We start from the raw sequence: 58,290 nt of genomic DNA on the forward strand, positions 1-58,290 counted from the left end.
TGGAAAAAGAAGGAATCTGAAGTGGTTGTAGCAGTCCAGACAACAAGAATTGGATGTCTCTGAGACCGAGAGACTTCATTACATTGAAGCCTCACAATCTACTTAATGGAGAGGTTAGTATAACTTTTCTGCACTTGAATGATGAATGATTTTCAAATGAATAGAATTTCACAACTGGACCTACAAAAATCAAACTGTTTAATACTTTTAATTAAAAGAACCGTTTCATGTCTAACCTTGTATCATTAACCTGTTCAGGTTGATATTACTAATTACTTTGTAAATCCTATAAGTAATTAAATACTTTTTAGATTTGTACAGTAATGTAATTACACTGTTGAAGATGTAATTAGTAACTAGTAATTAATTACTTTTTTAGAGTAATTTACCCAACACGGTCCATAAGTGGGATTACGGTTAGCCTTATGTTTGCATAGGGTGACACACACACACGCACAAAAAAAAAAAAAAAAAAACAGTTACAAGGTATATTTAACCTGGTACACAAAAGTTTAAAATTTTGCATTCAACATTTGCTTCTTTTAAGATGGCAAGAGAGGTGATTGAAAAATTCCCATCAATCCCTGATGCTTTCAACATCGATCCCAATCAAGACAACATCAAGAAAATGAGGCAACAGATGGCAAAGGATATTCTTCATGGATCAGGTAATATAAGAAGCATCCAGTCATTCAACAGAATATCCATTGGAATATTCCAAAAGACCTATTGAACTGTATTAATCTAAGAATAAGAGGGCTAAATAACGGTTTAGTACATTCTGCAATTTATGGTTAAACATACATACATAAATAAATATAATCTGCTGTAGAATCCAAGGATTAGTATTCTTCGTACTGTGGATTGAACGAAGCAAAATCCAAAATCAACACTCTTTGGGTATGTATATTGAACTAAAATAGTATTACACATGTACTAGTAATACGACTGTGCATGTGCTTACTTTTTAATGGTACATTTCTGTTTACTTTTGAAGATACAATGTGAACACTGCCAAAGATGGTTTCATGCATGCTGCCTTGAACTATTTCCGGACGTTATACTTGGACAGGAGGCCAAGTGTATTGCTCAATGTATGAGTAATAGAAAATATGTCCACTGAAATATTTGTAATTTGTTACAATGCCGATATCTGAAAGGTTGCCTAAACTTTGTGAATATGTGTAATTTTGGACTTAAAAAATAACTTGAAAAGGGTGTTATTTATAATGGTGAGAATGTGATTAAGTTCTTATAATAAAAAGAAAACATCTTTTGCGTATAGTTTCTGAATCAATGAAAGACATGTGTTGTAGAAGCAACAGCAGTTCCAATACGTACTTGTGCCTAATATATTTTCCAAAAATAATTCAGTAAAGTGGCCAATAGACAGTGTACAGTATATAGTATAGGGCATTGGTCTCAAACTCAATTCCTGGAGGGCCACAGCTTTGCACAGTTTAGCTCCAAATCACACCTGCTTGGAAGTTTCCAGTGATCCTGAAGAGCTTGATTAGCTGGATCAGGTGTGTTTGATTAGGGTTGGAGCTAAACTGTGCAGAGCTGTGGCCCTACAGGAATCGAGTTTGAGACCAGTAGTATAGGGTGTTATTGTCAAACTTTCACCTGTAGTAAGTCAGTCTGGCCACTAGGAATATACTACAGCCTTTGGAACATAAAAATAACCCTTTTGGTGAATGACAGTAATTGTTTTCTAAGAATAATTATGTACAGTAAGGGTGATGTTGGCAAAATTTCACCTGTAGTAAGTCAGTCTGGCCACTAGGAATATACTACAGCCTTTGGAACATAAAAAACCCCTTTGGGTGAATTACAGTAATTGTTTCCTAAGTATAATTATGTACAGTAAGGGTGATGTTGGCAAAATTTCACCTGTAGTAAGTCAGACTGGCCACTAGGAATGTATCAACTTTCCCCACTTGAGGTCTGCCGGTGAGGAAGTCTTGAAACCAGTCACAGAGTGAGGAGTTTAGGCTTAGGTCCGTGAGTTTAGAAGCTAGCTTGATGGGGACTATAGTATTGAAAGCTGAGCTATAGTCAATGAATAGCAGCCTTACATAATTCCCATTGTTGCTGTCCATGTGTGTGAGGGAAGAGTGGAGGACATGAGCGATGGCATCGTCAGTAGATCTGTTTGGGTGATCTGAAGAGGGTCCAAAGTAACAGGTCCAAAAAAACAGGGTTTATTGTTCTTTGGCACAGGGATAATGATGGATTTTTTAAATGAGGTGGGAACCACAGAGGTAGCAATGGACTCATTAAAGATGGAAGTGAACAAACCAGCGAGCTGATCGGCGCAGGACCTCAGAACACGACCGGTTATCCCATCAGGTCCGGCTGCTTTCCTGACGTTCACTCTCTTTAGCGCCCTCCGAACCTCATCCTCCGACACGGTGATTACAGGATCATCGCTGCTTTGCCTGCTGCTTCCTGACGCGCTGGACGGCAGAGACGCGCTGCCGCTGTTGCAATCGAAGCGGCCGAAGAAGGTGTTTAACTCGTCGGCCAGCAACGGATCTGCTCTCACCTCCGCGGAGGATTTGTTTCTGAAGGCACAGATGGTCCTCAGTCCCTGCCACATCCGTCGAGAGTCCTTGAGCTGGAAATGAGACTCAATTCTCTCTCTGTATCTGAGTTTGTCGGCTCTTACTCCACTTCGGAGAGCATAGCACGATGCTTTGTACTCGCTCATATTCCCGGTCAGAAGAACCTCATTGTAAGCGGCAGTGCGTGTGTTAACCGCAGCACGGATTGTTCTGTCCACTCAGTTTCTGATTAGAGAAGGTCCTTATAGTTATTGTTTCTGTAGCTAGCTTGGTTAGCGTGTTTACAAAGCTTAATGCTACATCCGTGAACTCGCTGATGTCAGATGAACTCGCCCGGAACATGTCCCAGTCGACGTCATCAAGAGCACAGCTCTAGCATAGCTTCTGAGTGGGAGGACCAGCGCGTCACTACTCTCTGCACCGGAGGATCCTGAACAAGCCTTTGTTTATATTCCGGTGTGAGGAAAATGGCGGCATGGTCCGATTTGCCAAAACCCGGTAGTGAGCGGGCTTTGTAGGCATTCTTAAACTGAGAGTAGCAATGATCCGGCATTGCTACTGAGAGTAGCAATGATGAGGTGGGAACCACAGAGGTAGCAATGGACTCATTAAAGATGGAAGTGAACAAACCAGCGAGCTGATCGGCGCAGGACCTCAGAACACCTGTGGACCTGTTACTTTGGACCCTCTTCAGATCACCCAAACAGATCTACTGACGATGCCATCGCTCATGTCCTCCATGTCCTCGACCAAGATGGCGGCGCGAACACATCGCGAGGCTCAGCGTCTCACCAGTTTTTGCAATTTTGCAGTATTTTTCCTGCTCATCTCGGGTCTGTTCTCACTGAACAGCTTTGCCTTAACATCATACACCCGACAGGAGCTTTTGGATATCGGTCTGCTCTTTTCCAACAATCTTATAACCAATCATCGACTCATCCCGGAGATCTCCAGAACACCCGAGGCAACGCACTCTGCTCGGCCGGGCGGAAGTGCTCACAGGCGGCGCCGAGATCGTAAACAAAGGCGGGGGAAGCGTGGAGGACTAAGAGCTAAGCTAAAGCTAACACCGCACCGGCTCTCTTTACCCAGCATTTTCCTCGCTAATGTGCGGTCATTGGTGAACAAAATGGATGAGATACGACTTCGCATCACCCATAGTAAGAAACTTTTGGACTGCAATGTCATGGTTTTCACAGAAACATGGCTACATAGCGACATACCCAATAATGCTATTGATCTAACCGGACGCTACACGCTCCGAGCAGATAGAACGGCAGATGACTCCGGCAAGACCAGAGGCGGAGGATTGTGCATTTATGTAAACAAAGCTTGGTGTACGAACTCTGACATTGTTGGAAAACACTGCTCGCCTAACCTAGAGTTTCTCATGGTGAAGTGTAGACCTTTCTATCTGCCGCGGGAGTTCACTTCCACCATCATAACTGCAGCCTATATTCCCCCGGATGCTAATGCCAAGCTTGCTATGAACGAACTGCATGCGGCCATTAGTAAACAACAGACTGTACACCCGGAAGCTGCATTTATTGTTGCGGGTGATTTTAATCACTCCAACTTAAAGACAGTGCTCCCCAAATTCCATCAGCATGTCTCCTGCCACACTAGAGGAGAAAAAACTTTGGATCATGTTTACACAAACATCGCTGGAGCTTACATCGCGACTCCCCTCCCCCACCTCGGACAGTCTGATCACCTTTCTTTGTTTCTCACCCCCAAGTATTCACCCCTCATCAACCGTGTGAAGCCATCAGTGAAGACCATCAAAGTGTGGCCAATGGGAGCAGAGTCTGTACTTCAGGACAAGTTTCAACACACGGACTGGAGTATGTTTGCTTCTCAGGCTGCCAGTGGCTCTCACACAGACATTGATATCTATACCACCTCTGTACTGGACTACATCAATACCTCCATTGACAGTGTCACAACAGAGAAACAGATCACAACGTACCCTAATCAGAAGCCATGGATGAACAAGGAAGTGCGGCTCTTGCTGAAAGCCCGCAACACTGCTTTCAGATCAGATGACGTTCAGGCCTACAGCATATCCAGGGCTAACCTGAAAAGGGGCATCAAGAAGGCCAAGCACTGCTACAAGCTAAAGGTAGAGGAGCATTTTTCCAACTCTGACCCCCGGCGCATGTGGCAGGGCATCCAGGTCATCAGTGACTACAAGCCATGCAACTCCACTCCAACGGTCACAGACGTCTCCTTCCTTAACGAGCTAAATGACTTTTATGCTCGCTTTGACAACAACAACAAGGAGACAGCCACCAAGATCACACTCTCAGAAGACCATCAGACCCTCAAACTCACCTCCACAGATGTCTGCACAGCATTGAGCCGGATCAACGCATACAAGGCTGCTGGCCCCGACGGCATTCCTGGACGTGTGCTCAGGACATGTGCAGAGCAGCTCGCAGGGGTCTTCACAGACATTTTCAACCTGTCACTCACCCAAGCAATGGTGCCAACATGCTTTAAGTCGACATCCATTGTGCCAGTGCCGAAACACTCCTCCCCAACGTGCCTGAATGACTACCGCCCCGTAGCACTCACACCCATTGTTATGAAGTGCTTTGAGCGACTGGTCCTGGCACACCTCAAGAACTGCCTCCCACCCACACTGGACCCACACCAATTTGCCTATAGAAGCAATAGAAGCACTGAGGACGCAGTAGGCACAGTACTGCACTCGGTACTCACACACCTGGATAATAACAACACATATGCACGGATATTATTTGTTGATTTCAGCTCAGCATTCAACACCGTCATTCCCTCCAAGCTGACCACTAAACTTGGAGACTTGGGTGTTAACACCTCCCTTTGCAGCTGGATTATGGACTTTCTGACCAACAGACCTCAGCATGTTAGGTCAGGCCTCACCTGCTCCACCACCATCACACTCAACACCGGCGTACCACAGGGCTGTGTGCTGAGCCCATTTCTCTACTCCCTCTACACCCATGACTGCAGGCCTGTGCATGGATCCAACTCCATCATCAAGTTTGCTGACGACACCACAGTGATTGGCCTCATCAAAGACAACGATGAGACTGCCTACAGGGAGGAGGTACAGCACCTGGCTGCATGGTGTGCTGACAATAGCCTGCTCCTCAACACCAGCAAGACAAAGGAACTCATTGTGGACTTCAGGAAGAAGAAAAGTGGAACGCATGACCCCATCCACATTAACGGGATGGTTGTTGAACGTGTCTCCAGCTTCAAGTTCCTGGGAACCCACATCTCGGAGGACCTGACCTGGACCACCAACACATCCAGCCTAGTCAAGAAGGCTCACCAACGCCTCTTCTTCCTTAGGACACTGAAGAAGAACCACCTGTCTCCAATCATCCAGCGGAACTTCTACCGGTGTGCAATTGAAAGCATCCTGACCAACTGCATCACAGTCTGGTATGGGAACTGCACAGTTGCTGACCGCAAGGCACTACAGAGGGTGGTGAAAACCGCCCAACGCATCACAGGGACACCACTCCCTGCCATTGAGGACGTCCAGAGAAAACGCTGTTTACGTCGAGCTCGCAGCATTCTTAAGGACTCCTCTCACCCTGACCATAGACTGTTTAAATTACTGCCCTCTGGGAGGCGCTTCAGGAGCCTCCGAACAAGGACAAGCAGACTCAGGAACAGCTTTTTCCCTACAGCTGTTTCCCTACTAAACTCTGCCCAATGATACCCCCCTCACACACCACCACAAACTCTTCACCCCTCCCCATCATTAAATCGATTAAAAAAACAAAACAAAAAAACAACCAATCTACACTGAGTACTATGTACTGTAAATTTTTATTTCTATGCACTTCAATGTTCATTGCACTAGTGTTTATATATCTTAATTTATAGCTTATTCATATCCATTTGTAATTATTTTCATAGTTTTTGCTCATTGTGTACATACATTTACTGCACAACCCAACTGTATAGTATGTTCATATCACCCATCTGTATATCATACTGATAGTATTTAAAAACTTGTAAATTATGTCCATAGTACTACTGTACATACATTTACTGCACAACCTATCTGTATAGTATGTTCATATCACCCATCTGTATATCACACTGATAGTATTCAAAAACTTGTAAATTATGTCCATAGTACTACTGCCTTATCTGTATATTCCTGTACATATGTAACATATTGTAGGCACTGTATATCCTGTACCTCTGCTTATTGCACTTCTGGTTAGATGCTAACTGCATTTCGTTGCCCTGTACCTTACATGTGCAATGACAATAAAGTTGAATCTAATCTAATCTAATCTAATCCAGTGTATTTGGCACTCTAGTTGGACAGGATACATGTTGATGAAAGTTCTGCATGACCTGCCTGAGGCTGGCTTTGTTAAAGTCTCCCGCGATGATAAAGGCAACGTCAGGATGTTTGTTGATGTAGCCGCTGAGCACATCGTGAAGCTTAGACAAAGCCAAGCTGGTGTCTGCCTGTGGTGGAATGTACAAAGCAGTAACAATGATCGATGAAAACTCCCGGGGCAGATAAAATGGGCGGCAGATAATGGAATGATGTTCCAGATGAGGCGAGCAGGAACGCGACAGAATGGAGATATTCCTGGGATCACACCATTTCTTGTTGATCATGAAACACACTCCTACACCCCTGGATTTACCGGCCTCTGCTGTTCTGTCCGTCCGAAAAACAGAAAGGTTATCACTCAGCATTACAGCAGTGTCCTGGACCAAAGGCGTAAGCCATGTTTCAGACAAACAAAGGATGTTACAGTCCCTTATGTCCCGTTAGAAACTTATCCTTGCTCTAAGATCGTCCATCTTATTCTCCAAGGATTGGACATTTGTGAGCAGAATGTATTGTGTAATTCAGTAGTAAAATATAGAAATGGTATTATTTTATTAACATTACTAAAAGAGAATGTAAAGGCAATCAAAGTACTGAATATGTGTTAGAGTAGCATAGACTGTGAGTTCATAGTGAGTTCACATGAGCAGACACCAAGGGAAGGCCAGAGACATCAAGATCACCTTCAACCAAGGCAAGGCCGGAGACATCAAGGAGGATGAAATCACCTCCAACCAAGGGAAGGCCATGTATTTTAAAAAAGGGCAGATTCAGCAATATTCCACCATTAAATAACGGATTAAGAGGAGTGCAAAATATTGGTGCCGGGCCAAATAAGAGATGGCCAATAAAAAATAGAAAAGTGTCAACCTTGATACACTGTTGATAGTTAGAAGGTATAAAAAGAGGCATCTGAACAAACAAAGACTAGAGAGACGGTGGATGTGGCGGCTGTTTCTTCGGCTTTATTACTTTGTAATAAAAGTCTTCCTTTGACACCTGAAACTTTGCTGTTTTGAGCCTTCCTGACTATACTGATGCGATCCAGACGAACGACAACCTCGGTGGGCCACAACAAATGCTTGGAAGAGGAGGATTATGAGCCCTTTTCCTGAGTCTGTCTCGAATCCCAGCGCATTTCCCGCGGTGTTTCTTGATCCGTCGCTTCGGGGGGTTATTCGAGTGGCCATTGTTCATCTCTGTTTCGAAGAATCTCCAGTGGCCATGATGGATTCGTGGATAAAGTGTCCTGGAACAGGTTAGTGTAGCGGTTTCCAATGTCCAAAAGTTCTTGTTTGGCGTAAGTGATCAGTGCCGACGTTTTAATGCGGAAAGCATTATTAGCATAAACTTTCAGTTATTCCAAAGAATATAGTTAAAGGGGAAGCCAACACAAGGACGGATTATAAAGTTCTGAAGCAAGAAACAAGTGGGTATTCCAACGATATACCAATGTAAGACATGTTAATAATCCTACATATATTTATTTTATTATTTAGCTTTTAGGGAATCACTCTTAAGAGTTGGTCTTCATATGATTAATTGATATTAATCAGAATGTCCAACTTATGCCTTGTTAACGACTTGTCCAGCAAGCATTAATAACAGCAAGTTATCTCTTAACACTTTGTTTATTTCATTCGTGGCCAACGATTAAAATAAATCAAATAGTTAAATTTAGTTATCTAGCTCCTGAGCGTAGGTAAAACGCGATCTTTTTGGCAAATAATTACGATATGCAAAATCACATAGCACAGACAAGAGATTTCTTAATAAAACCAGAGTTTATTCACTATTCTAATACACTACTTGACTAGACAACACAAAACAAAAAAAGACATAAACACACACATTCGTTGCAATGAATTGTTCGGATCTGAAGAGAGTCTTAGGTTCTAACTTAATGCTCGTTTTAGCCTGAGGGAAAATCACATGCAAGAACCTTGATCTTTACTTCTTTAAAAGATAAACACCAGTTCAACAGGTTTCAAGAGAAAGTTGCTTTGCCTTACTGTTCGTGTTTCTGTAGGTTCAAAGAGCCTCTCTGCTCTCCGGTGACTTCCGTCCTTTGTTCAGGTCGAGACGGACTGCGTGTGGATTGGCTGCTCGGTTGGTCGTGTGACTAGAACCCTCTTCAGTGGTTGGAGGGTTTCGTTCTGACTCAATGACTCTCAGGAAGTCGATTCAGGTCTTAGCTTCCAATGTTGAGTCTTGGTGTTAGTTGCTTGGCTTCGCCGTGATGTTCGAGGCCAGAAGCGCTTTGCAGCAGAACGAGAGACGAGCGAGACGTGCGTGAGCCTCCTTTTCAGTTTCAACTCCAACCAAACTTTCATGGTTGTGCATCCGTTTTAACGGGCCGATTTGGGATCCGCCTCCGGGGCGTTTGATCCAATCGCAAGTGTTTCTGTGGGGCGTTTGATCCAATCGCAAGTGTTTCTGTGGGGCGTTTGATCCAATCGGAAGGGTTTCTGTGGGCGGAGCCCCGCCCTGCACAGTTGCGTGTTTTGCATACATTATCTTGTTCAGTCATTCGTCACATGAAACAACTTATTGAAAGCAAGTTTCTATCCATTATTGTAATCATGCATTGATGTAACGGATCATTTTCATTCAACCATAATATTCTTCATTAGGTTAGCTTTCTAAAGAAACCAAACACTTATATTTTGATATGCACAAAAATACATGTGACCACAGAGGATATTACTGGGTTAAATACATTGATTAAACCATCCCGAATTCTAAACGACACAAATAGCAGGTGAACTGAACATCTAGTGATCAGGTAAACTTATACATTCTGGAAACAGATTTACCATAGATTTAAAATAATGCAACAGCTTATAAATGTCACAAACAGAAACGTCCTTTAATATTTATCTATAAATGTATGGTGTGTAGTGTTTTGTTTTCAAGTAGAATTTCAGTCACAGGAACTTATTAATACTCGATCCCTTTTAAAACACACAATATCCTTAAGCCAAGCTGTGGCTTTCTTTGTCTGCTTTCTGTTGGTCTTTTAGAGAACGCAACAAAAAGAAAACGCATTCCTTTCTTGGGCGGATCGTGAGGTCATAAATGTCACTTCATGGGAAGCTCTGGGATTTGTCCGTTGTCAGAGTTACTCGTAAAAGTCTTCTTCCAGACATCTCTTTTCTTTCTGAATTACGGCAGTTTCAGGGGAGTCTCTGGCGCCAGTAAAGTTAGGCTCCGAGAATATGAGTTCTGTTTTCCTTCAAAATGACAAAACGTGAATTTCCTGGGCTGAATCCTGGTTTTATGGTCCCAGGAGGGAAAGGGGAGTTCGGAGCGATGGGTTCCGCTGGAATGCGAGCTTTGATCCATCCTTGCATCAGGAATGTGTTGAAAATAAGTGGGTGTGGTATCCTGATCAGGCATTACACCAAGTATTGATTATTATTGATTGTCTTTATATGCTCTGCATATGGATGTGACTACACCACTGATCTAATAGCACTAGAGTAGAGATGTAGCCACAATCAGAAAGTAGACAAAAACAGGCGGGGAAGAAAAGACGTATGTTAACAGCTAAATACTTAAGAATTAATCTGAAGAAATAGGTGTAAAACCATCAGGAACCATTTAGTCTCCAGCGCCACCATTTTCCAGAACTGCAACCTTCCTGGAGTCTCCAGAAGAACAATGTGTCAGGTTCTCAGAGACTTTGCTTGGGTAAAAAATCCTAAAAAATGACCCTCACTTAATAAGAATAACATGCCGAAGTGTTGTGAAATACATGAAGACTAATTTTTATAGGCTTTATCGCCAGATAAGTTGAGAGTGACTCTTGAAGGACCAGCATCACATCCTCTTGTACCACTGTTTGAAGAATTTATCTTCCAGTATCTGGCAGAAAGTTTTAGGAGCTCATTTTTAGTCAAGACTTTTCAGGATAGGAGATGGACTAAAAATGAACTCCCAATACTTACTGCGACATGGAGCTAAGGAGAAAATGTAGAACTAGACAAATAAGAAAAACAGCTCAGTGAAAAGGGTTTACAGTTTAAAAGCAAATAGAAAGTCCTATTTTTTTTTATTGTTCTTTTTTATTTTATTTCTTCTTTTTTATGTACAAGGTAAAAAATATTTAAGTTTGAGCAGCTGCATGTTTGACCACCTGCATTCCTCTAGGTCAAAGATGAAAAAATGGCATTTACAATAAGTGATTTACAAAATAATTTTGACTTGTTTATTTATTAATGAGTAACATCTCTATTACACAGAAATGCAGTATAACAAGGCATTGCATCACAGACAGGTATCTCATGTAGCTACTAAAGCTAGAAACCCAATTAACACAATTCAACAAGTTGCCGCAGCTGCACATCGCACATCATCCCTTCTGAATCTCTCATTAAAACTGGGAGAAATTTCTGAGTGGATTTAAAAGACATGTTTTTATGTGTTTCACATGGGAATAAACCATGTATTTCACATGTGATCTCATGTGTTTGACGTGTGGTCACATGGAAATTCACATGAAAATGATCCAAAAACACACATCTCCCATGTGCAAAGCACACACTTCACATGTGATTTTCACGTTTTCACGCGTGAAAATTTCACGTGCAGAATCACATGTACGGGTCCTTTTCAAAAAATTTGCATATTGTGATAAAGTTCATTATTTTCTGTAATGTACTGATAAACATTAGACTTTCATATATTTTAGATTCATTACAACACAACTGAAGTAGTTCAAGCCTTTTATTGTTTTAAGTGGATAAATTAGCAAATTTATATTATTATTATTATTCTTAATATAGTATTTATTATACTAATAACTGAATATTTTATTTATTCAGCAGGTTTATTGATTTTATGTTTGTTAAGCCCATATGTTCCATTGGTTATTTTTGTTAACACCAAGTAGTCTTGTAATAAATGGAAAGCAAATTGTACGTCTGGTCTTTTTCTGATCTGAAAAACGATGACTCAAAAACTGTATTGTGATAAGAACTATGAGCTTTGTGATCCGTAAAACCAATATTTTTGAGTAGTGATTTTGCGATACAATTAAATAATTTTCCTCATGACACTTATTTCTGCAACCTATTGTAATGTATTGCTCTTCTCATTTCCTCTTCTTACTTCCTCAGTAAGGGCTGAATGTGACTATGCAGCTTTTTGGTGCCATCCATTTCCTCTTGAAATGTGGAGAAGTGCAGGTGCCTCCTATGGACTAGAGCCTGTCTGCAGTGGGTTAGTGATGAAGGTGAGTAAATGAAGAGACTTTTCATTTTTGGGTGAACAGTCCTTTTAAGAATTTACAAAGAAAAATTAAATTAACTATACAAAAAATGTAAACTATATTAACTATACAGAACAAAAGTGTGCTGTGTATATATACTAACAAACAATTAATCAATTACACTATACAATAAAATTAGCTATTTACAGTCCAGCACAGTTTTTTTTCTTCCCACCTTTTAATGTTCTGCATGCCTACTGATTCATTAATGCAGCTGCAGTTAAACCAGCTGATCTAAATATATAGAAATATAGAATTTTTTTCTTAATTAATTTTCTCTTTCTATACCTTCTGTAAGTCATATTTTTGGACCAATCTTAGCTATACCTTATTACTTTTGACTGTTCACAGTTCTTTACATCTCATTCTATATGAATATAATAGTTGTGAAAATCAAAGACGGCGCCGTCCGCGGAGCCATATAGTGTATATGTGCACTAAAAGTTTAGGAAAAAATAAAATAAATTTGCTGGCATGGCAGCAAATTCAGCAGCTTTTAGATCTTGTTGGTCTGATTTTGGCAAGCTGCTGGCAACTCTCCTCTTTCTCTCTAAAATAGTACCTGTTGATTATATGTGTCTCCTGTTGCGTTTGTATTGAGTATAGGAGCCTAGGTCATCCAATAACAGAAATTAGTAATTTATACCAATATGTGATGCTGCTGCTGGGCAGTCAACCCTAGTTGTGGAGTAAATGAAGACACTATGGAAAATATATTATGATAATATCAATAACCCATTCAAAGGCCAGTAAAGTTAGTGATATAGGCTACGTACTCATTTCAAAATTGTATAAAATATCCAGGGTTGCATTTTGTTTGCAATTTGGATCGTTTTTTTTAAGATCCCATGAGTCCTGATAAATGCAATTTCAACTATTTCTGAAGTGCTTCTTGTTGGAAAGCACTCTTACCACGGTGTTTTTCTGTTGGACTTGTGTATGCCAAGGTGTTATTTATTTATTTTTTAGTTCTCTCTTCTGCTAAAAGCTGTTTAAAGTATTAAGCAGTGTGATGTTTAGGTTTTTTCCCTTGTTTTTTATGTGGTATCCACTGGGAGGTGCTCTGGGCATATATTTTTCTTTCTTGGTTTTCTTCCCTGACATGATTGTATGTTTCACGCAAGTTCGTTCATTCTAACAGGAAAGAGTTCCATGTCTTTATTTTAAAAAATCAACACTTATTTTATAAAGAACGCCCCTTTTTCACATAACGCAGTGAAGCAGCCTGTGCATAGAATGAATAATCAATTCTCGAGCCATTGATATCAACCAATTCAGCACCGTTATGGACAGCACCTGGTAATGTCGCACGTAAGAATCTTAAGGTAACACGCCTAGTGTTCGTAGCACACTAAGAGACGGCGTTATAAGTGAAACATCTTTCAAGTTGCTTCACTTAAAATGAAGCTAAACAAAAAACAGATAATTATCATATAGATCATGACAGAAGGTCACAGTAGCCAACAGATGCCAGCACTGGTGAAATGAAAGTATTTAATGTTAAGTTGTGCCTGTAAGAGCTAACTAGCGATGTAAAGATTCACTCAACTCACGATTCGATCTGATTCACGATTATGTTTAACAAAATCAGATTTAAGACAAATGATAAATTAAATGTGTCCTTTTATTATTGCTTGGACAAACTTTTGCGCATTTCTTTGTGAAATTGAAATATAACACTATAATAATATACAAATATAGCACTTGCATATTATTGCTCTTTTGTTGGTTTTGATTGCTTCTATTCTCCTCGTTTTTAAGTTGCTTTGGATAAAAGCGTCTGCTAAAAAAACTAAATATAAATATAATGTAAATAACAAAACAAGCCCCAAATCAGCTCTGCAGACACTCATGAAAGTAAAGTTAGGGGGGTTGTTTCACTGCAGCTGTCTTCTATCCATGCTTCGTTTAGAAACATAAAATCCAAGTTGTTTGTGGTTAAGTCATTGATCACTTTACTTTCATGAGTGTCTGCAGAGCTGGAGGTGTAGCTGCTCTATTTAAAGATCTCTATCAATGTAAGCAAGTGGTCAGTACTTGTCTTTTGAATATCTAGGTATTGTGATGAAAGGTGCTCCACACATTCTATTTATTATTATTTACAGGCCTCCAAAATACTCTCCAGCCTTTATTGAAGAGTTTACAGAACTGTTATCATTAATTTCCTTAAGAGTTTGACTGTTTTGCTATTGCAGGAAATATTAATATTCACATAGATAATGCAGAAATCAAAACTACTAAAAACATTATAATTGTTTTAAACACCTTAGACCTCACTGCAAAAAAAATCATCTGCCAGTGGGGTAAGAAAAATAATCTTATGTCAAACAGAAAACAAGATTATTTGTCTTACCCCACTGGCAGATTATTTTGCTTGTTTCAAGAAACAAGAAAAACTGCTTAATTTTGACTATTTTATTCTGAAAACAAGACCATTATTTTTACTTGTCTAGAAAATCCTTGTTGATTTAAGAATTTTTAGATATTTTGGCTGGTAACAAGAAGAAAAGCATTTTTTTGCAGTGCTGATTCAGCATGTGCATGGACCCACACACAATCGTGGACACGCTCTAGATTTACTCATTAGTAAGGGTCTAAACATTTCATCCATTGTTATTAAGGACGTAGCACTATTTGATCACTTCTGTATTTTATTGAATTTTTTGTACATATTGATCTCTGCTACCACTGAATCTAGATCTGTCTGTCAGAAAGAGATGCATTAACGAGAACACTCATGTGACAATCAGGAAGAAGACGGGCAGACAAAAGGCATCTTGAAGAAAATCAACAGCAGTACGAAGTATGAAAAGACAATGCAGAAAAGCTGAGTGGTTGTGGTGGAAGACGAAACTTGAAATTCCCTATAGCTTCTATAAAGACAGCCCTCATGCTTTCGATGTGGAACTAGGCACACTTTGACAGACCTTCTTCTCAAACCTTATAAACAGTATCTTAAACAACACTCACACTCTTTTTGCTACTGTTGAGAGACTGACAAACCCCTCAAGTCAGATTCCCAGTGAAATGCTCTCCGACAGCAAATGTAATGAGCCTGCTTCCTTCTTTTCTGAGAAGATCAATAATATCAGAAAGGAGATTGGCACATCCTCAGGTAATGCAGAGATCAGACAGATTTGACTGCAGTTTCAAAAAGAAGTAACTATGTCTGTTTTTGAAGCAATTGATGGCAAAATTTTGGAAGAAATAGTACAGCACCTTAAATCATCAACCTGCTATCTTGACACACTTCCTACATTTTTTTTTTCCAAAAGTGTTCTTAACTGTTTAGTGGTGAACGCCTCACTTCTTTCTGGGACTTTTCCAAACTCCATGAAAACTGCACTTGTTAAGCCCCTTCTGAAAAAGAGCAATCTTGATAAGACCATATTGAACAACTATAGAGCAATATCAAATCTTCCTTTTAATGGCAAGATTATTGAAAAGGTTGATTTTAATTAGCTGAACAACAACTTAAACTTACATGGATACCTGGACGATTTTCAATCTGGTTTCCGACCGCATGACTGGGTCGGAACTTTCAGGGTCGGATCAGGCTTTCTGGGATGGTACTCAAATGGTTCAAGTCATACTTAGAAGGGAGAGTTTATTATGTGAGTATAGGAGAGCATAAGTCTTAAGTGGATGTCTGTGACATGCAGAGGTCCCACAAGGCTCAGTTCTTGCACCGCTCTTGTTCACCCTATATATGCTCCTGCTAAGTAAAATAATGAGAGACCAAATTGCCTATCACGGCTATGCTGACGATACCCAGGTTTACCTAGCGTTATTGCCAAATGACTACAGCCCCATTGACTAACTCTGCAAATGCATTGATGAAATTAAGAGCTGGATGTGCCAAAACTTTCTTCAGTTAAACAAGGAGAAAACTGTGTGAAACAGTGTGTCATGCATCCATCGGGATATGTTAAGCCCTTTTTGTCTCATGAACGATCTGTTTAAAAAAAAGGAAGGAAACCCTTAATAAAGGAACAGCACTCTGAAAGTTGTTTTCAAGTTTCACATGTTTTCAAGTTTCACATTCTTGATTATGAATTATGAACCCATTTCACGTATGTTTCTAATATATTAACTTGTCAAATTCTGGATTAGCTTCCCTAGTGGAAAAAAAGTATACTTTATTATATTTTTAATATATTCCCTGTTTTAACAGTACATTGTAAATATACTAACAAAAAATGTTCCTATTTAAATATAAAAAAAGTAGCATCACGCTTTTGCCTATTTTCACAATACAACTTTTAACACACTTTAAAATAATTGGAATTTAGGATATTTTCTAAAAATGTATTTGACAAATATACTGTGGCGGGAGGAGCCAACGACAGACACAGTGGGCGTGGCGTCAAGCCTCGGAGAGGTTTTTATTAAACAAAATATTTAAAATAAAGTGTCCAAAGGGGGAAAAGTGTCCAAAATAAACAGGGATCTGGTGTCCTCGTTGTGCTGCGGGGCTCGTGAAGGAGGGCAGTGTTCAGGAGGGAAGGGTCCCGGGAAGGGGCGGAGTCCGGTGGCCGCACGCGCTCCCCTCTCGGGGCCGGGAGCGAGTGGCGGCGGCGTCTCTTGCGCGGCTTCGTCCATCTCTTCGGTTCCCGGCGCTTCTGGGGGATTCGACGGCCCGGCATCCTGGCCCGTCAGCCGTCTCACGGGTGCGGCAGTCCTGCTCGACGCTCCCTTCCTGGACCCACGAGGACACCAGCGTGCATGCACGGGAAGAGACCGGTCTCTCGAGGAGAGGCGCGTTCGGCATTTAACGGCGGCGGTGATGAGGCTCTATTCACGTCAGGTGCGCCTCATCACACGCCGCCAGCCCTGGCTGTTTCAGCGCCCCTCCTCTCTCACACACCCACTCCTGTCGGGAGCCTGGTGAAGGGCGGTGAATATGGGACGGGGTGGTGATGATGGACAGGGGGGAGGCAGCCGACTCGTCACAATACTTGAATTTTTAAAGTTCTGTTTATTATTTATATTGTACTTAAATATATTTTATGAATATTGTTTAACTGTGTGCTGAAAATTATCATTGTAACAATCCATTGAAAGTATACTTTCAAAGTACATATTAAATAACCTGAAGTTGTAGTGTATATATATATATATATATATAAGTAACATTTTTGAGTAATTTTTAAGTTTATGCTTGGAATTCACTTCATTACTTGGACATACATTGCTTTCAGAAAGTAATAAAACAAATAAATAAAGCAAATCCATTATAAAGTGTACAGTCAAGTAAACACTTGACAAGTAAACCAAAAATTGAAGTTCACTCACTCTGCATTAATATTATATCATTGCACTATTATAACATATCATTATACATTTTATGGAGAAATAAAGCTGAAAAACAACATTTGGCATTGATATCTGTATAAAGCTGGAGAAGTAGTCCCCCGGGAATCAGTTTTTAGTCTCTTTCAATATTGTTTGGAAGTGCAATGACATACAGTTTGTCCTTAGACCTAATAATTACACATTTGCATTTGAGTGATTGAGGATGGACAGCAAATACATTATGAGACATTATATAAATGTTGAGGATATATTTAGCTGAACATCTAAAAAACAAATTCCTCCATGCAAGCTCTTTAGCTAAAATCCGTTTGTGGTGGATGAAAAAGATGCCCCATCCTCACACTTGAGGATTGCAACTACTTACCTTAAATGTTGTTTTATAATTTTTTAAGACTGATAAAAATTTATAATTTTTTTTTTCAGTGTACATAAATCTTTCATATTAAGCCTACATTAAGCCTTTTTTAATGTAATACATTTTCCTTATAGCAAAATATATATTTTTAGTGTGTTTCCTAAAACGGACTAGAAAATGGGTGCGGTTTTTTAATCTGTGACGTCAGCCCATCCAATCACAGCTGAGCTCACTCAAAGAGTCAAGAAAAAGAACAGGTAAGCATTTCAAGCTTCTTTATTCCTATTTAAAGCACTTTTGAACATTTATGATTTATTGTCATATCTTATTGTTTTAAAGATTAACCAGCTCAGCAACGCCAATGTATTAGCTAGCAAAGAGGAACTAACACGCCATTACATCAAAGTTATTAACGGCAAGTGTTAATTATGCAGTGTTTTACACCACAGTTTGTTTTTTCAGTCAGACACAGACAAACAAGTCCGGTGATTTATGTCTTTTAAACCAGAAAGACGGCTGACATGTCTAACCGACACTCACGCCACAGAAACGCCCCTTGTGTCCATATTTGGTTTGTTTCATGTGATCATTAGTTAATCCTTGTCCAGCTGTGTTTGTCTCGTTATCTATGATTATCCTGTGTATTTATAGTCCTGTCTATTCAGTTTGATTCCGTCTGGTCTACTCGTTACTCCCCGCTGTGTCTGTCTTGTCTTGCCCTGACTTGATGTCTTCAGTAAAGACTGTTATTTTGAGTTACATCCTCGTCTGCGTGTTCCTCGTTCCTCCCTGCTGTGTGCACCGTGACAAAGGATCAGTGATGTTTGATGTAATGCAGTGTGCCATCCTTTTTGATTCAGACTGTATTGGCAGAATGAATAACATTATAAAATTTCAGTTTGCCTTTGATTCAGAAGAATATGAGTTGGGTCTTGAAAGTTCTAGTTATAGTAAGCTTTCTTAATATTGATTACGAAAATGGTCTTGTGTGTTATTGTTGCATGTATGTGTCTGTTTAGTTTCCTGTTTACCCTTATTTGGTCTGTTTCGTGTCATTAGTTCAGTCTGTTCACCTGAGTTTTATTAATTATCTTGTTTGCTCCTTTGTTCCATGTCATTAAAAGCCTTCAGTTTCTTTATAGTCCTTGTCTTATATATAATGTTGTTCCTTAATGGTCTACGTGAGTTGATGTTTATTAAAAATCCCTATTCGTTTTCTGCGTTGTCAAGAGCCTTGTTCTACAACCACGACCGCGTAACAGAATACGAGACCTAAACAGAGAAAGTAAGCGGTGTTCCTTTTACCCATGTTTGTTTTCTATTTTTTCAAGTTTTTTTGTTTGCCTTTTTTTCCCCCTCCTCTCCATGTCATGGATGTCGCTGAGTTATTCACCGCCCTGGCCCGCAGAGATCTCCCATTTGCTGAATATGAAGGGGAAGACGTGGCCTAATGGTTAGAGAGTCGGACTCGTAATCGAAAGGTTGCGGGTTCGAGTCCCCGGCCGGCAGGGATTGTAGTTGGGGAGTGAATGTACAGTGCTCTCTCCACCCTCAATACCACGACTGAGGTGCCCTTGAGCAAGGCACCGAACCCCCAATTGCTCCCCGGGCGCCACAGCATGGCTGCCCACTGCTCCGGTTGTGTGTTCACGGTGTGTGTGTGCATTTGTTCACTACTCACTGCTGTGTGTGTGCACTTGGATGGGTTAAACGCAGAGCACCAATTTCGAGTATGGGTCACCATACTTGACAATACGTCACGACTAAAACTAAAACGACTAAACTAAACTAATATGCGTGGGAGTTCTGCGGGATCGCCATGTTTACGGCTCTGGATGATGCCACCCTTAACTCCCTGTTCTGGATCGGGGCAACTTACCATCGCCCTGTGGGCCTCCCAGACACCACAGGACTGAGCTGGAGGGAAGGGAACCTCCGGTGCCAGAACCAGCCTGCCTTCCAGTCCGTTGGCCACCCTCCAGCCTATGCCGCCGTCCGTGGCTCCCTCATGCCCACGGCCGTTCGCGGCCACTGCATGCCCACCGCCACCATTCGTGGGGATGTCAAGCACACCGGCACCTGCTTCAGCGCTCATGGATATGGCGCTACCCCTGGAGTCCTCTGCGCCAATCCTCATCCCAGAGTCTCCCTCGTCTCCGCTGGTCCCGTCCAGCCTCTCTCCGTCTCCTTTGCCTCTGCTAGTCCCGTCCAGCCCGCTGTTCATGAGTTCCCCAAATTGGCCATCTCCTCTCGTCGAAAGCGCCTGCTGCTCGCAAGCACCCTCCAAAGCCCACTCCTTGCAAGCACCCTCCAGAGCCTGCTCCTCGACAGCGCCTTCCTTCGTCTCCGCTGGTTCCATCCAGCCCTCCGTTGTCTCCTATGTCTCCGCTGGTCCCGCCAAAAAAAAAAATCCCTATTCATTTACTCTTTTGTCAAGAGCCTTATTCTACAACCACGACCGTGTAACAGTTATATTTTCACTTGCACTTATCTTGTAAGTTGTTTTGGGTTTGTATAAATGTGTGTTGATGTATTATTTATATTTATTCATTTAGATTTATTTGGTTGTTTTATTAATAAAAATTCAATTCAATTCCAGCTCAAGAACATTCAGCTAATACACCCCTGAAAGTTTTTCCCAAATATTGACCGACAGCTCATGTTGTGAATGGAGAAACTTGCAGAAGGACAAACATCACTGTAACACTTCATCAAACCGGGCTTTATGGCAGTGTGGCCAAACTCAATCCTCTCCTCAGTGAAGACACATGAAAACCTACTCTGAATTTTCAACAAAGCACCTAAAGGACCCTCAGACTGTGAGAAACATGATTCTCTGGTCTGATGAACCTCAATTCCAAGCATCATGTCTGGAGAGGCACCTGACCAATACCATCCCTACAGTGAAGCATGGTGGTGGCAGTATCACACTGTGGGGATGTTTTTCAGTGGCAGGAAGAGGGAGACGAGTCAGGATCGAGGGAAAGATGAATGCAGCAATGTATAGAGACATCCCTGATGAAAACCTGTTCCAGAGCACTCTAGATCTCAGACTGGGGCGAAGGTCCATCCTCCAACAGGACAACGACTCTAAGCATACAGCCAAGATAACAAAGGAGTGGCTACGGGGCAACTCTGTGAATGTCCTTGAGTGGCCCAGCTAGAGCCCAGACTTGAAACATGGAGAGATCCGAAAATGGCAGTGCTGTGATTTTTTTATTTTTTTTTCCCATGTTTTATTTTTAACAAATTTACAAAGATTTTTTGGAATAAGGCTGTAACATAAAATGTGGAAAAAGTGAAGCGCTGTGTGTGTTTCCGGAGGCACTGTATCAAATGAAATGATGCATTATAGCTTGTTTGCAAGGTTCTGTGAAATAGTTTCAGCTTTTATTTTCCTTTTATACCCTGAATATAGCCATAGGCCACTAGTGTTAAGCTGGTTGGCATGGTAGCCCAGGCACACATAAACTGCATCCCAATTCACAGACTGCGTCCTTCGAAGTGCGTATTGCGTCACGGCAGCACGACGAAGGCTGTCCCAATTCCTACGAAGGCTGCATTAGACAGTTTATTGCGCCACGCCAGCGAGTAGGACCGCAACACGAAGGTCGTATGCGAAGGCCAATTGCATCACCCAGGCACACATAAGCCGCCCTCCGTTTCGCCGGCAAATGAAGGATACAATAGATGGATCATTCGCAGCCTACCCTATCCCAGAATTCATAGCACGTCGGTGACGACGGGACTTTATTCAAACAAAATAGCATGTGATGGTTCTGTGGCGGGCCACAAATACACTTATGAATGTAAGTACTGTGTTTTAATTTACTCAAAAAGCTAGTGAAACAAATGTTAAAAATCAGGGGTCTTAAAAAATGTGAACTTAAACTAACAATACCACTGCACAGATTCATTTGTTAGGTAGCCTGAGGCAAAAGTTCTTGTATTTATTAAATTAAGGGCTGAATATGATCATTCCTTTACTGGGGACAAAAACTCTTGCCTGGACCTCTTCCAAAAACAAAATAAATATACCCTATATAAAGGCCACAACAATAAAAGTAGATAAGGCTCCTTAATAAGTAGATAAGTCTTTCACTTGTATTTGTATTATTTTCTAACCTTAAGATTGCAGCCCTTTCTTAATAATTTTTTACAGGTCTTTCCTTTTTCTCTTCTTTTAGGACAGTTCTGGAGAAAATGGGGCTGCTGGGAAACTTAAAAATGAAATGAATGAAGTTGTTCTGTACATTACTTTTGTAATTTAAGTTATTTGTAAATGAAACAAAGTCTTTTCTGTGCATTGTTTTATTTTTGTATTAAAAGTTGAAATTTGTAAATAAAATACATGAAGTAGCTGGAAATGGTTTATTTTTGCAAAGCAAGTTATAATATGTAAATGACAGAAATTCTTCTATACATTTTTTATTTCTTTTGCCTCTAATATTTGTAAATGAAAATAAATTGTTCTATACTAAAATTACGTTTTACAACTAATTACAAAATGACTTAAATTTGACATCAGAAAAACAACAAAAACTAAATTAATAATACATAAAGCAGATAAATATGTACACTTTCATTCAGCTGAGCAGGGAGACCCTGGTGGAAAAACGTTTATCAGAGTAATCAATGCAAGAATGTAGTGGAATTGCCCGGGTTGATCAGAGAGGCAAAACTGATCTGTTTAGGACTTCAAGTTCAGGTCAGTTTCATCTGTAAATAGGCTACTGTAGTTTTGTCTTTGTTTACTTAGTTCAGCATTAAACTGCTAGCAACTATTAGCAGTAGCAGTATTAATAATACTGTAATCTAATCTTGTCATGAATCTGGTTCGTGGCCTTTTGTCCAACTAGCTTTCTTTTGTGTGGCAGGTGATTCCGTGACAAAGAGAAATAAGAAATGGTTTGATTTTCATTTTTTCCTTAAGAAATTAGTTGAATCTGAGAGACCTGATATGATCGCAGCTTCATTTCATAACAGAAATAACCTTTGAGTGCTTTAGTTTGCATATTAAGCGTGAAACTACTTCCGATCTTTTGCTTCTTGCCCTGCAGCTGTGAATTGGTGAAGGACGATGGCGTCTGTTAAAGAGCGTCTGTTGAACTCGCTGAAAGAACTGGAGGAAGCTGATCTGAAGGAGTTTCAGTGGTACTTAAAGGATCATGAATGTGTATCAAAGTCTGAAATGGAGAATGCAGATAGGTTAAAAACAGTGGATAAGATGGTGGCATGTTTTGGACCAGATGAAGCTGTGAAGATCACAGTCAGCATCTTGAGGAAGATGCAACAGAATAATCTGGCTGAGCAGCTGGAAAACAAACACAAGCAAGGTAACATTTAATTCACTTTGACTGTAACAGTTTACCAGTGTGATGGTTTAACAAACGTTCCTCTTTGCTCTGCTGATGTGTTTGTGTGATTTATGCTTCCCAGTTATTGATCACCCTTATCTCTCTCTCTCTCTCTCTCACGCGCACACACACACACACACACTTATGGAAGAATTTTCAGGACAATTTTCAAAAGGAATTGCAAATTGTATTTTCAATTGCATTTTCCATATGTGGATGCATAAATTGTGACATAATCCAAATGCAATTGCAAATCTTGCATTACCGTTTGCGTATTTGGGACAATACTATAGGGCATGTTTGTATTGGGAGGTGACGTCACACAGACGACCGTGCCGAATGCTTTGATCAATGGAGGTATTCGGTAAAGGCTCTGCTAAAGGCAGCTGCCAATCAGTTTGTGCCTGTGCTAACGAACAGACAATGCAATCTTCTTGGAACAATAAATAGTTATGTCTTTTTACCCCAAATGCAGCAATTATCCCCTGCTAACAGTGGGAGCCACAATGTTGCACACAATAGGTCAATATTCACTGTTAGCCAAATGCTTTTCACCTGTCTCAACATCTCTGACTGTTTGCACTCTGACTGATGCACGTAGGCAAACAAACATGTATTTACTTGCAGCCTATGTCTTATTCCTATCTTATAATGGAGCACCTGATCTCTCGGTCTGTTTACACTCTGATTTAATGCATGTGACAAAACAGAAAATGCCACTACTCTGCCTGCTCCAGATGACACTTCACCAATCAGATGTATGTGCAGCCGTCACGTAACATGCCACAGACAAGGTGAGTTAATATTAAAAATCACCTGCATCAGTTGCAGCTTCCAGTGGCTGTAAACAGTGAGAGATCTTGAAGCAGGCACGACATAACGGATTAAAACTATTGAATGAAATATAAAGGTGGAAAATGGATAAATAGGCCCTACATTTGCACTGTTTGTTTGCTTACATGCATCAAATTTAATATAATAATAAATCCCATAATCCTACCCCATACCTAAACTTAACAACTACCATACTAACTATTAATATGCAGAAAATTAGGAGTTTATTGAGGGAAAACTCTTAATAGTGAATATGCGTTCCCTATTAATTGTTACCAAATTAACATATAGGATTTATTATGAATTTATGAACAATTCAATCACTTAATTGTTGCTGTATTTTTCCATGTTTCTGAAAGGCTCAACTGCAGGTAAAAGTCAAGCTGCTCGTCATGATTACACAAAAACCAGTTGCAGACTGAAGAAGAAATTAAGTCGGGACTATAACTGGATATTGATGGGTAATTCTATGACAGGTCATCTTAAAAACGTGAATGATATTTACACTGATTTATATGTGGCGAAAAATGAGACTGGAGGTAGACTGAACGACCACGAAGTGATACAGATTGAATCAAATCGCAACCGATTGGCTGCCAAGGATACGCCAATCAAGTTTAATGATATGTTTAAAGTTCGAAACGAAAAAGTGCTGACAATGGGGATCGCAGGAGTGGGAAAAACTGTCTCTGTCAACAAAGTAATCTTTGACTGGGCTGAAGGAAAAGAAAATCAGGACATAGTCTTTATATTTCCACTTCCATTCCGTTTACTGAATTTGATTAAAGAAGAGTACAGTCTTATGGGACTGCTTAACAAATACTTCTTCAGTCCTGAAGAACTGCTCTCTCTTCCTGAAGGTGAGGGTAAGGTTATGTTCATCTTTGACGGGCTGGATGAATGTCGCTTCCCTTTGAACTTTCAAGAGAATGACAGATTTACAGACATGCATGAAAAAACAACGCTGAGTAATATAATAACAAACCTGATCGAGACAAATCTGGTCCCCTCTGCTCTCATCTGGATCACATCCAGACCAGCAGCAGCCAGTCTGATACCCCGTGACTACATTGATCAGGTGACTGAGGTGCGTGGATTCAACGATGAGCAAAAAGAGCAATACTTCATCAAAAACAGCAGTCCTGAGGTTGCTGGAAACATCATCCGTCACATCAAGAAATCGAGGAGCCTGTACATCATGTGCCACATCCCTGTCTTCTGCTGGATCTCTCTCACTGTTCTTCTGGTTCAAGAAAGCAATGACAAAACTCCCACAACTCTCACAGGGATGTACATAAAGTTCTTACTTATTCAGCATCAACAGATGAAAAGAAAATACAGTGGTGATCCTAAACTTAATGCCAGTGCCAGGTCTTTTGATCAGATTCTTTTAAAACTTGGGAAACTGGCTTTTCAACAGCTGGAGAAAGGTAATCTGATTTTCTACAAAGAAGATCTTGAGGAGTGTGAGCTAGATGTCAGGGAAGGGTTTGTGTTCTCTGGTTTATGCACTCAGATCTTTCAGATTGAAAAAGTTTTTTCAGAGAGAATGATTTACAGCTTTGTACATCTCAGTGTCCAAGAGTTCCTAGCTGCCCTCTATGTGTATTTGATTAGCAAAGATGGGAATACAAACCCATTTATTCAATCCTGGGGAGACAAAATAACATTGAAACTGTTTAAAAAGCCATTGTTTCAGCTTCATAAAGCTGTAGTCAACAAGGCCTTAGAAAGTAAGAACGGACACCTGGACCTTTTCCTCCGATTCCTGCTGGGTCTCTCACTGGAGTCCAATCAGAGTGACCTGAAGGAACTACTTCCAGGACTAGAGCTCAAAACAGAGGACATCAAAGACACTGCTGACTATATCAAAAAGACAATAGAAAAGCAGACATCAGTAGAGAGGACCATTAATCTCTTCTACTGTCTGGCTGAACTGAAAGATGATTTTGAGGAGGAACTCCAGAGGGATTTGAGCTCAGGAAATCTTTCAGCACAGAATCTCTCCTCTGCTCAGTGGTCAGGTCTGCTGTTTCTGCTCCAGATGTCAGAAGAGACTCAAGAGAAGTTTGAAATGCAGAAATACAGCAGATCTGATGAAGCGCTGTTGAGACTGATGTCAGTAATCAAAAGCACCAAAAGAGCACTGTAAGAGTCTTAGCTAAATTCATTTATACTTGCTATTAGTCATTTTAATTGGTCCTTAACTTTACATGGGTAACTTGTTTGTCAGGACTTTTCAGAAAAATTTATAAATGTTAACATATCATACTGCATGATGACAGTTAATGCCAATGTTTCTACACTATTAGGCAAGTTTGAACCATTTTACTATTCTTGACTGTAAGATAAATTAAAGAAACTGAAAGTATTGGTTTGATGTTACATGAAAAGTTTAATTTAAGAAATATCAAAGTCAAGTCAAAGTCAGCTTTATTGTCAATTCTCCCACATGTACAGCACATACATACAGAGAATTGAAATTGCGTTACCCTCAGACACTTAGTGCATACAGTTAACATTAAACACTGACAGTAGACGTAAAAATACAGATAAATATATGTACATACAAACTATATAGATATACAAATAAAGTAAGAGATAGATAAACATGGCAGATAGAGTGCAAACCAGTTAAATAAAACAAAACTGTGCAGATAAATATGTGTATGTATAATATATATTTAAAATATAAACTAAAGGAATGCTTTTACATTTATTTGGATTATTTCTTAAATTTAGTAATCAACATTTGATGGTTTTATATCAGCTTTAACTATATCACTACATTCAAAGGTATTTCATAGTCATCAGATTATATACCTTACCAGACAAGCACAAATATATTGCTATTTGTTTTGTTCTCCACACAGGCTCCATAGCTGTAATCTCACTGCTCAGTCTTGTGAGAATTTGTCCTCAGTTTTACAATCCACAAACTCCAACCTGAGAGAGCTGGACCTGAGTAACAATGATCTGCAGGATTCAGGAGTGAAGCTGCTTTCTGATGGACTGAAGAGTCCAAAATGTCAGCTGGAGATACTGAGGTTTGAGTTTCAAGTACTGTCATTGTTTTGTTATTGGTTTTTTTCTCTCTATTAGGTTAATTACAAAAAATTACAGTGTTGAGATTTATTCTGTATGCAATTTTGTGTTTTTCTTGTTTAGATTTGCCATGTGTAATCTCACTGCTCAGTCTTGTGAGAATTTGTCCTCAGTTTTACAATCCACAAACTCCAACCTGAGAGAGCTGGACCTGAGTAACAATGATCTGCAGGATTCAGGAGTGAAGTTTCTTTCTGATGGACTGAAGAGTCCAAACTGTCAGCTGGAGATACTGAGGTAAATGGTTTTCCATAAAATAATTAACAAAATGCTACCACAATAAATGAAAAACAACATTAAACATATTAAAAAGAGCTTTGACTAAACCTTGTATCTTTATTGGATCCTCAAACTATCAGTCAAAGCTCATAACTCCACCCGCCTCTATTGTGAAGAAGTGCCACACACAGTTTGGACCATCTATACTTGTTTGCAAGGGGTAAATACTGAACTGTTACTCAAGAAACTCTCTATATGTAAAATCTAAAGTTTTATGTACTTGAGGAGCGCTGACATTTGTCATCGAATCACAGGCAATACTGTTTTAAATAGTCTGAGCATAGCTCTTCAATTTGGACAAAATGTAAAATTGTAAAATGTATTTAGTCTATGTCGCATTATGAGGTAAATCCAGCCCTGGTTAGAGCTCATAAATTTTTCTCTCACATTTTCAACACATGGTGTTAATTTTAGAGCTTGTTTGAGATGCTAAAGGTGTCCCACACACAGCTGCTATGGCACTTCTAGTTCTTTTATTGCTGTTGGAATTTATTTTTCAGATTTACACAATATGACTTAGAGTGGTTATCACAACGTGAAGGCTGTGATGTAATTATATAAATATATAGTCTGACACACAGGCCCCTATCATACACCCGGCGCAATGCGGTGCCAGGCACAAAGCAAGCGTTTTTTTTGCTAGTTTCAGCCCGACGCAGTTATCATTTTCACTTCAAATGGGCACAAATGCATTTGTGCGCTCATGGGCATGTTGGTCTGAAAATGAGGTGTGTTCAGGCACATTTTTGGTGCGTTGCTACTTTGAGGCAACTGAAATAGATTGGTCTAAAGTCAATGGGGCAGTAGTTTTTTATCATTTAAAGAGTGTGTTAGTAATATGCACCTATAGGCGGGTGCACAACATGGGTACACTCTGCTTATTACATACACAGGGATGCGCAGCAGCACGCATACATGCCAAATATGAAAAATTAAAAGATCACAATGTAAAAGATTATTATTGTGTAGGCTACATTAATATAAAAATACCTACATGTCATGATGGATAGTCATTGCGTGTATCAGAATAAGGCTACCTATTAGCTTGTGCACGAGCAGCTCCGTTTTCTCTCTGGAGACACGTTCAATCTTTGTGCCTGCAAATTCTGCTGTGTAAATGGCAAATATCGCCATGGCACCAGCGCTACAGGCTCTTAAAGGGAATGGGAAATGAGACTCTGATTGGTTTATTGTACATTATGCCCAAAACACACCCATTACCCATTAAAGGGGTCATATGATGCTTTTTTTAAAGATATTTTGTGTATTTGGTGTAACAATATGTTGACATGATTTAATGTTCAAAAAACACATTTTTCAAATACTGTACATTATTGTAGGTCCTCTATGCCCCGCTTCTCTCAAAGTCCCTCCTTCTGACAAGCGCAGTCTGCTCTGATTGGCCAACTGGCACAGTGCATTGTGATTGGCCGAACACCACAAGCCGCGCTGGAAATGTAATGCCCCTTTCCATAATCTTCAGCTTCAGCTTTCAAAATTATAGTAAAGAGAGACAGTAAACAATGTCATTAGATTTACCATCAGTTCAAGCCCGAGAGGGGAACAGAGTCGCATGACAGACACACACACACAAATGACACTGCACTGTGACTCTCTCTCTCTCTCTCTCACACACACACACACGTTTAAACAGTCAATAGCAAATACTTAAACTAATAAAGCATACAGTCGCTGATTCAGAAGCGCCAGATTCAAAGTCAGAATTACCTCCTCTCCTAGGTTCACGAAACGGTCGTCCATAAAATACGTTGCTTTTCTGTTGCAAGTAATCTTAATGATTCCTAAATGCGTCTACTTTTGGAAGGCCAAGTAAAGTGCTTTTGCTTTCACCTAGAAACACCTTCTTTTGGGTTGCATAACGTTTGGGCTGCACCTACATTTGGGCTGCATAATGCAAATATTTCCACATCTTGAACTCAAGATTTGGGGGCGTGTTTGAACGAGCCGTTTTAGGGGGGCGTGGCAGAGTCTTAACTTTGATAAAGAATATCTCTTTGGGTTTGAGACTTTAGTCTTTGCAACTTCAGGGATGTTATCTATGCACAATCAGCTTGTAACACTCCAAAGAGGAAGGAAAACTTGAAATCACATCATATGACCTCTTTAATAGAATAGGGACAACTCTTTTAGACCAGCACCGGGCGCACAACCTTTTTTCCCATCGTTTTCCCAAATGATTTACTCATTTAAATGATCTTGTTTGCTTCGATCTGCTTTATCCTGGTGATGTCAGTGTCCTAAATGATATTATAATGGACTATTTAACATCCAGAGATGAAGGATCGAAGAGGAGTCCAATGACAGTAGTCATATGCAAGGCACACTGCACTCGCTAAATGTAAGCTACACGGTACACTAGTCGTGCTATCTAAACATACAAGCGGTGATCAAAAGTTCAGTCTATGGCCATGATAAACAACGGGAAACTTACTAAGTTCATGTCCCCTTCGGGGTAACCTTAGTTAGTCTTCTTGTGTCATTAAGCAGTATAGCACTCTTGACAGATCTCTCGTTCTTAAATGGACCAGCACCATTTTCATATTAATGCTATGCATTACTTTCAATTAGTTCAAACAGTGACAGCGTGAAATAAAACTACAAGAACACAAAACTTCAACTTACAGTTCTGAACCGTGTCTGGTTATGTATTATAAATACAGAGTAGTAGAACAGGAGAATAATTGTAGATAGTCTGCACACTGTAATCTGTGGTGTTTTATGAACAGATATGCACTTCATGTTCAAATGTTTGCAAGTGTTGTGTGTTACTTGGGGTCATTTTGTATCTTTTGCAACATGTACAGTGATTGAATTTGAATTCTGAATGTGTCATCTGTAAAAAACTCAGAGGACAGCTGCAAGAACAGAAAATGTCAGATCTCTTCACAGACAGACTAGTCATGGCACCTGTTCACTTATGTAGGACTTGATGTTTTTGGCCCCTGGAATGTTCTGTCATGATGCAATCGGTGAGCCAGTGTAGAAAGTAAGAGGTGGGCAGTCAGGTTCACTTGTTTATGTACCAGAGCAGTACACCTAGCGATCTATGAGAATCTACAGAATCTATGTCCTCCTAAAGCTTCATAGACACCTTAACCCTCTGGGCCCTGAGGGTGTTTTGGGGGCCTGGAGAAGTTTTAACATGCCCTGACATTTGTGCTTTTTTTGGATAAGAGCTGGATCTTGTAGTCTAGAGTTTTTGCTTCAAATTATTGTGAAAATCATCTTGTTTTCTTGCTCACAGAAAACAATATATTGATTTACATTTTCTAAGTCACTTTTTGAGTAAAAAAGGGTCTATGCGAGATGTCAACCTTCACATTCACACCTGAGTAGACAAAGGCCCTCATAATGAGCTATTCAGTCAGGTACGTGACTGAGAGGGAAGAGTTACAAGAAAGAATACGAGGACAATATAAATGTATATACTTTTTGTTTGTAGTTTATTTTAAATATATTTAGCTATCACACAAAATAACTTGAGATTCACTTGCGAGTGCAGAACATTGCATTAGGAACAATCAAAGCTGACTTTTTAGCATCATTACTCCAATCACACAATCCTTCAGAAATCATTCTAATATTCCGATTTGCTGCTCAAAAAAAAACATTTATTCATCCATCCATCTTCTTCCGCTTATCCGGGGCCGGGTCGCGGGGGCAGCAGTCTAAGCAGAGGCCATAGTCTCTCCCGGGAAGGCGTCCTGGAGGCATCCTCCACGTCCAAGCTTTTGGACCTGGCATTTTCATAGTGTATATTGTGCTCTGAAGGAGAAAAAAAACACATTTTGAAATTCTAGGTTATTTCTCTCAGCAGATCTTCTTCCAGAAACAGAAAGTAGCCCGGATGAACTAGCTCAAACTAACTGACTCAAACAAAAACAGGGATATGACTCAATTACAGCAACCTAGTGCTTGCATCAGTCCACATATCAACAACAACTAATAATCAACCCAGAGAGGCGTGGGGAAGGAGTATAAATAGCCATCAGGATGGGCAGCAGCTGTGTGTGTGAGTAGGTGCACAGGTGTGTGGAGTTAAGGTAAGGTGTCCAGGAGGATGGGCGATGGCGACCTCTGGTGGCGAGAGGAAGAAACACAGAGCCCGGACCCCTGACATGCAGACTGTATGCATTCATATTCATATGTTTATCAAACAAATTTTATAAAAAAAAAAATGTTATGAGTGTTTTTTCACTTGTCATCCTGTCTGTGCTTCTGTCACAATGAACAATTCCTTGTGTAAGCACACTTATTTCTGATTCTGAAAATTGAGTATTTCAAGTTATTTTTGCCATAATCAGGAAAAAAATGCAACCTGAACCAACTCAACTGGCTCCTTTCAACATGGAGGATCAGCAGCTCGACTCTGAGTCTCTCCTGGATGTCCGAGCTTCAAAACTCTCTCAGGGTCCGCCCAGACATCCTGCCGTAAAAACCCAGAGATCATGACAATGTATACTTTTTTTAGCTCTCTCTTCACCACGATGGCCTGGTACAATGTCCACATTACTGCTGCCGTTGCGCCGATCCACCTGTCAATCTCATGCTCCTACCAACCCTTACCCGTAAACAAGAAGCACTAGAACTCTTCTACTTCCCTATTGGAAGCAGGCAATTCACCCTTTTTCCATCTGAGAACCATAGCATAGGATTTGGAGGTGCTGACCGTTAGTCCTGCCGCTTCACACTCGGCCAAAACCACTGTGAAGTAAATGCTGAAGCTGACAGTCTGATGAAAAAAAGGGAAAGTGGTGTGTGGCCAAGTATGGTGACCCATACTCTGAATTTATGCTCTGCATTTAACCCATCCAAGTGTACACTCAGTAGTGAACACACACCCGGAGCAGTGGGCAGCCATTGCTGTGGCGCCCGGGGAGCAGTTGGGGGTTCGGTGCCTTGCTCAAGGGTCTCACCTCAGTTGTGGTATTGAGGGTTGAGAGAGTGTTGATTATTCACTCCCCCCACCTACAATCCCTGCTGGATCTGAGACTTGAACCCATGACCTTCAGGTTACAAGTCCAACTCTCTATCCATTAGGCCACGACTGCCCCATGAAGCCATCAGACAACATCATCCGCAAAAAGCAGACTAGTCTCAGCTTCAGATGTCACACCAATGGAACGTTGGCTAAACATCTGATGCATGTGGCACACTTATCTGGAAACACTTCAGGAGCTTTGAAGTCGCCATCAAATTGGTTAGATTATACAGGATTTCCAGGAGACGTGTGCATCGCGTTCATTAACGTTCCGCCTGGAAACAAAGATGCTGTGATGCCAAACCCCCTCACGAAAGAAGAAAGGCGTTGTGTTTACAACTGATGACGAGCGCTTGTCTGGATGTTAAAAATATGAGTACATTTTTAAATTTGCAGCATATAATTTTTTAAATATGTCAGTTTTACACACCGGTCTTTTATTGTGGGGACATTTCCACGCCCCTAAACATGATGCGGAACAAAACTAAATGTGATTGGTTGTTTTACCTGTCAGTCATATGGCCTCTTGGGCGGGTCTTGGTCATTCGAAGCGGCCAAAGTTCCCAGACCTTCAGCCGTCAGTCTGAAGGTCTGGCTACGCGAGATTACCTTTTATGAAATTACACAGTGTGATAAATTAAAAAATGGCACTTCAGCTTTCAAAACTTTGGTGTCCAGTGGCAATGTAGAAATGGTTTGTTCTTGTTCTTAATTACTTCACTTCTTTACTGAGGTATAAATGTTTCTGCTGACCTTACTTTTGTTTTATTCGTGACTCAAACTACAGAAAAGAAAAGCTACCACCCTGGCTGACTGTGTGTTAGTGACATCTGACTACCAAACTCATGTGGACTGTCTCTGTGTGTTTGTAGGTTGTCAGGCTGTATGGTGACAGAGGAAGGCTGTGGTTATTTGTCTTCAGCGCTGAGTTCAAACCCCTCACACCTGAGAGAGCTGGATCTGAGCTACAATCACCCAGGAGATTCAGGAGTGAAGCTGCTCAACAATCCAAACTACATATTGGAAAAACTCAAGTATGTAAAGCAGCTTTTAGGTTTTATTTTTATTTATTTAAATCCCAAGTATCTCTAATATCCACACTAACTGAAAACTAATAAACATTTATGCAGTGTATAATAGTAATCAATTAGAAAAGTGCATAGCTGTAAAGGAACATGGTAAAATGATCAGTGTTATATTAACACTTTTTATTTCATAATAATTAATGAAAATAACAATAGAATAATGGCACTGACATTAAGCCTGACAACATCTCATCTGACTGCAGATTGGGACAGCTTGTTTTTCTCAGGCACTCTTTACATAACTGCATCTGACAGAAGTGTCAATGGCTTTTATGCACGTCTTTTTTATTATTATTCTTGCATTAGGAAAATATTTAGAATTTTTTGTTGTTGATATTGTTTCTTTGACTATACACTCCACAACCCACTCAAAACAGTCTCAAGACCCACCAGTTGAGAAATGCTGCATTAAACCAATTTCAATATAAATAAATATATTTATAGGGAATAAAATGTCTACTTTCAAATGAACCAATTCAAATGGAGGACAAATATTCTCAGATTATGTAATCCGTATGAAACATACATACAGGAGCATCACTACCAAGGAGAAGACGAATCAGTGTCACCAACTTCATCTTTTAAACCTTTAGTACCTTACATAGCCTAGTTTTGGTGATCGGTAACCAAAATAACACTTCACCAACAATGGAAAACAATGGTATTTAAAAAAAAAAAAAAAGATACTTTAGGATTAGATCCTTATTTAGTGTCAAGCAAACTGCTGACTCCACTAAAGTCCTGTGAAAACTTACCAATTTGACATTTGATGATAGGCTATTTACATCTACATCACATACAATCCATCTCCATACACTCGGGCAAGTTTCAGTTAAATTTTCACCTGCCAGAGACTTGTCCATTGGCCCTGATCCATCTGCCGCATCCGTCCTGGATGCTTGTGTAGTCACTTTCAGATTCTGGGCCGAATCAACCGTTGCGTAGGGTGACCATACGTCCTCTTTTCCCCAAACATGTCCTCTTTTTGGACCTAAAAATACAGGTGTATCTCAATAAATTAGAATGTCGTGGAAAAGTTAATTTATTTCAGTAATTCAACTCAAACTACTTCAGTCTGTGTGCGTTAAATTTTGAAACTCATGTATTAAATAAATTCAAGTCTTTGGTTCTTTTAATTGTGATAATTTAGGCTCACATTTAACAAAAACCCACCAATACACTCTCTCAACAAATTAGAATACTTCATAAGACCAATTAAAAAAAAAACATTTTTAGTGAATTGTTGGCCTTCTGGAAAGTATGTTCATTTACTGTATTTGTACTCAATACTTGGTAGAGGCTCCTTTTGCTTTAATTACTGCCTCAATTCGGCGTGGCATGGAGGTGATCAGTTTGTGGCACTGCTGAGGTGGTATGGAAGCCCAGGTTGCTTTGATAGTGGCCTTCAAGTCATCTGCATTGTTGGGTCTGGTGTCTCTCATCTTCCTCTTGACAATACCTCATAGATTCTCTATGGGGTTCAGGTCAGACGAGTTTGCTGGCCAATCAAGCACAGTAACACCATGGTCATTGAACCAGCTTTTGGTACCTTTGGCAGTGTGGGCAGGTGCCTAGTCCTGCTGGAAAATGAAATCAGCATCTCCATAAAGCTTGTCAGCAGAAGGAAGCATGAAGTGCTCTAAAATCTCCTGGTAGATGGCTGTGTTGACTGTGGACTTCAGAAAACACAGTGGACCAACACCAGCAGATGACATGGCAGCCCAAATCATCACTGACTGTGGAAACTTCACACTGGACTTCAAGCAACATGGATTCTGTGCCTCTCCACTCTTCCTCCAGACTCTGGGACCTTGATTTCCAAATGAAAAGCAAAATTTACTTTCATCTGAAAAGAGGACTTTGGAGCACTGAGCAACAGTCCAGTTCTTTTTCTCCACAGCCCAGGTAAGATGCTTCTGACGTTGTCTCTGGTTCAGAAGTGGCTTGGTAGCCCTTTTCCTGAAGACGTCTGAGCGTGGAGACTCTTGATGCACTGACTCCAGCTTCAGTCCACTCCTTGTGAAGCTCTCCCAAGTGTTTGAATCAGCTTTGCTTGACAGTATTCTCAAGCTTGCGGTCATCCCTGTTGCTTGTGCACCTTTTTCTACCCAAATTCTTCCTTCCAGTCAACTTTGCATTTAATATGCTTTGATACAGCACTCTGTAAACAGCCACAGCTTTCAGTAATGACCCTCTGTGACTTACCCTCTTTGTGGAGGGCGTCAATGTTTTTCTTCTGGACCATTGCCAAGTCGGCAGTCTTCTCCATTATTGTGGTTTATCAAGAACAAAAGATACCCGGAATTTATACTGTAGCGATGGTCATTAATTGAAACTCAAATGTAAATATTCTAATATTTTGAGATACGTATTTTTGACTTTCATGAGCTGTAACCTCTAATCATCAAAATTAAAAAAAAAAAATTATTATTATTTTACATTACATGCAATGAATCTAAAATTTGTGAAATAAGTTACAAGAAAAAATGAACTTTTTCACGACATTCTAATTTATTGAGATGCACCTGTATGTGTTAGAAAAATTTCTAAATCACTAATTGTCTGGGATTCAGCTTTTTACATTCACCATTCATTGTGCAAATTTTTGTATTAAAGCCCTGCCTGGGACTGATCATTATCTGCTCCCACAAATATTCTAATATTGAATAGAATTTTTGCGCATCAGGGAGCCGCTATCAATATGTGGAGTATTTAAATCACTTTGGTTGCAGCTGGTGTTGGATGCAGTGTTGCCAAATCTGCATTTTTTTGCATGGAACTGGGCTGAATTTAAACTGTTGCGGCAGGTTGATTTTCTCCTGTGGGTTACAGGTTTGAAATATTGCATAAATTACATTTGACTGAAATGCTTGTATTAAAACATTTTGCATTCTAACTATGATAAAACTATGGTAGATGTTAAGTTTTGTGAAGGATGGCTACTGGTAGGAAGTTTTTTAGCTGTGTTTATGAGCATCTGCATAACGGTGACTGTAAAATATGTATTTTAGGTATGGAAATAACATATTTTGAGTTTTGATATTTGGAATTTGGGAATTGCGCTACTTTGGGGGCTACTTTAACCCCCTTTAACCCTTAACAAATTTATAAACATCTCATTATTATGAAAGCAATTTTAAAGTCTATTAAAGAACTAGCTTGACCAAGCTGGCATGAGGACATTTTTTTTTACAAAACAATTTATTTACAAAACCATGCAATTACTAAAAAAACAGCAGTTATACAATAAGTGTAGATACAATTTTGTAAAATTACCCATTCATTTCCTGAAATTAATGAGGCATTTATAATTACACTTGAACTGTAACATTTAATAAGTCAAGGTTAAAACATCACAAATTTAAAAGATGTTTTGAAAAACACATTGGTAAATGGCAAAGTTTTGGAATTAAATATTTTGTACTTGTGTAAATAATTATGACCTAACTGTTACAATGAATCATTTTTAAAGGTAATCAGTGGATACTGTTCTTGGTTGTTGCTCATTGTGCAGCTTGTCTTTCCACATCTAAGTCCAGTGAGTTATTTGCTTGGGAGCCTTAATTTCTGCACCTGCAAAGAGCAAATAATGCACAAGTATCTACTACTAAAGGTCTAACAGAAAAATATCAGTGAATGCCAGAATAAAATGCTTGAAAAATACACATATAGTAGCTTCCTGCTGGTCAATTTGTCTCTTCAGTTAAGATTCCCCCCAATTGTTGCAGAAAACATTATCTTACATGTTATAATCATGGTCAGTGCAGACATTTACTTGAACTTACTTTCTCATCGACTCTAACTGCTCCTTGCTAGTCCAGTCAGAGAGAAGTATAATAAAGATGATGTCCACTGTCTTGGACTCCAAGCACTGCTCGCTGTTCACAGGTGTCTGAGGAACATCTGCCATTTCTTCTGCGATGACACTTCTCTTGGTTACTACAAAACATAGGTAAAAAGAAATTTGTGGCACATTTAAAAGAAATATTCAGTTATTCCTGTATTTCTCTACATGCTAAGTGAAGTAGCAACTAAACTGTTATTCTGTGTTTTGTAGTAGTCAATTTACATGTGTTTTGGTAGTGGTGAGCACCTGTATATATAAGTCTGCTTTCGTAGCAACTGTAAAAGCAGCACAGAACTACAGCAGATGATCTAAGACATACTGATGCATATAAATGTGATAGCAGTACATTGTCATTGTAAAAATCACTGCAACTTGCTTATGTATTTATTTAACTGAGATTATTTGAAAAGACCGTTCTTTTATAGAATTATAATACTAATAGTACAAACAAATCCTCTTCACTCTAACATCCTTGAAGTAATTACATTGTTACATTCATAAAAATAAGAATGTGGAAACTAAAACTACAAACCTTTCTCCTTGCATGCGCTGGACCGTCATCCTCCTCCTCTTCTTCACATGTTTGTTTGCGGATCGGAGTGTTGTTCGTCAAAGTTTAGTGCAGCGTAAACATTCTAGAGTCACATAACTGATCATTAGGTGGAGCATAACAAAAGTTTTCTGGCAAATCGGCATAAGCAAGTCTCGCACAAGAATTTAACCTTTTGCAAGTTTCATTATGAACTGAATGGTTCTTAAAACAGAATTAAGAACCCCTGTTTTAGAACATTGATTTTGAAACTTGTGAAACCATTACAATCATTAGAAAACAGAATCGTGATTCATATTTGAATAGATTTTTTCGTGTACCCCTAGTAAAGCAGCACAGCATGGCCTCGCGCCCTTTGCTGTGTGTTCCCGGGGGGTGGGGTTTATCTGGGTTCTTGACGTAACGGACCCGGGAAATAACTCGTTGTAGTCCCTATGAGCCATTTTTTAGGCATTAAATTGCCATCATTTTAAAAGACAATATCTCCGTTTGCATTAAACTTTCAGCTTCATAACTTTGCAGATATAGTTTATGCTCAAACAGCAACGTTACTGTTACGAATCCTGGCCATGCAATTCCGTTTACTCACCACCAGAGGTCACCCGCTCACCACATGGACTTTCTTTCACACTACACAGCACACTGGACTCCATTTCCCACCATCCATTGCACTCACTAATCACTCACAGCTGTTCACACTGATCACGCCCACACCTAAGTACCATCTCACAATCACACACACACACACTATTTAAGCTTGGTGCGTCATCTGTATGTGTGTTCAACTTAAAGGGGTGCAGCAGATTGATCAGTTTTTGACATCAATAGGATAGGAAAGCATGCAGAGCTGTCCATTTGTATATAAGCCTAGCTCTTGCGGTACTTGAGCGCAGCTTCAAGTCAAAAGCACCTTGAAATTTAATTGACAACCTCGCAGCTGCGGGGATGGGCCGGCACTGTCATGAAGTTACAAAAAAAAAATTATTAAAGCTGCCTTAAAACTGTGCATGTAAGTATTTATTATTTGTGAGTCATATTTAAAACAGTATCAGATCCGTGCAGTATCAGTCAAGTTCAGCAGCGGCAGCCAAAATATCCTAATGACCAGCTGCTGTGATCAAGGAACAAAAAACACCTGAAATCAGTAACTTCTGTAGTTTTAAGATTTATCTCTATTTAATTTAGAATTGAGTGTTTGATAACTTTATTAAAATATATTTTCTACTTGCTGAAGGGCACAGGAATATTACATTTATTATAATGGGTTTATGTGAAGATTGTTTAAAGTTCACTTAAATTAGAAGTTATTTTTTAATGTCTAATAAATGTTAAATTGATAGCTCTCAATTATACTGTTAATGTTGAATCGTTATAGTCAATGGTTACATATTAGGAAAAAAATATTCATAGACATCAGGTGGTATCAGTGATACTTGCCTTCAGTCATAAAAAAGGTGGCATTAAACAAATAATAAATATACATTCTTGTTGTTTCTACATGAATTTAAAGATTGAATGTGAAATTGCAAAAAAAGTCAATTTAAAAATGTATTAGGTGGGCGATTAATTTCAGGAAAAATGTATGATTCATTCGTTTATTTTTTAATCTTTTATTTTTTTTTAATGATTGACAGTTCTAAAAAAAAAAAAAAACCACATAAATATTTAGAAAAAAAAAATGGATCAATATAAGCTTTCTAGACCAAAAAAATAAATAAATAGTGTCATTTTTAGCCTTCAGGTGATTTTGACCCGTGAGGCACACTTTTGTTACAGGTACGGGAGGGACAGATGAGGATTAAAGTATGTTTTAACACATTATTTTATCTTGATTATCTTGTTTTCATAATCCTTGGAAGCCAAAATTTTAATTCAAAATGACAATAAAATTTCCCACACTACTGTGTGTGTGTTTACTGATTCACTGACTGACGGTGTTTTTTTTTATAGTGTGGATCATGGAGGAGAGCTCAGGATTACAGCAGGACTACACAAATGTATGTCTACACACACACACACACACACACACACATGTTGGTTTTTGTGGTTTATGGGGACTCTCCATAGGTGTAATGGTTTTTATACTGAACAAACTGTGTGTGCTATTGCCCTACACCAACCCTACACCTAAACTTAGCCCTCACAGGAGACTTTGTGCATTTTTAGATTTTCAAAAAAACACCATTTAGTATGTTTTTTAAGCCTTTTGAATTACGGGGACATAGGCAGTGTCCTCATAAACCACCTTCATATTGTAATACCTCTGTCATACCCATGTCATTATACAAATTTGTGTCCTCATAAACCACATAAACATGCACACACACACACACACTATTAAAGTACTGATTTTTAACAATACACAACTGAACACATTTGGACCCATGTGTTTTTGGGTTAGGTTAATTACAACATAACAACATAAATATTGTGGTTTTCTCCCTCAAGTTTTACCGAAGTAATACCTGCGGAGGAAAAGTTGAGCGTGAGAGTGCTGAGAGTGCTTGAAGTAGCCTTGTCCCAAAGTTTACAGACAATCATAGTTATGGGTTTTTCTTTTCTCCTCACCGTTTGATTATTACTGATGAGATCATAGACCAGGGATAGGTAACTTCGGTCGTTGAGGGCCGATGTCCTGCAGAGTTTAGCTCCGACCCTAATCAAACACACCTGAAGAAGCTAATCAATGGCCGTTTCTCAATACCAAGTTCGCAGAGTCTGGACTTCCGTCCTTTCGAGTTTGGACTTGCCAAGTTCGACTCAGAAGAACGAACTCTCGAGGACGAGAGGACGAACTGAATTCTGGGTTATGGCCCGTATCAAGTCCGCACAAGTCACCTCTCGATGCATCCTCGGTAAAAGGGGCGGATCAAGAACACATCCGGGGATTTGAACTGGACTTGGCTAGATGTGAACTTTGAATTGGAACAGTACTTGGGCAGCGACTGATGACGTTTCACAAGTCCACAAGAACACAAGTACCGACAAGTACGCATATTGAGAAACGGCCCATGTCTTCAAGATCATAAGAAGTTACAGGCAGGTGTGTTTGATTAGGGTTGGAGCTAAACTCTGCAGGACAGTGGCAGCTTTAACAGGCTGCATTCACACTGATGCACAGATCTATTTCTATTTCAGATGTTTTGTCCTGCTTTGAAAACATAACTGACAAGGTTTACAGCAATTTTGTATCATAAAGATATTCGGAGATACAAGTGCATTTAACCACAGCTGCGATCGAGCTTCAGGACAAACACAAAGCACATGTGAAAATCTGTTAGTACGTGAGTTTCCTGCGTTTAATACGTACTGCATTCCCAACAGCATAAATTAAAGCATATCTAAAGGAAAATACTGAAACAATGGCGGGTGGAAGCACACATGCACACGAGTCTCACAGCGCATATTCTGTACAAATGAACCGCTATTGTCTCTAGTGCACACATGTGCCATTCGCGGGAAAATGGTTTTTCCAAAATGCGTCCAGATCTTGGATTTAAAAAAAGTGGATGCATTTTTAATACTCCTGTGACAAGCATGTATGCAAATGACATCATTAGGCTATAATCGATTATGGCCTATTACTGTAATGATTAATTTCAACATCCCTAATATTTATTTGGTTAAATTCTTAAATTGTTTTTACTTAATTTATTGTAAAAAGTAGCCTGCTTATAAACAGTTAAAGTCAAAAGTTTACAGAATCTGCAAAATATTAATTATTTTACCACAATAGGGATCATATAAAATGCTTTTTTTTTTTTTGTTTGGGCTAACCTGAAAAAGTTATTTCACATAAAATACACATACATATAGTCCACAAGAGAAAATAATAGTTCAAAAGTTTACATACACTTAATTCTTAATGCTGTGTTGCTACCAGAATGATCCACAGCTGTGATTTTTTTTTTTTTTAGTTCATGAGTTGTCCCTTGTTTGTCCTGAACAGTTAAACTGCCTGCTGTTCTTCAGAAAAATCCTTCAGGTCCCACAAATTCTTTGGTTTTCCAGCATTTTTGTGTATTTGAACCATTTCCAACAATGACTGTATGATTTTGAGATCCATCTTTTCACACTGAGGGACTCATACGCAGTTATTACAAAAGGTTTATACACTCACTGATGCTACTGAAGGGAAAATGATGCATTAAGACCCAGGGGTGTAAACTTTTGAACAGAATGAAGATGTGTAAATTTTTTCTTATTTTGCCTAAATATCATATATATTTTAGCATATATTTCATTTAGTATTGCCCTTCAGAAATTACAGAAGATACTTGCATGTTTCCCAGAAGACCAAATAAGTGAAATTTACCCTGATTTTTAAATTTAAAGTTTTCACCCCCTGGCCCCCTTTTGAACGGGGTAATTTTATAAATTCAACTATTATTTTCTCTTGTGGACTATATGTAAATATCTTTTATGTGAAATATCTTATTCAGGTCAGTACTAAATAAAAAATAGCAGGCATTTTGTAGGATTCCTCTTATTTTGGTGAATTAATTAACATTTAGCAGATTCTGCAAGGTGTATGTAAACTTTTGACTTCAACTGTAATTTAATAAAAATGCACAAAATAAATTTGATATAATCGTGATGCATCATGATATTGAATTGAATCAAATCGTGAAATGAGTGCAGATTCACACCTCTATAGACAACTGGGGCTGTTCCCGCCCAACAGCCCCTGAGACCTGAGCCCGATAAGGGAGGTAGCGATGGAGTGCTGCTGCTTGTTTCTCGGCTCTCTGAAACCTCTTGACAACAGTTAACTCCATCACCAAAGAGGCCAGAAGGTGAAAGCAGAGTGGCCAGCAGAAACAACTTGTTCTTCTCTTTGACAAGTTCAACCAATGATGCCTTGCAGTAGCCACCAGGGCTGCCATAGGACAACCGATGGCTTTGACCATCTCCTTGGTGGCCCGGAGAGACAAATCTGTGGCCCGGCGCAGCTCTTTAATTGTGTCCACCCCCTCGTCTTTGCCAAGGTCTCGTAGCAGGTCCAGCCTGGTATGTCTGCAACAAAGCCATTGCAACAGAATTTAGCAACAGAAAGCTTCAGATCTCCTTTTTGAAATTCTGTAACTGCAATATGATCTGACCAAGAGCAACAGTTTAGGTGAAATACATTTAACAACACAATCATCAGGTGAGGTGTCACTCACCTCATGATTGACAGAAAATGTGAATTATTTCTGTACTTGTCAGTAGAAAAAGGTGCAGCACTCACTCTTGAAGGCCTGATGGCTTTTTGATTTTTGGTAGCACCTCCTCTTTCGTTGGTAGAGCACCTCATTTCAATAATTACTTCTGTACTGGAATAAAATTCACCATTTTTCATTCACGATCAGAAAATCTAAAAATAAAATTACACCTTTACATGCATTTCAAATGCAGATTGGGAAAAATAAATCATTTCATCTGAACATGCTTCAATCTACTCATATAAAGCAAGGCTCACAATTTATAGTCAGGATTCAGTAGAGTAACAGGGTGCAAATAATCTAAATAAAAGCTTTTGCCATTAAAGCAATCCAGCTTTGCTTCATGGACTCAGAAATCAGTCTTTAAATGTCTTTGATGTATCGCCAATAGCCGCTATAAAATTCAAAAGGCAATCCATCTAAACTTAGGCGTTTATGAAGGGGAGATTTCTTCCAGAGTCACGTCAATCTCAAGAAGACCACACATTTCCAACTTACAGTTGCTGTGAATGCTTGAAGCTGCTCACAATCGCTGTTGCGTTATACATGTCTCTCTTCTTGTCATCTCTTCAGATGCCTGTTTTCTCACACTGGATCCAGACACAGCAAACAATGAATTCAGACTGTCTGAGGAGAACAGAGAGGTTACATGTGTGATGAAGAAACAGCGGTCTCCTGATCATCCAGACAGATTTGATGATGTGTATCAGGTGCTGTGTAGAGAAAGTGTGTGTGAACGCTGTTACTGGGAGAATATGTGGAAAGGAGATGAAGTGGATGAATTGTTTAGTAATGGTGTGTGTATATCAGTGTCGTATAAGAGCATCAGCAGGAAGGGACAGGGTAATGAATGTGAGTTTGGTCATAATGATCAGTCTTGGAGTTTGCACTGCTCTCCCTACAGTTACTCATTCTGGCACAATAACATAGAGACTGCTCTCCCTGTAAAGTCCACCAGCAGTAGAATAGGAGTGTTTGTGGATCACAGAGCAGGAACTCTGTCCTTCTACAGCGTCTCTGACACAATGAGCCTCATCCACACAGTCCAGACCACATTCACTCAGACCCTCTATCCTGGGTTTACTGTTCCTTGTGGATCATCAGTGAAACTGTGTTGATGAATCACAATAGACTGATGAGAGATTCTACCCAAAATACTTTGAGCTGCATCATAAATCAGTAACAGTGACGTTATAAAGTCTCTTCATGGCATTGATACTGCAGCTGAACTTCTGTCAGTGAAACATGTCAGAATAAATGTGTGTAATAAATAAATCAAGATCAGTATGTGAGTGACGATCTGTGTATCTGTGCTTTTCTCAACCTCTATTTGTGCTGATGGAAATCAGTTTTTATTGTAGTCTCACATCAATCATTTGTATCATTACTGGGCTATTCTACAGAATTGGTGCAAACTGCTGTCCCACAACCAAAAAACACAATTAAAGAACATTTAAGTATTAAAATCTTAGATGTTTACTAAGAACCTTCTATTGAAAGCCACAATAATATTTAAAATATTAGTAAGCCTAATATATATAAAACCATCATTTATTGGGTACTTTCAATTGGGAGGTAGCTGTCCCGAACCCTAACCCCTAAATTTCAACTTGTATTGAAATAATTTGTGTATTTTTTTTTCCATTGTTGTTTTTAAAAGTATATTTTTGTTTCTTTTAAAATGTGAAGTTAAAAAATATTGTTCAAAAGTCTGAAAAATCTGTGTGTAACTTTAAGGAACGTCACAACCGAACAACTTTTTTCTGCAATTAAGCACACTTTTTTGGGAGTTATTCCATAACATTTAGTTTTTATGTGTGTGCCACTGTTCAGAACTGTGCTAGCTAACCATGTGCTGATTAGCATCTTTGAGCTAGGTTCAAAAGTATATAAAATTGTCACCACCGAAACAGTCACGACCAAAACATGTCATCATTGTTTTGGTAGTGAAAAAAGGGAACACATAATCCTCATATTTGGGGAAATAAACAAAATTTTAGTACAGTTATGCATTTTTTTTTTTGTATTTTAGTATGTTTTAGTAGTATTTTAGTATACGAGTTAAAATTCTGTAATGTGATGTGGTTGCTACCAAAGCATTACTGTCGCCACCGAAAATGTGCTGTCACTACTGAAACATGGGATGTTTTGTCAAAAATAAAGTATACCGAATTATCAACTTATTATCAATATATTATGATAGTTTTTGGTTCAAACTAATGAATCGTTAACTTTGAAATCAGTATAATCAACTTTTTGCCTGTTACAAAGAAAAATTGCATTCAAAATACAACAAATCTCATGAATTACAATTGAAATATTGTTAAAAATGAAATTTTCCTTGATTTACCTATGAAAAAAAAAAAATATATATATATATACACTATGTTTACAATGTAGATGTAAGCAAAATCTTAATAGATCAATATAACGCTTTTAATTAAATTATTATTAATGTGTTTCGGTAGTGACAAATATGGGGAGAGGACAAATATTCCAAAACCTTCTGAAAAAAGCAATGAGAAATAACTGCACAATTACTGGAAATGGTTACCTTGGATATTGTACAATTTGCATATATACAATTTTTTTCAAGACGTTTCGAGCTCTGGCTTTGGACCAATTCTGTAGAATGGCCCTACTATCAAAAACACCTTTCAGTTGAAAAGTACTGTTCACAAACATGATTGATTGAGAATATCTTATAATTCATGTGATTTGTCACTGTTGTGTGTGCACAAATAATAAAAGACAATGTCAAATCAACTTGAGATCAGATTGTAATTGATGGTGAATAAGAGAAAAGTCTGAATGGTGTACGACTCATGAGCTAAACTGTGAAATATAATAGATTCCTCACAAATTGTCCCTTTCTGACATTATAAAATATGACCTTAATCACAGCATTTAATAAAACATATTTACTGAAAAGACTGTTCAATTATTATGGGATCTCCTTCAAGCAATTAAAGTTTTCAGAATATTTTGTAATTTGTATTTTCATTCAGTCCAACGCGAAAAGACCAACAAGTGGGCGGGCAGTGTGCTATTGTTTCATGTTGATGTCAACATGAAACGGCTTGGGATTTGTTTTAAAAATTACTCGTTTCAATGATTCGGAGTCGATGCTTGCTTCAATGCTTGCCTTTTCCACGTAATTGCGTATTACGTGACGTCACGAACGCGCATCACAGAACAGAGCAAGCGAGCATTTGTGCTTATAAAACTTAAACTTTTTAATTTATTTTTGAAATGACCGATTGTTTCGCTAGATAAGACCCTTATTCATCGTCTGGTATCGTTTAAAGCCCTTTGAAGCTGCACTGAAACTGTAATTTGGACCTTGAACCGTTTGGGTCCCATTGAAGTCCATTATATGGAGAAATGTTTTCATCAAAAACCTTAATTTCTTTTCGACTGAAGAAAGAAAGACATGGACATCTTGGATGACATGGGGGTGAGTAAATTATCAGCAAAAGTTTTTTTAAAAGTGAACTAATCCTTTAAAGAGGAGAGTGAAGACATTCAGATTGAAGAAACATTCAGAGTCAAACAAGAAGATACTGAGGAACAAACAGGTTGGTTTTCATTCTCATTTCTTGATGATTATTAAAATACCAAGCTCTACAGAAAAATGCATTATATTTTTGAAGCATATCCAAGGGTGTAAACTACTTGAGAAATGTTTACTTTATTACTGTACTCATTACTTTTGGGGGATTTGTATTTTACTGAAGTACAATTTAAATGAAAACTTCTTTTACTTGATTAACTTTACGTTTCTGAAGAAAAAAAAAAAAAAATTAACTCCTTACAATTTAATTTTAACTTGAAGTACTTGTTAAATATTTTGCATTTTATTTTCTACTATCTTACACACGTTAAATATGGTAAACGGAAGCTCAAATGTGTGCTTGACCTGTGAGAACCAATGATGTTTGTGTATGTTGAGGAAGCATATTGAAGTAGCAAAGTTGCTTTTTCAAAAAAATAAAATAAATTATTACTTTTGACTGTTTTAAATGGCCATTAGCTGTCTATGTATTATGATGGTTAAATGCACAAGATTAAGCGCCAAAAAAAAAAAAGAATATTTTTTTGGAAATAGGCTCCGGGTCTGGCGGTAGTCTTAATTTAGTTTAGCATAGATCATTGAATCAGATTAGGCCATTAGCATTTGGTCATCAGAAATGACCAAAGAGTTTCGATATTTTTCCTATTTAAAGCTCGACTCATCTGTGGTTACATTGTGTACTAAGACCGACGGAAAATGAAAAGTTGCGATTTTCTAGGCCGATCATTGCGTCTGCTTCACCCATGGTACGGCAGCAAAGTTCCTTGATTATCCTTGATCATTAGAGTATAGTTCCTAGCCATATTGGCCCAGAAAATCGCAACTTTTAATTTTCCGTCAGTCTTAGTAGGCGAGTGCAGGCGTGAATTAGCAGAAGACAATCATTGAAAGCATCATTCGTCAGAGATTCGCCTCACTTTTTCACATCGTGCCCAGTGTGAAACCGCCTTAAATCTGTAGATGTATTGTAATCGTGTTCATATCTTGCTCAAGCTTGTAATGTTAGAGAGACATAAAGCATCAGTTTGTTAATATTTGGCTTGTTATTCTTTTGTACAGTAATGAAACTTTTAATTATAATAAAGTATTTGATATACTGTACTTTTACATTTTACATTTTAATTTCTGATTTATTTTTTAAATTGCATCTTTCATGTTTTGAGATTTTGTAGATTAATGAACAGTGGAATATTCAAGCAAAAAACTGACATTTACCTAACTAAAATACTGATTTTGCTTTTATCAATTATTCATTTATTTTTTATTTTTCTTATATCACAGGTAAAATAGAATTGATAATTATAAATACTGTTCAGGCTTGATGCGTCAAAAAACCTCATAAGAACAGGCACATATACTGGGTGTATGCCATATGGGTTTCAAAACAAGATCAAAATGGGTCTTATGTATGTTGCCCAGTTGGGCCCCATTCAGGTTCTATATGAGATTTATGTGGGCTAATTCATATAGGGCCCAAGTGGAACCCACGGACAAACCCATCTAGGCCCCATATTGGCCCCACCTTGGATTGTTAGCTGGGTCATAAGTGGGACCAATATGGGTCTTATATGTGTTGCCCAGTTGGGGCCCACATTAGTCCCAGTCAGGCCCCATATGAGATTCATATGGGCTACTTCATATGGGGCCCACATGGAACCCATGGTCAAACCCATGTAGGGCCCATATTTACAGCCCATATGGGGCCCACACGGGACCCGTGATAGAATGTTGGCTGGGTCTTGACTGTCGCGGCAGCACGGACTCATGTTGTTTCCACCAGCGCGGCAATTTTCTCATCAATAATTGATGGATGTCTAAAATATAAAGATAAGGAGAAGCCTAAAACAGGCTCGAGGCCCGGCCCCCCGTCTGAACTATGACGTGAATACTGGCCCGAAGCCCGGCCCTAGGGACGTAAAAAAGTCAGATCCGACTTTAGATTAAATTTTAAAAATAAATACATTTTGGGCTAAAAGTGTGTTGTAATGCAAGCGTTACTGAACATGTACCGAGTAAAATATTACTGAAAATTTAGTTGTAATGCCTTACACTACTGCGTTACATCAAAACGTTATCCGTTACTGTAATACATTACTTTTGTAACGTTACTCCCAACACTGCAAATCATTTACGGGCATCTCTCTCTTCTACCAGAGCCTCGCTGCCAGGGAAAACAGAGCCCTTTGATGCCTCTGTTTTCCAGAAGATTTACAAATCCTCCGGACTGGTGGTTCGTGCTTTGAATGTGACGTCTCTCCTCACGTCCTATCAAGCTGAGCTTATTGAGGAAATGGGTCATCAACTGGACTCCGGATCTCCAAACCCAGTGCTCTGGGAGGAGATACTGTATGTGTCATCGCAGATTTAAACCTGCGTACATCTCGCGGAGCTGTTCAAAGTTGCGGACGCAGTATGGGCTTGTCCGGACTCTCAGAGAAAGAGAAAGTGGAGTTTTTGGATGTCCCCATCGATCCAAAAGCTCTGTTCAGAGCGACTGTTACAGCGATGCGCCAACAATGCGATCTGCGGAAGAGGGAAGGGGAGGCTTTTAAGGTTTGTCTACCCAGAAAGCCGGTGGCTCAGTCTTATCATCCGAGCCGGCCAAGTTTCAGAGCCTCGGGAAAAGTAGGTCAGTCTGATTATCAGCCTTCCCACCCCGTCCCACCGCAACAACTGGGAAGTGTGGCCGCACAGACAAAACCCGGGTTTGTGAAACTGAAACCGTTCTACACAGCCACAACAGCGAAGCATCATTTTAGCCACAATAGACAGGGCCTACAGACTCCAGAGAACTATCTCAATATGTCTTCCACCAATAACTTTGTCAGAGCTCTACAAAATGACTCTTTTCCTTCATTCCCTAAATCAGACCAGACCCCTGTACTGCAGGATAAAGCTGAATGTGCCAGCACTGGACAGGTTTTTCAATGACTGTGACATGGCTGAGCATTTGACATTCCTCAGGAAAAGGAAACCATTCCCGTCCATAATCCTGAAGGCTGTTTGTGACCATCATAGCCACTTCATTGATACCTACATGGGCTGGTCCGGGTCAGTCCATGAGGGAAGAGTGCTCTGAAGGTTTTCAGAAACATCTGCCCTGGAGGAGGTACCCACTGACCATGACTGTTTTGATTTTGAGGATGAGTTAATTTGTTTAATTCTTTCCTATTTCTGGAAACATCTCATGGCAGCCATCGATTGAGTCAGCCATGCAAACCTCTTGGTAGACAATGTGGACAGTGGAAATATGCACTCAATCACTCTGGAGACCATCCTAGATGATGTCCCACCAGCAGAGGCCTTACCAGGGCCTCTATTGTGGCAGCCCATCCAGGTCCCCAGAACCACCAGGGTCTCCCTGCTCATTTGAATGAAAGCCTCCATAATCCCCCCCACCCCCAATCTGTTTTATGTACTGTAAATAAAAAAAAAGTGTTTTTCCGATGTTAAATGTATTGTAAGAAGTACTTTAAGTAATTTTTAATTTTCAAAAACTGTAATGTACATGCCAAAAAATACATGTATAGAAGAATTAGTTTCATTTGGAAATTATAATTTGCATTATAAAAATAATTTACAGAAAAATTACTTTTCACTTCCATATTTCAACATGCATTGCAAAAATAAACAGTGTACAGAAATAGTTTTCTGTATAATTCACAAATTATGTGACATTTCAAAATAATTATATATAGAATTTTTTATTTATTTAGCAGTTGTAACTTTCTCAACCAATCTCTCCAGAAGAGAAAACAGTCTGTATTCTCTCCCTGCTCTCCTCTCCTCTGTTTCTTGCTGAAACCTCATGTCCTCCCTCATGAGCTTGATGAGTTCATCAACATGACCTCTTTTGGTTTTGGCTGATGCTGGCTCCTCCTCATCTTGGTCAGCTACTGCTGAACTTGACCCTGGTTTGTCCTCAGGGATGGAGGCAATTAGGACGGGGGTGGTGGAATGCTTCTGTCTGTCCCAAGACCTCATCCACTGCCAAGTTGCAGCAGTGGCTTTCACACTCACTCCCTCACCTGTCCCTGGACACTAGCAATCCTAAGGCAGAGCAAATACACCATGCCTGTTGTTAACACCACCACCTCAATAAATTTCATACAAAATACTCAAGTTTGGTTAAAACATTTGTAGACATATTTTGTATGACAGCACTACAAAAAACAACAAAGTCTACTGGTTGTCTTATTGTTGTGGGCTTTGTATAAGGATCCAGCCTTAATGCGGTGACATACCGCACCATGTCTTTAAAATTCGAACACATTGTTTTCTATGAGTGTGAGCACACCGGCAGCGCCACCGGCGCCTGTCCACGGATCCCAACTGCGACTCTGAGCACTGTTCAAAATCCTGCCACGCCACTCACATAGTTTTCCACTAAATTACATTATATTTTTATAAGGGGAATTCGTGGCCTAATGGTTAGCGAGTCGGACTCGTAACCCAAAGGTTGCGAGTTTGAGTCTCAGGCCAGTGGTGGGAGTGAATGTCCAGCTCTCTCTCCACCCTCAATAGCACAACTGAGGTGCCCTTGAGCAAGGCACCGAACCCCCAACTGCTCCCCGGGCGCCGCAACATAAATGGCTGCCCACTGCTCCGGGTGTGTGTTCACTACTGTGTGTGTGCACTTTGGATGGGTTGAATGCAGAGCCCAACATCTCCATAGATGAGAGGATGGTGGCATCCAAGGCGAGGTCTGGGCTCAAACAATACATGAAGAACAAACCCACTAAATGGGGCTACAAGCTTTTTGTCTTGGCAGACTCACTGAGTGATTACACCTGTGATTTCTTAATAAGTGTCCATAATATTCAGTGTTTCTCATTCTATCAATACTTTGTGTAGAAGCGACTACTATCCCCATCTGGTCACTATAGTGAAGGTCTACCATTGCTAATTCTGGGCCACATTGCTGACGGTCATGGGGACCACTATGTTAGTCTGCATGGGCCAGTATCTCCATTCATTGAATATATTAAGGAGGCAGAGTTGCATCTCAGGTTCTCCTCTGGATCTGACATCAGCCCCTACTCTGGACATGATATTGATATTGCCTCTTCTGACTCGCATACTGGCCCTGGCTTTAGTCTGGACAGTGGCTTTCATCCTGGCCATATTCCTGATTTAGATATGGTTGTAATCCTAGCAATGACACTAACAGTTATCCTTGTGTCAATACTAATCTTAGTCCTAACTCTTTGCCTGTTAGCCCATATTTGCCTCTGAACATATTTTCATCCATTGTTAAGATTTGTCTGGGAGAGATTACCCAGCCATTTTTGCCAAGAATATATATCAGAGAACCTTTGGCAGAGCTTTAGCAACTTGAGATGGATGAGGACCGTTGCATAAACATGTTAAAGCTATACAAAGAAGCTGGACGCACAAGTGGCCTTGGTCAAAAACTGAAGAAGCTGTTTGGTCAGCATGTTCGATGGGTGTGGGCATGGATTGTAATGAGACGTGTCCTTTGGATGGTTTACCATAAAAGCAATCTACTGGAAGAAATAAACATCATATTATGCAATGTTGCATTTCAACATATAACATTTTTTTTTCTTTGAATATAAGGTTGGACCGTTATAGTGTTTGTCTGAAGATGTAGTTCTGTAGTTCTGAAAGCATTTTCTTGCTTTTCTCCAGCACTCCCAGAAATGTTTGTAGCCTGTGTTCTTGCACCAGATGTGGCTGCTTTAACTGTTCATGTTATTTATTTGATTAGTTATTCTGTAAGTATTATTTTATATTTTATTTATTTATTCATGTATTTATTTATTTTCCTTTTTTTTAAGTATTAAATGGGTTTTAAAAAGATATTTTCCCTTTGCTATATTGATACTTGAGTTATTTTTTACAACATACACTGTAAAAAAACCCTGTTTGTTTACGGAAATTTACTGTTTTATTTTACAGTTTGTCACGTATTTTTGAAATACAGTTAAAAACTGTAAAATTACAGAATTAGACTGTAATAGACTGTAAATTTACATATCCAGTGTAAAATCACATGAAAAACATGTACAACTGTTTTTTACAGAATTTTACTGTTTTATTTTAAAGTTTTTTCACGTATTTTTGAAATACAGTTGAAAATTGTAAAATGACAGAATTAGACTGTAAATTTAAAAACATGTCAACATTGCCAAAAAAAAAACATTTCCACATAACACCAATTTATGAGTACACATACACACACATATATAAATATATATACACGTGTGTGTTCATAATATTTATCATATATATATTTTTATTTAATAGACTAAAAATATAAATAACATGACAACTGTACAAAAGTTCACTGAGTTTAATTTGACACAGGTTTAGTTCATTTACTGTCAAAACAAGAAGAACATAGAATATAATAAAAATATTTTGAAAAATAGGACATTGCAGTGCAAGTTTTTAACACAAACAAATAAAATTAATACTCCCCGTTCAACTGCAATTTTTTATTTACAAGTCGGCACATTTACATTGCATTATTTATAAGTCAGCACAGATTTTTCTTCTGCCAGCTTATTCTAAGCAGTTTCAGTAACTCGTGAAGTAAGCTGACTTAAAAAAATATTTTTTATATAATTATTAATGATATAATATGTTTTGTATGTAAGTAATTGCGTGTTTCCGTAAAAGAAAATCAGTTTTTGAACCGGTTCGTAAAATGTTCGATGCGAAAGAATCAATTCGAGCAAAAGAATCACTTTCATTACTACTGTCACTGACCGACCACATCTTCTTCCGCTTTTCAAAGTAGTTCAGCTCCGTTTAGTGTTTTGTTACACGTTTATTTCCACAGTGTCGTTTCATGAAGTGATATAATAATATAATTAATACGCTGATATTTAAATTACAAAAATTACGATTTTAATATTCGAACTAAAGGAATTCTCGCCCTGGCGCAAGGATACACTCACTAAGCACGCAGTGGGGTTGCCGCGCGCGCGAAGGATTATCACTCGACCTTCAGCTTCGATGTGAGGCGAAAATAAGCAGGTAAAGTACATGTTTTATATTTTGGTCATTACTACTACTACTTTAATATTTGAGTCCTAGCATAAGGAATATTTTTAAATAGTTAAATCAGTGTTTTAAACGTTGGCTCTGATCAGTAATGTTAACGTTAGACATTTCAAATATTCAAAAAGTTTCAAATTTAGGTTTCATTTGATGGTACAGTGTATTTTAAATTTTTTTTGCTAGATTTTGTCCGAATAGTACTACATAATTTTGTAGTATTAGGTTTCTTTATCAAGTAAAGTTACGTTAGGCTGAATTTATAACGTTAGGCCCTGAGGGAAAAACCCAAACAGGTTCGTTTTGCTGAAAATTAGGTTGTTAACGTTACTGTTATTTGAAAGACGTGTAATTTGTGTTTTAAGAAGGTTTAGATACGGAGTTATTGATACGGTAAGTAAAAAAGGTTGCCAACTTTACCCATTTTCGACCCATAGTGTACACCCTGCATAGTTGTGTGTGGTATGTTTGAATATTTTTAAAGGAAAACCATTTAATATTGCAGGAATTTAAGTTTGTCACAGTGTTACTGATCCCTTCTTTTTCTAATGTATAACAACAGGAAGTTCCCCCTTGACAGCAGAGAACTTTGTCTTCTGTGGACCAAGTCGTAGTAAACAGCCACATCACCATCTTCAGTGATGCTCTGAAGCTGATGTTTGCCTCGTATACTGCCTCAACATTTCATACCCAGGAGACCAAGGAGCAACGCTAGAGTTTGTGCAAAGGTAAAAAAAAACAACAACACACACAGACTCACTCTCATACACACATCCTCACACACACACACACACATTGTGTTTACATGTTTTATGGGGACATTCCATAGGCGTAATGGTTTTCATACTGTACAAACCGTATTTTCTATGGCCCTACACCTACTCTACACCTAAACCTAGCCCTCACAGGAGATTGAGCACACTTTTACTTCCTCAAAAAAACTCATTGTGCATGATTTATAAGCCTGTTTCCTCATGGGGACCTAAAACATGTCCCCACAAGTTCAAAATTTACTGGTATTACTATAAATACCAGGTACACTGTCACAAACGCATCCTCACAGTCACACACGCATCTTCACATTCTCACACTCTCACACACCCACACTTACACTCACACTGTCACACCCATACTCACACACTCACACATGCATCCTCACATACGCATCCTCACTCACACATACACGCATCCTCACACACTGTCACACGCATCCTCATAGTCACACATGCATCTTCACACTTTCACACACCCATACTTACACTCACACTGTCACACCCATACTCACACTGTCAAACATGCATCCTCACATACTCGCACACATCCTCACATACTCACACATGCATACTCACATACTCACACTCTCTCAAACACACACACCCTCACATACTCACACTCACACACACACATCCTCATATACTCACACTCTCACACACGCATACTCATATACTCACACTCTCACACACATGCATCTTCATATACTCACACATATCCTCACATACTCACACTCTCACACACGCATACTCATATACTCGCACACATACTCACTCACACACACGCATCCTCGTAAACTCACACATATCCTCACATACTCACACTCTCACACACACGCATCCTCATATACTCACACATATCCTCACATACTCACACTCTCACACACACATGTCCTCACATACTCACACTCACACACGCATACTCATATACTCACACACATCCTCACGTACTCACTCTCACACGCATCCTCACATACTCACACTCTCTCAAACACACACACACCCTCACATACTCGCACTCTCACACATGCATACTCATATACTCACACATATCCTCACATACTCACAATCTCACACACGCATACTCACATACTCACACACATTCAAATAACACACTCTCTTACAATATGTCTGTCTCACACATAACATCCTCTCACATACATGTCTTTATAGCAAACATCCTCCACAAGCATGCCCTATGCAAATTCTAATTACTCTGCTTTTATTATTTCTATATTTGGAGCATATGCTACAGTCTATGTTTTATTACTAATGATTTTTTTAATTGAACAGATGCCTTTTTAAGATGAACCCTGAGAAGGGATCAAAAGTGGAGAAGACCACATCAAGAAAGCTAACAGCAGTCAGTCCGAAGGTTCTTTCATTGATTAGCAAGATTGCGGACTATGAATGGATGGACTAAAAACTTGGGAGTCAGATCATCCTTCATTGCCTAGCAGGCTTAATATAGTTGGCGATCATTTGCTTTCGTGGTTTCATAATTTTCTTTTTTTGTCCATGCCTTATGTGTTGTCAAGATGAATTCATCTGTTCCCAGGTCGTTCGGATTTGTTTATCAAATTGTTACATTTTTACAGATTTGAAAAATTCCTTTTATTGTATATTGCTGCAGCTTTGATTTTTTTTTAAATAATTGTTTACTGTTGCAGTTACAAATTGTGTTGTTGCAGAAATTTTAACTTTTGGAGTAATTTGTATATTTGAATATTGTTGCAGTTATTATATTGTTGTAGTTTTAAACAAAGAATATAAGTAAATTGCAGTTATGCTATATTGATATTCTTGCATTTGAGATGTTATACTCTTGCAGATGAATAAATTATTAAAACACTGTTTTATGGCTGATTATTTGAATTAAAGCAGTGTTCAAAATGGATAATTTCATGTTTTTTTAACGTAACTTTCCTCAATATTTAAGTAAAGTTCCATATTGAATATTAAAAGCTCAAGAAAATACAGAAAATATTGTGTACAATTACAGAAAAAAACTGTTTTTTGAATTACGGAAAAATACTGTTATTTAATGTGCCTGTTATTTTACGGGTTTTTTCCGGCACCCCAGCTGCCGGAATTTTACAGTTTTTTTACGGGATTTTTTTTTACAGTGTTGTTATTGTACACTGTTTGTTATTTAACAGTATGTATAACTTTTTGTTGTCAAATTAAAAAGATTATATTTTATATTCTCTGTGAACTAAAGTCAAGTGTCTTTGGTTTATTTATATAAAAAGGAATGTACCATAATAATAATTGCATGAATCTTTAAATCTGGTGCATTTCGAAAAAAAAGATGTAAAACCAAAACGGTCTTATCAAGTAACTGCACGAAATTCCGGTTTTATCCGAATACAGATACAGTTTGCATTTTAAATACATTACTTTTCATAATAATAATTCTGATTTTAATTAATATTATTGTCTATGCAGGGGAATAATGAAGGACCGTCCGTGACCTGATTGAATCTCGTAGCTCTGATTAAACACTGAAATTCAGAAGTTTACACTTGTTCTATTTATTCATAGTAAGTTTACAAAGATATTGTGTCCTGTTAAAAATGTTTAAAACTGTTTGTTGTGTTTCTTGAGCAGGCCAATATATTCATGTTATTCATTTACATATTTTCTTGTTATTAAAGAATGCAGTTCTACTCTTGAAAAACCGTCCTTTTTGTGTGGGGGAGGGGGGCTTTATAGGATTGTTAGTACTTGATGTTCCAAAAATATTATAAATACAAATTTTTGTGAACTTAAAACTACCAGCTGAAAACTTTATAACAATGTTAAAGTATAATGCTCTAACAATGTTATTTATAAACTTTTACAGAAGATCATTTTTATAATGTTTTTAGAAAATGTTATCTTAACAATCAGAAGAACATTCTGAGAATAAAAACAAAACTACTTGTTAAAACCTTAAAAGAACATTAGGGAATAATGTCCTAACACTGTTATCACTACACATTTTTAGAATGTTCTTTTTTAATGTTATCATGCTTTTTAGGAGAACATTCTGAGAACCAAAAAAAAAAAAACACTATTAGGCCTGGTAATATTATCAGAACATTTTTAGAACCAAAAATTTCTAGCTGGGCAGGCATCATATTTGTCAGCGATTTGGTGAGGGACGTCATATCACCGGTAACTTTACGCAGCAATGCATTTCCAGTGGAATTGAGGTTGTGATGACGCTTCATTTCCTTGCCACAGGAAAAATGCAGCAATGCAATGCTGATGATTTGGGGCCATCACAACCATCTATAAGCCGAATTGTCATGGAAACAATTATGGCACTTACAGCTCCACGCATTTCATTGACTTCCCAACAACACCCCACATAATCCAACAGAAACAAATACAATTTATGCAAATAGCCGGCTTCCCAGGAGTAGTAGGTGCAATTGATGGCACTCATATAAAGATCATTGCTCCCAGCGTAAACGAGAACGTTTATGTGAACAGGAAGAGGTACCACAGGATCAACACACAAGTAGTGTTCGATGCAGACTATAATATTTCTAGTGTCTATTTACACTAAGTGCAAATAGCCCGTCTTGTTGGCAAAGGCTATTTACACTAACTCCACCCACTAAGGTGTGTTTGGGTTAGTCAACACTAAAAAAAAGACACCGACTTAGCATCAGCTTCAGGGGTGCAGGTCACTTTTCAAATCTCATGTATCAGAAAGGCATTTATTTTAAATCAAAATGTTGAAAATAAGTGTATCGGGTTAGGGTAGGTGTAGGGAGGGCTTTATTGTCCCAATAAGGTG

General features: G+C 38.9%; 1 protein-coding gene across 1 annotated transcript; it reads left to right on the forward strand.

Annotated features, from left to right (window-relative positions):
• Positions 1-22,947: 22,947 nt before the first annotated feature.
• LOC306850696 (protein NLRC3-like) lies at positions 22,948-44,248 on the forward strand (the record flags this gene model as incomplete). Its single annotated transcript, XM_079386505.1, has 7 exons — positions 22,948-23,203; positions 24,418-26,206; positions 26,932-27,105; positions 27,227-27,400; positions 33,317-33,478; positions 39,877-39,923; positions 43,704-44,248. The coding sequence occupies 7 exons, from the start codon at positions 22,948-22,950 to the stop codon at positions 44,246-44,248; spliced, it is 3,147 nt and encodes a 1,048-aa protein (XP_079242631.1).
• Positions 44,249-58,290: the final 14,042 nt, after the last annotated feature.

Source organism: Barbus barbus (assembly GCF_936440315.1).
Source record: "Barbus barbus genome assembly, chromosome: 3".
NCBI lineage: Eukaryota > Metazoa > Chordata > Actinopteri > Cypriniformes > Cyprinidae > Barbus > Barbus barbus.